The sequence below is a fragment of the Pseudorasbora parva genome, chromosome 1 (assembly GCF_024679245.1).
Source record: "Pseudorasbora parva isolate DD20220531a chromosome 1, ASM2467924v1, whole genome shotgun sequence".
Lineage (NCBI taxonomy): Eukaryota > Metazoa > Chordata > Actinopteri > Cypriniformes > Gobionidae > Pseudorasbora > Pseudorasbora parva.
This window is the reverse complement of record NC_090172.1, coordinates 56,744,511-56,815,595: the sequence shown is the minus strand read 5'-3', so window position 1 is coordinate 56,815,595 and position 71,085 is coordinate 56,744,511. Positions and strand designations below refer to the sequence as shown.

Here is a 71,085-nt window from a genome sequence, read left to right as displayed (position 1 = left end):
CTTGAGCATTCACATGGTTTAAATGGTTAACGCAACCTCTTATTTACCCACGGTTAACATTTGACCTGGATACTTGGCTGACTATTAGAATGATTGGTCAGGCGAATGCATAATTAACTTTCTGTCTGAGAAACAATTAAAATCTGAACAGGGCTACTTACTCACTTTTTTTAAACAATGATATGCACCATTTTCCCTGCCACAGAAAAAGTGGCCAATATAACGACAAAATGCTTTTTGCGACAGCATAAAATATGATTACATTGCATGAGGAACCCAAAGTATGCAAAGTGAAATAAATAATAATATTAAAACAAATAATAAAGGTAATAGTCAGCACATCTAGTGCAGGAGTGCTGCATTCTTGGAGACTACATTCATTGGTATATTTTTAGTCAAGCTGTCCTCGAATGCAGCACTCCACCTCTTTAATCTCTTTACAATACTGTTTCATAGATTCATCAATCTTCAGCCTAGACGTTTCGATCTTGACCTATCTGCAAAATGAGCAGGTCACGTTGGCCGTGTCTCTTAGCCAGCTTGTAGCAGGGTGGGTCCAGGTTGGTACGGGTCCGTCAGAACCTTGTAGCGGATCTTGGTGTTGGTGATTGCTCCATGTTTCTGTCTCAGATGGAGCCTCAGCTGGCTCTTATGACGGAAGTGCAGGTGACATTTCTCACACTGGAAGAAAACATTAGAGCCGAGATTTCAGCATACCTTAATTTAAAGTCGTAGATCATAGCATATATACATATAAATTACAGTGTGTCAATTTACACAAAGTCCAAACAGCCCACCCTGTTGGCAGAGGCCATTTACACTAACTCTGCCCACTGAGAAAGTTGAAGTAAATGTATTTTTGCCGAATTCACTGTACTCCCTTTACCCGTCACATATCAGATTGGATGGAAAGGCATTTATTTTCAGTAGAAATTAAGAAAATATACAAAAAGTGTAAATAAAGTGTCTTACGTGTGTTCAATAATAAAGTGTTTATTAGTTAGGGGTATTTTTGCTTTGACAATCATTTTGGTGAAGTCGTCTTGATTACCAGGGGCCAGTTACATAAATATAGCCATTATGTTAAGACTGTGTGTTAAAAACTAGTATGACTTGCAGTTAATTATGGGTAAACAATCATACTTTTTGATGACTTGTAAGTTCATGCAACCGGCCACAGAACTGCCACAAAGACAGGTTACAACTATCTCTTCAATTCTCAGGCAATTTTCACAAGTATGACATTACTTTATGTTTAATCCTCAATTTCAAAGTTAGAACCCTAAACTTATTTATTTTGAATGTGTTTTTCTATTCCTTTGCAGTATGCAAGTAAAAGCATTATTTTATTTTTGTTGTATAAATGCACATCATGCCATCATGGCATTAAACTCATTTAAATACTTGTATAAAAGTTACAAGCTCTTTATAAAGCTGCTGTCACTTTAAGGCTAAATGCACGGATTCAATACACTGATAAACATCTGATATTCTTCAACTGTTCACCTTCCCTTAAGACATAATTAACTTTGTTTATGTGAATACTCGCCAAAATGAACATTTTGACATCTCTTTTCTTCCATTTTGCTATAAACTGATCAGTGTTCAAAAAATGCTGGGAAATCATTGAACTTCACGCGACTCTACAAGAGTGATTCCTGAAAGGCTTTCTGCAAAAACCCAAACATCCCACAACAACAACAAAAATATCATCCACTGACTTTCAAAGCTGTTACAGAAACGACTTTCGACTTGGAGGACCTTGATGGAAATGTAGAGGAGTAAAAAGTACGATATTTGTCTTTCAAATGTAATGAAGTTAAAGTCATAAGTTTCCAGAAAAAAAAATCACTCAAGTAACGTACAGATACTCAAAAAGTGTCCTTAAGAACAGAACTCAAGTAAATGTACTTAGTTACTGTCCACCTCTGAGAAATAACTATATTTATTTTAAATAGCATTTTAATAATCATTCTTAGTTTGTGAAATAAAACTGTGTGATGGAAAGTTTTTATTGATAAGTTTGAACTCAGCATCATCAAATGAGGTAATATTAGGCCTTTTTTGCAAATGAAAGATGTAGGGCTATGTATATATATATATATATTATATATATATATATATATATATATATATATATATATATATATATATATATATATATATATATATATATATATATAGGATATAGCATATATATATATGTAGAGATATACTGACGCTGTAAGGCTTCTCCCCGGTGTGGATGCGCAGGTGGCTCTTCAGTGTCTGCAGGTGACGGAAACGAGTTCCGCAGGTGTTACATGGGTACGGCTTTTCTCCGGTGTGGATCAGAACATGAGCACGCAGGTGAGCGACCTACAACACACAACATGAATTTTACAGGAATATAATTTTAAAAGCTCGAAAATAAGAATGATACATGCAATTCTGTGCAGATGTACCTGGACAAATCTGGCTCCGCATGTGTCGCAGCGGTAGGGCTTTTCTCCAGAGTGGATGCGGGAATGAGTCTTTAAATTGGCGGGCCGGTTGAACTGCGCCCCACACACATTACAGCGGTACGGCTTGTCTCCTGGAGTCAGCGTGAGCATAAGAGAGATACAGGTCAGTAATGATAATAAACTTTATTTTATATAGCACCTTTAAAAAAAAACATAAATAAGTTTTAGGTAAGATTGACTGTGCCTCATGTATCTCAACTGAAAGTAGATTCCACAACTTAAAGGGATATTTCACTCAAAAATGAAATTTCTGTCATAATTACTCTCCCTTAAGTTGTTCCAAACCTGTATGAATTTCTTTCTTCTGCTGAACACAAAGGAAGATATTTGGAAGAATGTTTGTGTCAGATCTTGGCCCCCATTGACTACCATAGTATTTTTTCCCCTCTATGGTAGTCAATGGGGCCCGAGATCTGCTTATATACAACCATTCTTGCAAATATATTTCTTTGTGTTCAGCAGAAAAAAATGATTTTAATGGTTTGGAATAACTTGATGGAGAGTAAACGATGACAGAATTTCATTTTTGGGTGAACTATCCCTTTAAGTTTTAAGTAGGTTGCATTAGTCAACCGCCTCACCTGAGCAGGAAGGTTTAGTGTTTGTGCCTTGATGTCCAGTGTAACTGAGCTGTGCAGAGAGGTTCTCAAACTTGATTGGATGTTGGCCCAATAAATTATTCTGATTGGCTATTTGGGTGCAAACATAAGGACTGCAGAGATCTTTTAAAAAGGAAGAGGAGGATAAATGAGATAAGATTGTTGTTTTTTGTAGCCACATCTAATCACAATAAAGTTAAGAGATGCTCACTGACCTTTATCCTCACTGATCAAAAGGGTCTGGGGTTTCAAACGGCGGTCTACAACATGATGGGGAGTAAAAGATATTTTTTGCAGTGATGTGTTATATGGAAGACCCAAGGTTTTCCTAGAGGAAAGAACACAATGATTAATACGTTTTTTTAATCAGTTACATCAGAAATCAGTTAAGTCAAAAGAGACAAAACACACCTATTGTTCAGTCCAGGCTCCTCCCCTGTCCAAATGTTAGGTGCTGTTTTAGGTGAGGTTTCCATCGTATCAGTGACAAAGGGGGCGTGGCTTTGTGCTTGACGCTCTTCTTCAGGCCCCTCCTCCTTTATTGGTGTGGCACACAGAGGGTTGAGGACAATGTATTTGTACTTCTTCCAGTTACAGGCCTTTGGGTCAGGAGTAGGCTTAAATTCTGATCGCTTCTGTAAGGATGAAATATTACAATTAGGCCACGTTCACACAGCAACAGAATACGGTTGTATTTGAGTCCTTAATGCAGATAAATCATTTATAAACATGCACACCTTTAGTTGAGGAGAGAGACTGCAGCCGCTGGACTCAGCAGGTGAGTTGGGCTGTCCACTGGATTGGGAAGGACTGTCTGGAGATGGTGTGGAAGGGGTTGGAGGTGACAGTTCCTCTAATTTTAGGGTCTGAGACTTGGGGATAGCAATCAGGCCAGTCCCTGGATCCAGCGAGGCAAAGCGCTCACCTGGAATCCTGTCGATACAGTTGATGCATTTTATGCCCTTTTGATAACCATTTTTGAGATGAGAAATAGTGGCAAACGCATTATATTAGATATTCCCCCTGTGACCCTTTTACCTGGCTCGGTCTGGGATGGGATCTTCTGCCTCAGCAGCAGGCCTGGAGGGGGAGGAGAAGACGGTGGGGTGAGCAGGTGGTGACCTTCCACCGAGAGGCGCTCTGGAGGCTGGCTCCATCAAAGAGGGACTCACAGTAATCCTTTCACTGCAGAGAAAACAACAGACTTTTGGTCAGTGTTGCCACAGTAACTTTGAAAAAGTAATCTGATTACTGATTACTCCTTTAAAAAGTAACTCAGTTACTTTACAGATTACTTGATTTTAAAAGTAACTAAGTAAGATTACAAGTTACTTTAATAGTTATATTCAGCAGTTACCGACAACACCCCTGTCGGCTCATCATAGAAATGACAACCGTTTTTGCCAACATTCACTTTATTGGAAGTGCATCTTTAACAGTAACATCAACAATGTATCTCCTGATATTTTAAGTTGAAATTAAAAAATATTTCCTGAAAAAATACTCTCCCCGAGATGCAAGACGAAAGCAGATATATATTTTAAAAAAAATTACTAAGGAAAATGACTCGAATTGTAACTCACAGTGACTTGGATAAATTACTTTAATCTGATTACTGGTTTGGAAATAGTAACGTGTTAGATTACTCGTCACTGGGAAAAAGTAGTCTGATTAGAGTAACGCGTTACTAAGTACCACGTTACTGGCATCACTGATTTTGGTCTATTTATGCAAACATAAACTTCCCCCAAGAAATTTTACATTCCCTCGCCAAAACTATTGCGTTTCCCCTGAGAAACACAAAGAACACACTAGCATGTCCCTTAAAGGTCCCGTTCTTCGCGTGTTTTCGAAGCTTGGATTGTGTTTACAGTGTGCAATATAACATGAGTTCATGTTTCGCGTGTAAAAAAACACAGTATTTTTCACACAATTGACTTATCTGTACAGCGCTGTTTCCTCTGTCCTAAAAACGGCCTGATGATTTCCTTGTTCTATGAAGTCCCTCCTTCAGAAACACGTAACGAGTTCTGATTGGGCCAGCGCTTCCCGTGTTGTGATTGGACAGCAGCTTAGCGCACTTTGCCCGGAAAGGTCCCGCCTCTTACCATAACGGGGAGATGCAAGCGCTGAATGCACGTTCTTCTCCACGTGGGAGAGCACAAGACCACGCCCCCTATTTTGCGTGTTCTTGTGGGCGGAGGGTTAGTCAACAAACGGTTCTAGTTACGTCATTACAGCAGGAAGTGCAGGGGTGTAGTCCAAACCGGCCGTTCGCTGTAGGCTTTGAAAGGGAACTTCTGTTAAATAAAATATCTCGCTTGGCATTGAACTTTGAGCTTTATAATTTTACAGGTATTATTTATGCTCCAACAGCAACATTGCACACTAATTAAAGCTTGAAAGATGGGATCACGAAGAACGGGACCTTTAAGGGGCACTGTAAAAAACAAGTGGAAAATTAATAATAATAAAAAAGATTTGTATGTGATGAACATTTGATTAAATCTAAAGAAACTTTCTCCACTATAAAGAACCTTTGTGCAATGGAAAGTTTCCATTGATGTTAAATGTTCTTCATGGAACCGCAATAAATGATGTTTCTTTAAAAACTAAGTTCGGGAGGAGCACTTTCAAATGATCTACTCAATCATGATGTCATTCCAACCAGCTGCCAACAATCAGTGATCAACATGTCTACCAATCAGCTCAAGTGGAGGATCACAGAAATACCCACTCAACTCACCAATGTTCCTTGACAAAGTTTGCAGCATCCCTCCACCACCCGTTCTACCTCACAAGTACCTGGTTAACTTTCCTAACCAGAGATACGGGGGGAGAACTCTGGGTTCGTGCCAAATACCACCGAGCTCGGAGCCCTCTCCTCGGACAGCACGGCAAATACGCATACCATTCATTCTATCTGACTTATTTGTAAGTGTGAACTTGTGAAAGAACCTTTATTTTTAAAGATTGTACAGTTGTACTAGTTGTTGCATCACATTGCTGCTTATTTGCATAAAGTGAGCTCAATTTGTAGCATTATTGTCACTCATCATGTCACCAGAACTCGTTTGTGTTGTTTTTTTCACTGCACATGTCAGTGTCAGTGTTCTGCGTCCGCTACCTTCTCTGCTTCGGTCTTCAGTCTCACCTGTGCTGAATGAATGCTCGGCAGGTGTCCGCGACGTGCTCCATCTGCAGGTAGGAGGCAGCGGCGAGCACTCCAGAGACGGTCCGGGGTGTGAGAGGGAGGCAGGAGGTGTACATGAAGTCCAGCAGCAGGGACACGCTGCCTGCGTCCAGCCCCTCCGGCAGGGCGAGAGAAAAGCCCCGCTCGCCACAAGCACCGGCCGCTTGGCGAGAGAACAGAGTGTAGAAGAATCCACTGTGGAAAAACACATATGTAAGAAAGTCACAAAAATGGGATAAAAGTAAAAAACTTTACTAAAAATAAAGTTTGAAGACAGAAACCGTGGCGATCTTAAAGGAACTGTATGTAAGAAATATTTTTCAATTAATCATAAAATGCCCCTGATATGTGACTAGACTTTAAGAAATCATGTTAATTTAAAAGACTTATATCACTGACAACAGTGGTCCGGCCAGGATATTGTCATTTAAAAGTTGTTGTTGCAGCCCTCAACTGATGTTGACATGTTGTGTTTTGGCCTGACGCGCCGCCCTCCACCTATCGACCAATCACAAAGTCAGTAGTTTCTGCATCCTGGTTGCCAGATTTGCTCTAGTTAACACAGCGGCAGATCTACAAACGTTCCTGCTGATCCTGCAGCCCATCTGGCAACCTCGAGTCAGGGGGAAGGGGAGAGGGGATAGTGATTGCAGTACCAGTTTTGGCCACACTCTAACATACACTTCCTTTAATAAAAGAAGTAAAGTTTTAACTCACTGCAAACTCTGACAAACATGGCTGTTTCCAAATCATGTTTTTGCAAAATTATGACATACTTCCCTTGTTTCACAGACTATGTTTGATAATTCATGTTTGAGCAGGTTTAATTGAAAGAAACGTGCACATCTTAAAATATGTTCTAATGCATGTTTATAAGAGACACTTGAATTGAACTAAGGCCTAATCCTGGCTTAATCTAAGGCCTGTCTGTAAAACCAGGCAACTAAATCATAATTAGCCGATGACTCAAAGTCAAATACGACATTAAAATTCTAAATTGACATAAAACAAAGTCGAAAATTAAGACTTAAAAATCAATCACGACATTACAAATTCAAGATTATGACATAAAATTATCATTTTCCACTTATATTTTGTCATAATTTCATAATATGACTTTTTAAGGTCCAAATTATTAAGAATTTCAACGCATTTATGTCAGAATTTCGATTATTATTATATGTCATAAGTGACAAAACATCAAATTATTACTTAACTTTCAATCTTTTTGGCATAATTAAGAGTTACCAAAGCATATTTGTCCCCCCTTTATTGGAAGAAATGGCTTTACAAAAGTGTATCTGCTTACAATACTTGCAAACAAAAGCATTGTGCGCGGGGCTGGGTATGATGATCTCATGCAGGCGTGAGCTAACTGTCTTCAAACAAAGGCAAATCTTGGCACAAACAGGAAAAGTGTCCGAGGGAGGGCAGGAAAGAAGAAGTGAGGGAGGGTGGGAGAAAGTGGATGATGGCTGTGCATCCGGGCACTCCCTGATGACCAACCTGCATGCGATGAGCACGGCGCAGTGGGCGCGCAGCGTGCTGGTGCCCACGAGCAGCGTGGTGTCGGTAAGGATGTCCCGATGGCGCAGCTCGTTTAAGTTCAGCAGCACGTCGTTGGAGTGGCGAGTGAACTCCTTAATGTAGCCTTTCACCTCCATCACTCGTGCGGCAGCCGCGTGCTCAGTGGGCCTGCCGTGTCTTTCTTCCATCTGCGTTTACTGTGCTATTTCATAAAGAATATACACTTTTATAATAATTAAGCTCCAAAGATAATATTTAGCAATATATTCCAATTAGCAAAAACATTGAAATAATTAAAATAGGTCAAGTTTAATAGACTCTAAAAAAAATGCTGGTGTTTTTTTTTTAACACAGCATTTAGAGTATATATATATATATATATATATATATATATATATATATATATATATATATATATATATATTAAAGATATAAACCAAATAATTTGAAAAGCAACTGATTTAGGCCTAATAATATAGTCTAGTTATTTGAATTATGGTCATGTGAACCTTTATAGTTATGATAAAATGCTTAGTAAACGTAAAATGTTTACCTGGCCAAATGAGATTCAGAAGCATCTATTTGGGGAGGCCAGCTCCCTGCTCGTACCTGCCATCAAAAAAATCAATAAATCATTCTAGCCCACATACACCAAGTTTAATAACAAGTAAAAAAGTAAACATCTTTTTAAAAGCATGCCATTTTATGAACAACTTTACTGATTCACCAACTTCCAGAATCATTCTGCGAAACCATGAAATATCATGCACAACACAAATGTGATGCACTGACTACTGCATTAGCCCAGTTAGTAGTAAAATATATTAATTGGCAAATCAGTAAAAACTTCATAAAATTACTAAACTCCAGAACTGTTAGGAAAATTAAATGCATCATAATAATTCAGAGTAAAAAGTATTTGAGGACAGTGAAAAAATGGCAGCGTTTTCATTCATTTATTTGTGGGCTTCAACCCATAAAAGTGATGAAACCTCATTCATAACGCCTCATAGCTGTGTAAGGATGCATCAAGGGGATTTCCCTATATTTTGCAGATGGTTTGAGCATTAAAAACCATAAGCATAACATTTTTGAGGAACTAAATCAAAATATGATTTCAATTAACAATTTTTCTGCAAGAAACATCTACAATATGCATTGAAAAGATTGAATTGAATACTCACCCCGACCAGCAGGGACGAGAACACACACCGCCCTGTTCTTACAGCCCTCTCTTCTGATCCCAGTTTCAAACAAGCCGCACACACACACACACACGGTCACGACTCTCTCACTCAAACGTGTCTCTGAAAAACTGACCAGTCTGACCTAAGAGAGAGTATCCTTTATAACGCTGTGCAGGAAGTCTCATTCAGTCAGGGTGTTTATTTCCTGTGTTAGTTGAGCTGACTTTTCCCACTGCTCCTAGGTCAGTTTTGTGGCGTTTCTTAATGAGTGAATGTGGGATCTAGATGGTCTCTGATCAGGGGGGAAAAAAACCAACCCGAATCCACCTTTCCACCTTCCTTATTCTGCCCACGCGCTGGAAGCTCAGCGGGAAAAGGCTCCAGGCCCCCGTGTGTCAGTATTTATAGTTGTGTATTAGAGCTCTTTTGTGTTGAATGATGACAGGAAAGTGGGTGCTTTTTGATGCATGGTGCGAGTTAAATGTTTGTATGGATGTGAAGAATCCAGGGAATGTAGGTTTGTGTGTTAGAAGCGTGTCGGGTGTGTTGGCCTGCGTGGGCTTATTCGCATTGTCAACGGGTCAGAAGCCCTGTCAACACTGTCCAGGAGTTCAGCTAACCAAAGCAAACGCGCATGACCCGGTGTCTGTCCAGGACAAGGGAAATTGTCTCAGAGGAAGTTTGTGCGAATACATCAACTTCATTCTTATGGCTTGCCATTGAGTCCAGTGAAAAGGCAAACATAAGATCCGATAAGGACTGTGCAATCTCTAGCTGCAAAATGCATTTTAAAGGTGCACTATGTAGTATTTTTGCAGTAAAATATCCAAAAACCTCTAGGCCAGTGTTATATATTTTGTTCAGTTGAGTACCTACAATATCCCAAATGTTTCCAACTATTTGTAAATTGTGAGAAAATTGCTATTTTAACCAAAGACCGGGACGTGTCAGCATAGCGTTTGAGGAAGTCGCCTGTCAATCGCGTCATATCTGCGTTACCCTCGGTTTTATTGGGCAGAAGCGCTTTACTCTTAGCAGTGTGAACAAGTGAACGCACAGAGTAACGCCATAACATCATTTTCAACACACTTAAATATATCTAAAATGATAAACAGAGCTGCTTTACCTCAAAATCATAACCCGGAAGAGCAGATTAGTGCAGGCGCCTGGCGACTGTGTCCCGTCCCGTCATAATAAAAGTCCCAGTTTTCACCAAGCGGTATTTGTTTAACAATCGCTCCAGCGACCGTGCTCAATGTGCACAGTGCCGTTGTCAGGTCAGAAACAGAAACTGATGCTCTCCGTGTGTTTTTCCATCATCTCTGGTCGTATATGCAAATTATGCAATTGTATTATGTCCATTAGATCGAAAGATCTGAAAAAGGCCATACGTTTACCCGCCCATAGACCCTACTCTTGAAGAAATCAGGACAGAAGTGGCTGAAAGTGGACAGATTAAAACACCAGGTGTAAACGGGGTATGTGTCTCCCTCGTCTACTTGTGATCCGATTGACCAAAACGCATCTTAATACCAGGTGTAAACAGGGCCATAGTCTGTTACATTTTTAATAATGATTGGTCCTCTGCATGCTGCCAAACAGAGCTGACCTGCAGATGCATTGACTATACGAGACCCCTAAAGGTGTCCTGTGGTTTCTGACAACAATTATCATGTGGTTTTGGTCAAGTCCTGTGTTTGCAAGGTGGAGGGACCCAACTTGTTGGTCCAGCTCATCCCACAGATGCTCGATTGGATTGAGATCTGGGGAGTTTGGAGGCCTGAGCAACACCTTGAACTCTTCATCATATTCCTCAAACTGTTCCAGAACAATGTGTGCAGTGTGGCAGACACATTATCCTGCTAAAGGGGCCGCTTCACACTATTGTCTTGAAGGGATGTACATGGTCTGCAACAATGTTTAGGTAAGTGGCACATGTCAAAGTTGCGTCCACATGAATGGCCGAACCCAGCCTTTTCATTGCCTCAAGCATCACACTCCCTACATCAGCTTGTTGTCGTCCCACAGTGCATCCTGGTGCCATTACTTTCCCAGGTAAATGCTGCACCTTCTTCCACTGGTCCACGGTCCTGTTTCGAAGCTTGCATTGTATGTGCTTTGGACGGTGGACACCGGTCATCATAGGCACTCTGGGTCTGCGGCTGCACAGCTCCAGACGCAGCAGAGTGCGATGTACTGTGTGTTGTGACACATTCCTCCCATAACGTGCGACTTTGAATACATTTACGTCTCTTCAACACATGATTTGAGGCATCATTCATGTCCATAGCACAAGCATTGCAGGATGAGTATTTAACCAAAGTCAATCAACTAATCAAAGTAGGCCATCTCAAATGAGTCTGGAAGTTAACTTCCTATAACTAATTTTGTGTAGACTAGGTTGCGCAGTAAACATGGCCTAAACAAAGTGCACGACCTTTGTTCAGACCAAAGATAAGCAACTCAGCGAATGCAGCTAGGTCAGCAGGTACGGCCAAATTAGGCCTCACCTGCCTCTCTCAAGGGTTGCCGGAAACCTCTGTCTGGCTTCCTTTGACAGGAGAGTGAGTGAGTGAGTGAGTGTGTGTGTGTGTGTGTGTGTGTGTGTGTGTGTGTGTGTGTGTGTGTGTGTGTGTGTGTGTGTGTGTGTGTGTGTGTGTGTGTGTGTGTGTGATTCTGGAAGCTTGTTATGGGCAATGAGCGGAAGGAAATAGGAGAGTTTTAAAAAAAGTGATATGGGTGATATCCCTCTCTCACGACTGAAAAACAAGGGACACCTAGAGAAATGCAGCCCGCAGATGTGCAGGAACTATGGAACACCCCCTCCGCTCCCCCCACTTAAGGCTTCCTGTGAGACACACACACACACACACAGAGCCAGAGACGGGGATGAAACGCCTGCGCAGGACATCCGTCAATAAAGCAGGCAGGAGAATGAGACAGGGGATATGGGGGCTCATGTAGGTCTCCAATAGCTTAAAAACAAGCGGAAAGTTACCTCATCTTCTTCACTCATGGTTCATGGAGAGTTTGGAGGGAAAACTTACCAACGGCCACAAAGACACAGACAATTGAGTTGATGTGAAATTCTGCTCCTTAAGAATGGTTCGGGTTCCTTCAGTTCATTTTTATTTACTCCACCAGGCTGTGATGTGCATGGTTATCATGTTTTTGGTTTTGTTTTGTTTATTGCTGTCAGCTCATATTTAGAAATTGTGCAAACGAAGTTTTTACATTTGCTATCACTACACTCATAATTAGAAACACTAATAATTTTTCATAACACTTAAATTTTACTTTAGCATATCTTAAAACAAATATCTATTTTTATACTGTATATTATAATGTTGTGATGCACTTGTAGCATATATTAAATAATGTAATTAATATAAATAATGTACTTAAAATTAATAAATTATTTTTAAAAAATAACATTAAATACTACATGACATGTAATATCCAATATCAAAGTATATACAAACGCTGCACTCATACTATGAATGGGAGAAAATGCACTGCGCAATATGGCGGAACAAGCCCCGCCTTTCATATAAACGAGCCAATCACTGATTGGTAAAGTCCTCGAGTCTCTGTATACTGCCGTTAGAAGTGCCGGTTGCCCTTATGCGAAGTGTGCACCTTTAGAAATTCGTCTTTTAGTTTCGTTTTTGTGGTCTGTATATTTCTATGTCATCGCTTTTGAATTAAAGGATTTAGATTTAGCTTGTTGAAGAGTAACGAAAGTTATCATGAGGATTGTAATGCTTGAAGTGGATCTCATAGCAAATTGAAGATTTTAAAATGAGCAGTTTATTCATGAATTACCGTCATGCTGTGGAAATATAAATCGGAACACAACAAGTGCAGTAATGAAAAGGGGCAGGGCTACATAAGGTCTTAACATTACAACCGAACCAGCTTGAAAACAAACCTAATTTCTTATTGAAGTTCAAACGTGATGCGTAACACGAGAATGAACCTCATTGGTTCTTGATGAAGCTCAAACGTGATACGTAACACAAGAATGAACCTCATTGGCTCTTGCTGAAGCTCAAACGTGATGCGTAACACAAGTATGAACCTCATTGGTTCTTGATGAAGCTCAAATGTGATGCGTAACACAAGTATGAACCTCATTGGTTCTTGCTGAAGCTCAAATGTGATGCGAAACACAAGTATGAACCTCATTGGTTCTTGATGAAGCTCAAATGTGATGCGTAACACAAGAATGAACCTCATTGGTTCTTGCTGAAGCTCAAATGTGATGCGTAACACAAGAATGAACCTCATTGGTTCTTGCTGAAGCTCAAATGTGATGCGTAACACAAGTATGAACCTCATTGGTTCTCAAGTGAACATGCTTGAGCTTCAATTTACCACAACTGATGTGTGAGTTGATGAACGTTTATATGTGAATAAGTCTTTAATTCAGTCTGTTCACAAGTCTCTTCAGAAAATTGGGACTAAACCACTCAATTACAATCTTTTTATTAACTTTTCGTAGTGTCAAAATGTGAAATTTAGCATAATAGGTTCCTTTTGAGTGGACTTTGATCTAGACATGCAATTTAATTTAAAAAAATGACAGCCTGTTTCTCGCATTAAAGTGAAATGGATGTATAGTTCACTTTTATGTCAAGCCATGACAGCCTCGATAAAACAGCTTACAAGTGTTGAGCTTCGAGATGTCATTAAGCAATTACTGAGTTCATCCTTTGTTTGTGTTCAGAGATTGCTGTGTGTGTTAATGCGAGTCGGAAGTATCTTTTGGACGAGGGTGTTGAGTGCGTGTGTGTGTCCTTGTGCTCCTGTTTGTTTTGATGTTGACTGGATCGATTGTGTCTTTGGTGTGAGGGGGAAAAAGAGAGAGAGAGAAAACAACAGAAGAAAAAAAACAAAGAGGGAGATGTGGGTCTAGGCGACTTCCAGGCATTGTGCGAGCAACGGAAGAGAGGGGGCGGCCGAGGAAAAGTGAGACCATTACTAAACGAGCTCGGCCAATTAGCGGAAACCATACAGTCTGTCGGACCGGCAGCATTATAGAGATCAGATCCTCAGGGCTGCGTGCCTCGGCAAGTGTCTGAAAGCACGGCCCGCGAGGGCTGAACCCCTCTATTGTGATCCTAAGAGCTGATGTGAGTGACTCTGATGAGTTTATAGAGCTGCAGCCTATAGTTGAGTCACTGTTTATTCTTTCTAAAAAGCCTGAATCAAGGAATGATAAAGGTGGAATAATGTTGTTCTGACAAATTACTCCCTGCACTTTATAGGTTTCATTTGTAAACACGCTGTAAAAAAAGTAATTTTTAAGTACAATCAACTTGGATGTATAAGTCATTTCAACCTAAATTACGTCAAACTGACTTAAAAAATGGATCTTTTATAAAAGAAAAATGTAATTTTTTATAACTTTTTTGATAAGTTAAAGTAATGTACAGGCATGTTGACAGCTTTTTGATCATATATGTTTTACAGTACACTATAATGTTGTAGTTTACATCAGAGTTTATCAAAATGTTAAGAATATTTACTAAGGTCAAAAGTTGCATCTGGTAACATCTGGAAAAATATTTAAAAATTAAGTTACCTGGTTGCCTTAATTTTGAGTTCATTGAAATTAAAAATTTGAGTTAATACAATGAACATTTTTGAGAATCTTTATTCACATATTGAAAGATTTTGTAAGATTTTGCATATTGGGTAATTGTGTTTTATTTGTGATGACGCAGTGAAACATGCCAAATTGTGCTTTTTTTAACGATTTATCATAATTATGTGGTTCAGATACAATAATATTTTTTTCCCATTTCTTAAACCAATGTCCTTCATTGCATCAACTTTTTAAATTTTTTAAAGCAACCAGGTTACTTTTTTTACAGTGTAGTTTATGCACACATGAACTAAGACAAATATGTGTATAACATTAGTAACATTTATCAAATTAGACCTTATTGTAAAATTCACTGAAGATTACATGTTTTTAATGGTATAGTTTACCCCAAAATAACTTTCTTCTGTGGAACACAAAAGGAGATATTTAGAATTGTCTGCCAGTGTTTTTTTTGGACCCCATTGAGTTTTAAAACATCAAAATTCAATATAATATACATATTGAGAGCTGCAGAAACAATGACTGCACTTTTAATAAACTGCCTCTTCCTGTTGAAACTGAGAGATTTGGACATATAAGGACATGCTGTGCGCTCATCCGGCGTGGTGTGTGGATGTTTGTCCTCTTGAGGAAGGTGGAAGGAGGTGGGGAGACGGACAAAAATGGACAATGAAGAAAATTAGGATGTACTGAAAAGGGTCACAGGTTGAGTGTGAGTGTGAGCAAACTCATGCTGAATGAATGCACACTACCATTGAAAGGTTTGGGGTCAGCAAGATTGTTTTAATGTTTTTGAAAGAAGTCTCTTGTGCTCACTAAGGCTGCATTTTATTTAATCAAAATATACAGTAAAACAACTGTCTGTGAAACAACTGGTTTTGTTTTAAAATGTAATGTATTCCTGTGATCAAAGCTGAATGTTCAGCATCATTACTCCAGTAATGCTATACTTTGCTGCTCAAGAAACATCTATTATTTATCAGCATTGAAACAGTTGTGCTGTGATATTTTTTGGAAATTAAAATCTTTGATGAATATAAAGTTCAAAAGAATAGCATTTATTTTAAATAGAAGGGTACGCTTTATTTCAGTGGTCCACTTTAGACATTACTAACTAAAAGTAACTTTGCAACTACATGTCAACTCTCATTAGAGTTTTAGCAGATTGTGGTAAACTGTTAGTCGACTGTTAAGTTAAGGAAACTGTCTAGCTATGACTTCCTGTTCCACAGGAGTATAAATATGAGGAAACACAAAGGCCAAATTCCCTAAATCATTCATCATAATGAGTAAAAGCAAACAATTGTTGAGCTTCACAAAATAGTAAGTGGCTGTGAGAAGTTAAAGCATTGAAAATTCCCATTTCCACCATCAGGGCAATCATTAAGAAGCTCCAAGCAACTAAAGATGTTACGAATCTGCCAGGGAGAGGACGAGTGTCTATATCGTCCTAATGCATGGCGAGGAGGAGAGTTTGACAAAGACTCTCCAAGGATCACAGATGGAGAATCGCAGAGATCAGTTGAGTCTTGGGCTCAGAAAGCCTAGAGAAAATGATCAAACAGCCTCTACAGCACCACATGTTGTTTGGGAGGGATTCAAGAAAAATCCTCCTTGCTCATCCAGAAAAAAACTCCAATATATTCAGCTGTCAGAAACGACTGGACCTTCAAACGGGACCTGGTTCTGAGGTGAGATGAAACAAAAAAAAAAAGCTTTTTGGTAGCAAACCCACCAGATGATTTTGTTGCAGTACCCCAAAGCTTGAGTTAAATATATTGCTGGATCTTTAATATTGTGGGCCTATTTTTTTTTTATTTTATTTTTTTTGCTGGAGGTCCTAGACATCTTGTTCAGACACATGGTTACATGGATTCTAGCAAATACCAACAGATAAAAAATAAAAACCTGACGGGTTCTGCTAGAAATCTTATAATGTGGTTGGATCTCTCATCAGGACAACAATCCAAAACAAACATAAAAATCAACACAAAAATGTGTCACTGAGCACAAAATGAAGCTTCTGCCCTGGCCTTCCCAGTTACCTGACCTGAACCCTAGAAGATGAGTAGCTGAACTGAAGAGAAGCACAGGTCTGGGAATCTGGAGATATTCGGTATGAAGGAATGGTGTCTGATTTCTGGTCAGATGTTCTCCAAACTTTAGGCATTATAGAAGAAGGGAAAGGATGTTGCAAAAATTGCCAATAATTGTAACCTGAGAACTAGTGAAAAACATGAACTAGAGAAAAACATTTATTCCGTAATGAGATATATCCCCTACTTTCAAATGTTTTACTTCAATTAAAGGTTTGAATTGTTTTAATTAAAAGATGCAGATTTATTTTCACAGCCACCTTTGCTCATATTTACCAAGGGTGCCAATATTAAGGGCTCTGTAGTTATTTATAGTCAGTAGAATGTTTGTTGGGGCTTTAAAGTGGACAGACTAATACTCTATTAAGTAGTTAAGTAGTTAATGAGCAGTCAAGATCCCTCAGATCCAACCCCAGATGGACAAATAGTGAAGACAAAATGTTACCTTTTTTAAAAAAACCATGAATGAGCCAGAAATTATTAACATTCCAAACCCCAGAGAAACCCACCGAAAATAAGAGATGCTCCCTTTATAGAGAACAATGTTTCTCTCAAAATACTGTGCCAGGATCGTTAGACGTGCAGCCAAGTAATCAAGATGTTTGCTGAATTGTCTGCAGCTAAAAATGTTGAAGATATTTCAGGTCATGAGTTACTCTTTCATAACCACCACACGCTATTCATAGAACCTATTGCAACATTAACAATTATCAGCGAAAGATCTAAGAAAATTTACCACAGTCAACAATACACTATTCATATCGCTGTCAGCAAGCACATTTCCCTCATCACAAAAAAAGTATTTTGTGAAGAAAATGATGCCAAGAGCAAACGTTTGTAAAACACATATTTTACTAAATAGGAAATAATGTTACTTGTAAAGTGGTCACAACTGACCAAACTGTCAGTCCTAATGTGAGTCTCAATAATATAAACCCGTTTTCTTGTAGTCCAATGAACACTGATCATATCCTGATCTCGTTGTTTATATGACGACCATTCACTTTTTCTATAAATACTAAAGTCTCTTGATGAAGTATTCTAAGAGCAGCAATGAAAGTGAGATATAGAGAGATGGTGGGAGGAGGTGAATGTTAAGAAGGCGAAGTACCTCCAAAGGAAAATGATATTGGTTCAGGTCAACAATTTCCTCTCAAGAGCCCTTGAGCTTGGTCTGATGGTCACGTAGGGTTTCCCAGAGCCAGGTGACAGAGGCGAGAGGCCTTATCAAGACAGGATATTAAAATGGAGCACAGGCTGTAATATCATTACAAGTTAGGATAAGTGCTATTTGAGGCAATAAATCACAAAGTCTGACAGAATAATACAAAGACACAGACCTCATGGGCTGCAGATTTGAGCCAGCATGTTTTCGAAACACAAGTAGCGGTATCAAATACTGTGATGGGAGATTGTTATTCATACAGTTATGATTATTATTCAGTTGCTTTCGGATTGGCTGATTTAACCCAGTGATTAAACAATAGATCAATCAATCAAAATGCAACTGAAGACAGCTAAACATTCCTTTTCGTTTTGAGAACAAGTGATATGCCCAGGATTAAGTTGCCCCAGGCAGTAAATAAATCCCTCATCTGGCACCATATGTCACTCCAATATGGGACACACACAGCATGCATCCCAAAATATTCCCTGCAACACTGACATTTATGGCAAGCCAATTTAACATTTATTTCTTTAAAACAAACAGTATATTTTCTGTTACTAGCAGTTACCTCTACACTCTCTAAAAAATGCTGGGTTGTTTCAACCCATGTTTGGGTCAAATGTGGACAAACCCAACCGCTTTTAAATACATTTTTAAGTCCAATGGTTGGGTTCGGTTATATTTGACCCAAATATGGGTTAAAACAACCCAGTATTTTTAGAGTGTAAATTATTAGTAAGTAATCTGATAGTGACTGGTATCTTTTTCAGTTCCAGTAGATCACATGCTTAACTTTACACTCCCATCTTCCTTTTTTTGGAATTGCGCTATGTTGCCCTGTTTAGTAGATCTGTCCCCAGATGTCAACAAAAGTACAACAAAAAGTGTTTAGAGCTATATATGATACCAGGAAATGTAGAGATTTTGAGCTTGAACCTAGATTTGGTGCTCATGCAAAAGAGCTCAGCTTGTTCAGTTCATAAGTAGGAATATAAGTGCATTTGTGCATCGTGAATTATTTTTATGATCTTCACGTGCAGAATTTGCATTTGTGATCTGAGCTGATAACAGTTGCATTAGTTGATCCAGTTGCAGTTTTCAGTATATGCATGCATATACCCATTGTCATCTCTACTATATACTGTCATCTATTGTCAGAGATGCTCTTCAATGTGTTTGGTAAGGCAGTTTACCTTAATATACCTTAATAACTTCGCCTATGCTTTAACGTCATTGACTGCAAAGTGACATGGTGGCCGTGTACATTTATAGTGCTTTTAATTTCTTCAATCTGGGAATCGGCTGTAAATAGGTTACATTAAACTGGCGCTGTTGTTTTAGCAGAGGCGAGCTGATTGGTTTAATTGTAGTTGCAGGCAGGATTTTATGAGAAGTTCTGGAAGAAAAAATGTCCCGCTTGTCAAAATGCATTAGAGTTGATCAAACTGCATCTGCTCATTTCAAATGTTTTATACAATTAAGATCATCATGCAATGTAGGGTTGTAATGCAATGATGGATTTTCATTCTTCAATGCATTGAACTTGACCTCATTTTTCTAGCCCCAAGCCTTTCATCCCTACATTTCACCTCTGTAAATCTGAAGCTATGTGTCTCAGATGATGTCCCAAAGCTCTTTATTTTACCCATTTGATCAGAGTGTGTTTTTGTCTTCATGATTCCTATAATGAATAAAAAATGGCTACTCTACCTTTAAATGTTAAAGCAGCTTGCCATGTGACGTCATGCGTTTGGACCGCTGCATACAGGCCTCTGTCAGCCGCGGGCTGGATCCTCCAGGAAAAGTAGGTTACTAAAATGAAACCGACCGAGAACTAAAAAACACTTTAGTGTATTTGTTTAGGTACTAACCTAAAGTGAACGCAGCTTACTGATAGTGTTTAACGTTACTCGCATCACATGAGACTGTATTTCTCTCAGAAGCAAAAAATCTCGCGTAAATCAGTCGAGGCGACTTGCAGTATTCGCTTTATTTAATATACAGTTTAAACTGGATGCTGCTCATCGATGCTACTAAACAATTTTGAAGCCTCGTTTGTGTTTTTTAATGTTTAGGGAATATTTTTAATGTTTAACAATTATATTAATGTATTAGGTGGTACGAGCACGGTGCTGGGAATATATGAACTGAACTTTTTATTTGAAAGACACGGACGCAGCTCGCCGGTTCATTTCATGTGCTGATCTCATTTTGCAGATGAAAACCAAGCGAGACGAGGCAGATGCTCGGTAGACTGGGAGTCTGCAGCGTTTTCAAGAGGTACGGGAAATCGTTAATGTCCTATTGTTTAAATAACCCACTACACACAGGACACAAGTTACCATAGACGAGTTGTTGTTATCGCAACCATCCACGATGACGTTTATGTGCGCAGTGTCGCACTTTTATCAGTCGATGTCACTTTGCCATAAAGCATGATAGGACAGAGCGGCAGAAACATGTTATATCGTAGCTTAATGGGTTAATTTTAAATGATTCAAAATATTATTATACGGGTGATTCATCGGCCTAACAATCCCCGGCTTTGAGTACGAGCTTTCACGGATTGCGGTGCAACCAGTGTGGTCGTACTGGATATTTATCTGGTGGTTGCAAACTCAGACATTTGTTAGGATGTAGATCAGTGCAATGATTTAGAGGTCACAGTTGGAAAAAAAAACATGTTAAGGTGGTATTTGTTTTGTGTGTAATGGTCATTATCTGGTCCAAACTGGTCTGGTCGACACTCTTTGGACCAGGAACAAACAAACCAGCTGCTAGCTAGTTATATTAAGATGGTCAAACTATTTTTGGAGCCATCATGACAGAATTTCTATTTTGGGGTGAGCTATCCCTTTAAGATAGTAGTTGGTTTCTAACTGGTCAATAACCAGCTAATGGCCAGTAAGAAACCAACTACTATCTTAAAGGGATAGTTCACCTATTTACTCGCCTTTAGGTTGTTCCATGAATTTACTTCTTGCACTGAACACAAAAGAAGATATTTTGAAGACTGTCGTTAACCAAACGGTTGTGAGCCACCATTGACTTCCATCATATGGAGAGAGAAAAAAGTTCTATGGAGGTGGTTTCAAACATTCTTCAAAATATCTTCTTTTATGGTCCACATAACATAGAAATTCATAAATTTTTTGAACAAATTTAGGGTGGCTAAAATCCAATTAAAACATCCAAAAGCCACTACAACTGTGTTATATTTTGTTGACTTGTGTACTTGCATTATCCCAGATGTTTTCAAGAATGTTTAAATCCAGAGAAAAGACCCATTTTAACCATAACACTGTCCGTGCCGTGACGTCATGCCGAAACCATGGAAACACCAAAGACGCTTTTAATTATTGTACAGTAATACAGCAGTTCTCCAACGTACAATGTTTTAAAATTAATTGCATGCCATTTAGCAACACAAGCCATCCATTTATTAATATGATATCCTAATACCGATCTATCTCACTGCAGTGTGCAACAAGAGTCTCATAGCAGCCGGCAAGTGAACCACAGAGTAACGTTATGACATAATTTCTATCACTCAAATATATCTAATATTATAAAACAGCGCTGCATTACCCCGCAAACGCTTGTCCGGAAGAAGTGGAAGTGGCGACTGTGGCATAATAAAAGCTCCGCTGCTGTCATCGTCTGTCGCGCTCGTCTCTCATTAGCAATCGCTGCCACAGCACTTGGCCCTGCTCTGCTTCATACTACAGTAACGTTAATAATCTCACCCATGAACATTAGTGCTGGGAAGTTCGGATCATTTTACTGACTCGGATCTTTGGATCTCGTTCAGCAAAATGAACAAATCTTTTTTCAAGTCATTTCGTTCATTTAAGCAATCTAATTAAAATGTTACATGTTACATTTTTCAACACCTTTAGTACTTTCGGAATAAAAAAAAACTAATCTTATGCAGTCATGGCCAAACTTTGACAATTAAATGATTAATTAATTGTGCTTACCTCACTTACCGATCCAAAACGTTCTTTATTTAGTCACTTCACATTTAAACACATCTGTTCCCTAGAAAGATTAGTAACGTTACACCACTCGTGACTTCTGGGTCGAGCTGTTAGTTCTGTCATCATGTCTGATCTGGGCCATGACAGCCTCATATAATACGTGCGTCCGGAAACAGAAAATATTAGTTCTCTCTAGTCTTCTCGTTCAAGTCGTTCATTCAAGTCCCCATAGGCTGAATGCAGAAGCAGTTCGTCTCTCGAGACTTCTCGTTCAAGTCGTTCTTCGGGTCTGACTCTTGAGTCTCGTTATTTTGTCACATGACCGCGCCGGTTCGTTGTCTCACAAGTCACAACATATACAACGTTAGTCGTATTATTGACTGCATGTTGTAATATATTTATTTTTATAAAATCATCAGAAGATATGGGCAATAAACTCTTATACTTATCCATTCTGACCAATCCCAACATTCCAGGATTCATAGGACAATAAATTATTATAGGCCTACTAGCTAAAAAAACCCGAAACCCCCCCCCCCAAAAAACTATGCACTTGTTTGTGAGGAAGGTTGTGAATGAACTATTTCTGTTTCCAACATGGCTGTCACGTCACGTGACAAAAGAATGAGACGCAGACCGAAGACTCAAGAGAACGAATCATTTCTGTTTCCGGTAGCCTTGTCTATGGGGCTGGGACTTGATGAACAAATGACTCAAACCCTGACTCGAAAAATGAGCTAATCAATTCTGTTTCCTGTACAGAACATATTGGATGTTGCGCATGCGCGGTCAACACAAAATGAATGAATCGCTCACTGAGAAAACCCGTTGTTCTCGAGTCATATTAAAGATTCGTTTAAAATGAACAAATTGTTCATGAACGACACATCACTAATGAACATGAATCACATCCCGATTCTTTTCCACCGGCTGTGAGGTGAAGATGACGACTCCCATAAATCCACGCTCAATCTCGGCGTCCTCAAGCTACGCCTTTGTTTTGAATAGGCGCCCTCTAGTGTCAAAAAACTACATAGGCTGTCTTTAAGTTTCAAAGGCCCCGTTTATATTTTAATAGCTGCGATTAGACATTTTTCCTCACTGCGTATACGCTTGTTCAGATGTTAGCATCTTGTATTGTTGTGAGGTTTATTTGCCTTGTTTTCATAAGATTATCATAATAACAAACACTCCTCAGCACTCGGATACACAGGACATTGTCCAGCGGACACCAGATGGCTCAAATGAAAAGTTGATCATTACATAACATTTCCTATCTTATTTTCGTGGACGGATTCTGCATATAAAGGATTGTGGATTAAGTGTTGGGGACAATGGCTATTGTACCAATGGGAGACTTGAGAGTGGATTGAATACATTGCTAGTACTGTGCACCTGTGGGAATTTTATGTATATGTGTGTGTGAGAAAGAGAAATGCAGTTTGACTAAAGGAACCCTGGAATTCCCCTTTCGGCTGAGAACGGGTGCTTTTTCCTGCCTATTGTTATCGTGGAAACCATGCGTTGCCACTGGAAACTCGGCATAAAGCATCAACCTGTTTGTGTAGTTACAGTTATGCAGTTTTTACAAGCTTGGACAGCACTGCTATAGGCCTTAACTCTGAGGTGTGGTTTGAGGTGTGTAGCAGATATTGAGTCATATATTAATCATGACACAAATAAGACACTTAGAAACTGAGAAACGTTACACAGTGACAATTTATATTCTGTGCTGTCCATGTAGAAGCCTGGCATGTCTGGCCCCAACTGGCTGCCTCCAAGAACCCTGGGTAGTTCAGACAGAGCCACAGCACAAATGTCCCACTCTGGCCCCGCGCTCTACAGACCTCCTAAGAAAGGTCTGCCCGACCAGAGGCCCAAATACAACATGTACGAGCAGAATGGCGGAACAGGAGGAAATGGGATGCCTGTAAGATATATGGCAACTGGACCTTCAGGTAGGAACCCTCATACTTTCCAGTGCATGTTTAGACATCATGCTTCATTAGGGCTGCACAATATTGGGGGGAAAAATGGACATTTGGGATCGAATTCATCTTCTTAGAATAATTAGGGTGATTTTGTAGGAAACTGAATATTCATAGACAATTACAAGCATATATAAATGCAATAGAATAAAGATACAAATAAAACAAGCTGCTTTTTCAGGTAAGTCTAACAGTATTCAGGTACAGAAATTAAATAATAAAACGTAAACAAAACCACTGCATTTTCTTCAGTGTAAATTAAATAATAATGTTGTGTATAATAATTGTGTTTTGACTAATGACAACAGCAGGGATATTAGGCTACCGTCACTTTAAGAGCGAATGCACTGATCCAATATAATGGCACGCATCCGTTTTCTTTCTCAATTGTTTACGTTCACATAAGCCTGTTTACAAGGATGTTTGTCAAGACAAGCATTTTGACAGTAGATTCATATAGATTGATAATAATGGGTAATAGGCTTGCTGTGATAGTCTGTGTTACCGGTGTTCAGGCATAACTTGCCACACTGTCATTTTGATATAATAGTAAAAATAATTTAGTTCAGTTAGAAAACAGATAAACTACAATTAAAAGCTGAATGTGCAGCGTGAGCCGAAGACGTGGCAGCACAGACCAGCAGCAGGAGTCAGATTTCATTTATCACGAGATTGAGAAGCCGAATGACAAGAGGATCGCGGCAGATTTGGCTTCGAAGCGAAATGTAAAAGCACCTATTTAAGGGAGTTTGTCATTAAACTGTTTAGTTTTTGTGTCTTTCATTAAGAATAATCGGCTAATGAACCCACTTTTCAAACAACCCACCCCCAAATTGGCAAAAATTATAAACCGAAAGTAAAATGAGCAGGGCTGTAATGTGACGTGAGAGAAATTTTCCTAACGTCACATTACAGCGCTTGTGCACTGTGCGGCCGTGAATGAATGACAGTGAAGCCGTGCTCATTTTACTTACCCAAAATGCAAGCTCAGGCATGCGCTTCTTCCATAGGTCGTGTACTCTAGACAGAGAATACTCAGTTGCAGGAAACACTTGGGCTAAGAAGAAGCAAATATATTTATTAAGTATAATGAATTTGGGTTCCAATTCAATCTTATTAAAAACGGCTAGGCTATAAAATAATTGTAAAAAACCCAAAAAAGTATTGTTTCACTAGATTTTATAGTATAAACACACTCAAGTGCAAATGAGAACCATTTCGAGGGGGATCCCCAAATTGAAAAAATCGAATACCAGCCCACCGAACTAATATTTTAATATTCTGGTCCAGCCCTATTGCATATGCACACATCATGATATTGATACTAAAACGATATATTGTGACACACTATTATCATTGTGCATGAGAAAATGTTTATTTTTTTGGATTCACTTTAAAAGGTTAATCAAGTTAATCCAGATTGGACGGACTTCCGGTTTGAACATGTAGCGAGCAGTCGTGTGTGAAGTGGCTCCTGAATAACTTTTTATTTTCCACCTTACTTTTTCGACACAAAGTTTGGCACCCCTTGAGTTTAATGCCTCTACATTGTCTTAACTTTGCAAAACTAAATGAGACCAAAGAGACATGAACGAGGGCAAAAAACGACTGAAATGGACGAAGATAACACAAGTGAAGACAACATGGCTAGCGTTACCGTTACACAAGCTAACGTTAGCCCAAGCTCTGAGTTACCTGCTGATCTTGCTAAGTTACACACAGTGCTTCTGTCCGATCTCGCACAAGTTAATCCAGATTGTTTTAGAATTTAAATATCTTAATTTTAGTTTGATTAATATCTTATTTAGTTTAAAGGTCCTGTTCTTCGTGATCCCATCTTTCAAGCTTTAGTTAGTGTGTAATGTTGCTGTTGGAGCATAAATAATACCTGTAAAATTATAAAGCTCAAAGTTCAATGCCAAGCGAGATATTTTATTTAACAGAAGTTCCCTTTCAAAGCCTACAGCGAACGGCCGGTTTGGGCTACACCCCTGCACTTCCTTCAGGAATGACGTCACTAGAACCGTTTGTTGACGAACCCTCCGCCCACAAGAACACGCAAAATAGGGGGCGTGGTCTTGTGCTCTCCCACGTGGAGAAGAGCGCGGATTCAGCGCTTGCATCTCCCCGTTATGGTAAGAGGCGGGACCTTTCTGGGCAAAGTGCGCTAAGCTGCTGTCCAATTACAACACGGGAAGCGCTGGCCCAATCAGAACTCGTTACGTGTTTCTGAAGGAGGGACTTCATAGAACAAGGAAGTCATCAGGCCGTTTTTAGGACAGAGGAAACAGCGCTGTACAGATAAGTCAATTGTGTGAAAAATACTTTGTTTTTACACGCGAAACATGAACTCATGTTATATTGCACACTGTAAACCTAATCAAAGCTTTGAAAACACGGGAAGAACGGGACCTTTAAACTAAAAAAACTCAAAGTATAGATTTTGCCATAAAAATCTCCAAACAAGCTGACATGGTGTAAAAAAACAAAGAAACGAACATATACATCATGCTTTTGCCAAAAGGGTCCTGTGACTTGGTTGTCAACCTTACAAGCACAGTGGATATTTGATATTAAGACAACTTACTATCTGTTTTGGTGAATTTATTCTTAAAGAAATAATTGATTGAATACTATTTGACAGTTTGTTCTTCAATTTACTTCAGTTTATTTATCCCTTAGGAAATGTGGGATACACCGGTGCCACACATAAACATTAAAAAAGCTAAGAAATTGAAAGAGCATAATTAACAAATAGATATAAGAAAAAGGAGGATTTGGGTTCCAATAACTACTAATTCAGTATCAACATGAATGTGGTGATGTGCAATGTATATTATGCAAAAATTCCAATGTTTTTTTTTTGACCTTCGTAACTTGAACTGATATTTGTGTGCTGTGCTTAGGTGGGTCCATGCAACACCAGCATCAAGATGATCGCTCAGGGTCTACTGCCTATCATCCATTGCCTCCCCAAATAGGAGAGCGATACTATGCTCCAGGCCAAGGGCCCAAAGAAGAGCACCATAACTGGAGCCCGCGCGTGGCCAGCCATGAACTTCACGTCAGTGATACCCACATGGTCATTTATAATTATCATTTAGGACATGTTGTGTTCTGTTAAATTTGTTCATCATTCCTTAAATTTCCTCAGAAATACTGGTAAAATTTCCTTCTCATCAAACAGTTTTTTAAAGTGTCCCTATTATGCTATTTTAAAGGTTCCTAATTTTGTATTATAGGCCTTCTACAATGCATCCGAGGTAAATTTTCACATTATGTACATTGCACATCACCTCATTTCGTCTCTCTAAACCACTCCTTTCTGAGAGCCTACTCTGCTCTGATTAGTCAGGCAGCCCATTCTGTTGTGATTGGTCGACCGCATACATTATGTTTCAGAAACAAAACGCTCATTACCATATCTGAATTGCAGCTCCGGGGGCTTCCTTAGCACTTGATGCACAGTAAAACCTACAGTAACTATGGTAACAAGTCCTCATCCTTGGGAAGTGCACGGAAAGTGGGGATAAAAACAGCCCCTTCTCAATGTGTCGACAACACAAATCAAGTTTTTGTGTTCGACTAAGTGTTTGAGGTATTTGAGACGTTGTTTACGGGCAGCCAATGAAGAGCATAGACTGGCACTGGAATCACTGATGACTTTTTTCCACAGTTCAGAATCGAGTCTATCTTTTAGGAGACAATAACTTTATTTGTCGGCACTTTGACCTTTAAAACTGTGCAGACCTTTTATATTTACAAACAGTGATATTACACACTGAATGAAAGGTAATATTTGAAAAAGCATAATATAGGCACTTTAAAACATTCCCTCAACATTTAGGCTATATTGTGTTTTTTGAAAGTATAGTAATGTGAGTTTTGTTTGTGGTTGTTATTTGCTCAGAGTCGGGGATCAGAGAAGCACATCTCGGCTATTGACGCAGAGATCGACTCTCTTACATGCATGCTGGCTGACCTGGACAGTCACCCTCAGAGCTCAAGCACACAGGTAACACTTTAAAAGCAGTAACTGTTCAAAATAGGGGCTTTTGCACTGAGTAGTTATAGGAAATAGGCTCTCAGATGGTTCCCCTGGAGAACTAAATGTTCCCCTAGGGCCATTTTCTAGGTTGCATTCGCACCGGTGCGCCAGTAGGAACTCTGAAATGATGTAAGCTGCGCTTCTTGTTCTGATGCTTATCTTGATGGCGCTGAGAACGCCAGAGCACACCGTACTCCCTTCATTAGTTTACAATCTGTATAACAGTCCTGTCTAATATGTTATTGGGTAGAACAAGTATTAAAAAGTAGAAAAGGTATGAGCATTTGCTGTGTGGTTGATGTCCAATGTCGTTAGCTGATCTGAAATACATAATCAGGTTTCGCTTGGTCCCCTCAGAGTTGCGTTGGACTTTCTCCTTAGGGTAAAAGTTGAGAGATCCATCTATCACTGTTGTCCATTTTCTTAGAGTTAGGATGTGGAGTAAATATATAGGTTATAATCTGTGTGTGTAGACAGCTTTTTTTGTGTTGCGTGTGATCAGCCAATCAGTGTACACTTACAACCATTATTTCTAGGCACTATTTAAAGGTTTTTCTGGTGCGAAAACCCCTAATAATGCTTTAACAAATATATTAGTAAGTAATTTTAGATAAATTAGTAATTAGATAAATAAGTAAATGTTTCTTAAGGCTGAAATACACTACATCACTAGTTCTACTGGTTTGGCCATAGGACTCAAATTTGAAGGGCTTTTATTCAAGTATTTATTTCTTTAATAATGGCACTGCCTAATGGTAAATAATGACACTAAAGGATTGACACACACAAGCAGGACTGTAGCTTGGGCATGCTTGTGTAGTTTGTTACTTTTGGCCTTCCTCGGGTGAGATCGGATACCCAGGGGCCTTTCTCGCCTCTAGGACTGTCCCACTTTACTTAAAGGGTTAGTTCAACCAAAAATGAAAATTATTTCATTAATTACTCACCCTCATGTCGTTGGACACCCGTAACACCTTCGTTCATCTTTGGAACACAAATGAAAATATTTTTGTTGAAAGCTGAGAAAGGCTTCAGAAAGGCCTCCATTGGGATTCCCACTGACCCACTCACAAGACCCATAAAGGCACTAAAGACGGCGTTACAAAGTCCACCTCACTACAGTGGCTGTGCAATAATTTTACCAAGCGACGAGAATAGTTTTTGTGCGCAAAAAAAACAAAATAATGACTTTATCCGCCAAGTTATTGTCTTCCGTGTAGGTCTCTGACGTAAACTCGCGCGAAAAAATGGCAGTCCCAAACTAGGTTCATAGTGAAGTTAGTAAGTTGCAATGAGCCACAACAGTCATCAAAAATATAGAAAATAAAATGGTATTTTGGGATAAAGTTTCAAATACAAAATACTGACATGAACTGTTAATAAAACACAGATGCTGATCATGAAGAATAGAATAAACCAAATATCTGCATCAATCAATCAATCAATCAATCAACTTGATTTATATAGCGCTTTTACAAACACAATTGTGTCAAAGCAGCTTCACAGTGTCAAACAGGACAATACTGCAACAAAATTAGATTTGGCTGTACAGTCGTTCTGGAGAAAACAGGGATGTTATCAGCTTATTTTAATTTATCATATAGCGACAATGTTGGCAGATCAGTATTATAGTTTATAGAATTAATTAAAACCTAATTCATAAATTTTATTTGTATAATTCGTTGAATAACTTTGATCATAATTTTAGTGTCCCCAACTGAGCAAGCCAAGCCAAAGGCGACAGTGGCAAGGCGACGTCTCCATCAGGGCATGATGGAGAAAAATAAACCTTGGGAGAAACCAGACTCAGTCGGGGTACCAGTTCCCAGCTAATGCATAATTTATTAGTACTTCATTGGTAATTTCATGACTTACTAATTGACAACATACTCTCAATTGAAGAGTGTGCCATGAGCACTATATCTGACAGGACAGGAAAGATAATTTTTCTGAGGGGAGATACTTTTTTTATTTCATAAGAAATTACGAAAATTACGCTAGGATAATGACACAGACAAATTAGCCTAGAAATCTAGACACACCCTAGCGGCAGCAAATCTAATCTGCCTGCGAGTGTCGTCTAGCAACTCTCAATACCCTTCTGAGCTGTAATCGCCAAACTCTTGCCGGGCCAATCACATCGTGTATAGAGTCGGCGGGCGGGGCCATAATGACGACGGCCGAGTTGCGTTTGCGTGCTTCTAGTAAACACAGAAACTGGCGAAAGGCGGTCTTTCGAATCTGCTTTGACCGCAACTCTGAAAGACTTGGAGTTAAGCTTTTCTCTGAGAAAAGAACAAAGAACCGCACTGAAGTCATTCTTAAAAAGGGAAGATGTGTTCGGAGTTTTGCTGACCGGATACGGTGAATGTTTAATCAGTCAACGAGCTCTGCTTCACCTTCGTTGCTCTGGTTGGTTGTAGCGCTATCCTATCGCGTGCAGAGGGAGTTTGAAAGACAACCGTTTATCCGCCCCTCGGATTGAGCTGTCAATGGTGAGTTTCCAGACCAAACATCTTGATGTGGGTCTGGCTTGTCACTGACAAATAGTAGCCTGGCAAAATCTCATCTGACCTCAGATACTGAATCAGGACAATTTCACATGTTTTTCTCACAGGCACTCTCTACTTAAACTGTGCCTGACAGAAGAGTCCACAGCTTTCACACGTCTGTCAAACCAAAAGTCTCGCATCAGTGAAGCATTTCAAATTAGGTTTTGTTGTTGTTTCTTTGACTACACACACACAAGACGATCAAATGGTTGTGACAACCATTTGAGAAACACTGCACTACAATCTGCCCGGTTTCTCAGACAGGGCTTGTATTAAGCCAGGATTTCATGAACATTTATAAACATGCCTTAGAAAAAAATATTCTTGGTGTGCGTTTTTAGACAAAACAATGGCAGTGACTTAATTTAAGATATGTCAGTTGAAGTTTCTTTCAGTTAAAGCAGTTCTGGGACTGGCTTAAACCTTGTCTGTGAAACCGGAGGCATGCATCATAAATGTGCTGATTTTGTAAATAGTTAGAGAAAAGCTAGGCCTCATACACTGACGACTGTGGCTCACACACTACCAGACTTTCAAGTTGTTCCAAACACAACAAACTCACACAGAAACATGGTGCCTCTGCAAAAATAGTATGGTATATTCTAGCCTTTTGGTAAATGTTTGGTATTGTTGCACATCTCTCTGTAATACTTGATTCTTTTTGATCTGATTCTGTGTTTTAATCAATTTTATTGTCATTTTTCAACAGTTGTATGACAATGTGCCTTACAGCCAGCACCTCCCGATTGACCGCTATACCTCTTCCAACCAGATGGGGGCTCCACCAACAAGCAGACCCTCAATGGGCTACCCCGCTCCACTCCAAAACCAATACCACCCCGCCCCACCTTACACCTCTACACCTCAACCGGACTATATATACTCCTCAGTTCACAAACCTTACCCACAACCAGTGCCTGCCTCCTACACCACCGCCTCCACCCCAACCGGTCCACGCTTTACTGTACAGGTGAAAACGGCTCAGCCCGTCACCTATTCTCAGAGTGGACGACAGGCAGAGCAAGCTTACACCCCGCCACCGCCCCGTCAGCATGCCTCTCGCCCCCCTCAGCAAGATCGGCCACATTATGAGGGTCAGGGACAGGGCTGGTACCCAGCTCCACCTCCTCCGGCCCAAGAACCTCATGGAGATCCAGCTGCCTATAAGGGAGGAGCCGGAAATATGCCGGGAGGAAGAGGCGGCCAGGGAGTGCCAGTCAAGATGAGTCAAGACCAAGTGTCAGCATATCAGTCTAACAAGGTAAGACCGGTTTGTGGGAGAGGTCGATGTTAGTTTGTCATGTTGTAGCACAGATGGAAACTGTCATGAAGCCTAAGGCCCCGATCACACAGAGCGCGTTTTTCAGGTACGAAAACGCAAGGCGCATTGCACTGCCTTTTTTTGTTGACGATTTTTAATTTGGAAAATAGCCGTGCGTCTGTCAAATCAAGGTAACGGTCAACACACCGGAAGGCTCAGAGCGCTCCTTCAAAAACGCTCAGGCATAATGCTCTGCCAACCGATATCAATTCAATAAAGGTGCCTCTCACTGCAAAAACGTGTTCTGTGAGATCTGTGGCCCTAAGGCTGACTTCCTGTTGAGTGGCTTTTACAAAAAAGAAAAAGAAAAAAAAACCTTGCTTTAAAGAAATTCTTATTTTTATCAATATTTATATGTTTTATTAATGTTAATAGTCTTAATAACGAGTAAATTATTCAATTTAAAAAAGACATTGAAGATCAAATTGTTTTGAGTCGGGGAAATGTTTTATATACATTTATAGCCAAGTACATCTTTTATTTCTAATTCTATTATTTAATAAGGGGGCGTGTCAACTCATGATGGGGAAGGAGAGCGAGCGAGCCAATCAGCAGTGTGTGTTTAAAGGTGCAGTGTGTAGTATTTATGAGGATCTATTTACAGAAATGCAATATAATATTCATAACTATGTTTTCAGTGATGTATTAAGACATAATGAGCCGTTATGTTTTTATTACCTTAGATTGAGCCATTTCTGTCTCCATACACCGTGGGCCCCCTGACAGGGAAGTGGCCATTTTGCGCCGCCATGTTTCTACAGTAGCCCTAAACGGACAAACTTCTCTACAGAGCGCTAGAGAAATATATGCACTAAAATTTATACACTGCTCATTTAAAGGGATAGTTCACCCAAAAATGAAACTGACTCCCCTTCAAGTCATATTTAGGTGTATATTACATTCTTCTTTCAGACGAATACAATCAGTTATATTAGAAATGTATTTCTAATGGCAACAGTGTTTCTCATAAATCTCTTACTGCACCTTTTAATTGTTAAAGGGGGGGTGAAACACTCAGTTTCAGTCAATCTCATGTCAATCTTGAGTACCTATAGAGTAGTATTGCATCCTTCATATCTCCGAAAAGTCTTTAGTTTTATTATATTTATAAAATAAATATGGGCTGTACCGAGTCTTTCCGGAAAAAAACGAGCGCCTGGAGGCGTATCGTTTGGGCGGAGCTAAAGAATGACGAATGCGCAAAGCGGTGACGTCCTCAAGCGTGGAGAAACTCATGGCTATCGATCTCAGCTAATAGATATGATCCAGAATCATTCGGAGGCTGAAATAAATTGAACAGGAGAAACAGCAACAGCAGGACGTCCGTTTCTGTGGTATGTACTGTATTTAGTGGCCTGTCAACATTTGTGTGTGTTTACTGTTTATGAGGACATGATTCGGTTTATGGACTATTGTATGCGACTAAACCTTAGCAGTAGCAAGCAAAACGGTTTTGCACGTCAGACTAGTGTAACGTTATACATAGAACAACAATAGACTAACCGTTAGCGCATTTGATTGACGAAGCACGCGATCGTGTCGTTTACTAATGTTTACTCACGCGACGGTAGCCAACAGCAGAGACATTTGAAGCAGTTTTACTCGCCGGCTGCTTCCAAAGCAGGACCGAACCTTTATCGCTGGGACCGCTCCGTCAAAAACACACTTCTTGGAGTGTGGAGATCCACTTTGCGACGCGACTGAAGCGATGTTGTGACGCTTCCCGTCATTTCTGCGTTCAAATCGGTTCAAATGCAGCGCTGCCTTCCCGGAATGCTGTGCTGAAGCGTTTAAGTCGCTCGATGTCACCCATAGGAATAAAGTGGAGCGCGGCGCCTGGATCGACTGGATCTGCAGCTGAGAGTGTTTTTGGCCGTGCATTTCCTCTCTCGCTCTGGTCACGCGCGCGCGTACCCTACCGGTAGAAGAGCCCGTACGGCCCATACAAGGACCTTCCTCTCTATTAACGTCAAGCCGAGCCATACTCGAAAAAAACTCGCCGAAACTTGTGAGAAACCGGAAGGAGTATTTTTGACACAGAAATACTCCATCAAACGTCCAACATTAGTTTTTGAAACTCTGTCTATGTTTAGGATGGGAATCCAAGTCTTTAACAGTGTAAAAAGCTCAGTATGCATGAAACAGCATTTCACCCCCCCTTTAAAAAAAAAATCATTAAAAGTTAAAAGTATACTTAAGTGGCCTTTTATTACATTAATATTGATTATCCGCAAGTACAGTTTTAAATATATTTATTATTTGCAGTACAGTAGAAGTTCACCAGCAATACAATGAAGTACACTACTTTTTCAAAGAGGTTGTCAACATGATTTGTGCGTTTTAACTCTACAGAAAGTCTGAGAATGTATAACCTTTTTTTTTTCTGTGAGTGAGAGAATGTTTTATATTTGTATGTGTATGTTTTAGTATGTATTTAGAAAAGCCCAACCAGGCACAGGAGTTGAGAATTAGCACTAGTTATAAACTCTATATGCTGCGCATCAGTTGCAGTACTTGTATTGTAACTATGTTGGACTGCATTGTCCTTGGTAAATAAATAAATAAATGTTCACATTTATACAAGAATGATCAAATATGTACAAGTGAACATGGTTTTATATGTGCAGTTTACCAATGTTCTTCCAGCAGGGGTCAGCACCACATCCAGAGGAAGAGCTGGATCGACTCACCAAGAAGTTGGTGTATGACATGAACCACCCCCCAACTGAGGAATATTTTGGTATACTCCAATATTTAATGCATTGTTGCTTATTTGATGTGCACAGTGAGGGTCATGGATCTCTCTCCATCTTTCTCTGTCAGGTCGATGTGCTCGCTGTGGAGATAATGTTCTGGGAGATGGCAGTGGCTGTATTGCCATGGAGCAGGTGTTTCACGTGGAGTGTTTCACCTGCATCACCTGTCATGCCAGACTGAGAGGTCAGCCCTTCTATGCATTAGACAGGAAGAGCTACTGCGAGAACTGCTACATAGTGAGTTCTCTTTTTCTGTCGTCTTCTCTTGGTTTCTTCCATTTATTGTATGTTTTCCTTTCTGTAGCACATTTTACATCAAAACCTTAACCTCTTAAACTCCAGGACCATTTTGTGGGATTTCCGCCTGGATTTGGCCTACCCAAATTGAAAAGCCTCTCATACACACATACAGTGGTCTAGGTTCAAAATGTTGGTGTCATTTTACAGGAAACCCTTTGAAGTTAACATAAAACACTGCTAAAAGTGATAAACATGTAAGTATATGTTGTCTAAAGCACTATTCGCATGGGATTAGTATTATCTTGGGACCTCTGTGATTTAGAAATTACTCCCCCACATCTGAGTTTTGCGTGGCGCATTCGCACGGGATAAGCAAGTCTGTGATTTTACTCGAATTTACTGACTTCTCCCGGATATGATGTCAAGACTTATATAGCTGTATGAAATTATAAATAGGCATCGATATCGTTTTGATTATTTTACAGTAGCCTAATAAATAAACATAATTTCGTTCGGTTAGCGAACAGACGACATGAACTGAGCTCAGACCAGCGGTAGGAGTCAGATTAATTTATCACGAGTGAGAAGTTGACAATATACGGCGGATGATTCAGTTTCAGTGCTAAATGTAAAAGCGCCTATTTAAACAAGCTTGTCATTGTACTGTTCTGTTCTGTTCTGTTTTTCATTAAGAACAGTATTGATGTTAATATTAAACACACCATTCAATCAGATTAATCCCAAATTGATACTCATTCTAAAGTGAAAGTATAATCCTTGCGGGCGCGGCTGCACGGGAATTCATAACGATGCGCATTATAAATGCAGACTTTATTCTTCCTTAAAGATAAAGATAGAAATGCTCACAGGAAGAAAAAAAGCTTGCAAAAATTATATACGATCCGCCAAATCCTGGCCAAATCACAGAGATGTCGATTCGCACGGGACTACTATCATCACAGGACCTCGGTGTTCGGCCAAATATGGTAGGTAATTTGCGGGGGAATTTTTACTTTACAAATGACAGACATGGCCGATTCGCACGGGATTAAGATAACAGACATTCTCTGCAATTATTACAAATCACCAGAGGTCCCCAGATAATATTAGTCCTGTGCGAATGGGGCTTAAGCTGTAATTTTTTTTTTTGAAAGTGTGTAACTCAGGCCCTGTGTGCTCTAGGACCCTGCAGACAGTTTGGGCTGTTTCAACTAAATTACAGAAAATAGTGGAAAAAAAGAAGTTTGTCTGTCATGTTGTGTGCAAGATTTGCTTAAATGGGTCTGACCCACCCCCCTCCACCACCTAGAGCAACCGAGAGCACACAGGGTTACACACTTTCAAAAATGAATTTATAGATTTTTTTTTTTTTTTTTAACGCCCACATTTTTGGGGGGGTTATAACAGCTTAGACAACATATACTTACATGTTTATCACTTTTAGCAGTGTTTTATGTAACTTCAAAGGGTTTCCTGTAAAATGACACCAACATTTTGAACTTAGACCACTGTATGTGTGTATGGGAAGCTTTTTAATTTGGGAAGGCCAAATCCAGGCGGAAATGGTAAAGTAGAGACTCTAAAGCCCCGTTTCCACCGCAGGAACTGCGGCTGACAGAAGAATTATTTTTTTTCTGAGATGATTCTTACACTTTACAACAAATAAAGTTACAGGAAGTTCCTGTAAAAAAGTTCCTGGTACAAATTGTTCCTGGTAATTTTGGTGGAAACGGGGCTTAAGCTTTCAAATGGTACCACATATAAGGTCATAGCTCCTCCAGACATTTAAAATTTAAAGTATATACATGATGTTACTCTGGAGTTTAAGATGTTTTTTTTCTTCCTCTCTGCTCACAGAGCACACTTGAGCGCTGTTCAAAATGCTCTGAGCCCATCCTAGACAGGATCCTGAGGGCGATGGGAAAGGCTTACCATCCTCGCTGTTTCACTTGTGTGGTTTGCGGCTGTTGTCTGGATGGAGTGCCGTTTACTGTGGATGCCACATCTCAGATCCACTGTATTGATGACTTCCACAGGTACTTATGCACTTCACTCCTTTTGTTTTCCCTCTGTGGTGTAAAGTAGAGGTCTTCACGGGTCCAAAAATTCGCACCCGAACCCGAAGAGACCCGCAATGTTCAACACAGACCCGACCCGGACCCGTCCATTATTTCAAAACTGGACCCGGACCCGTGCAGATCCGAAAAATGCCAAAAATATATTACCCGGAACCGACATGGACCCGTCTATTATTTGATAGCTGGAACCGAACCCGCCGGGAAGACACAGACGCGACTGGACCCGATTGTCTCATATTACACAATATAACGTTACTGCTGTTAACAAGTTAATGAACAAGCTGCGAAAAATAACTTTGTCTCAGTCAGCCTACCTAACGATATAGCCGTTGTCTCCCTTGTACCTTGATTGTGATGTATTACAATATTCCTCATTAATTGTTCCAACTCCAAGCATGCTTAATTCACTCATTTCAGCTGTAAAAGTCAATTTTATTTCACAGTGACGGATTTATGAGTTAATTCGCATAATAACTTTGACTGTTTGCCCTTTTGAACTAATAACTATTGCTCGTTTAGTGCCATGGCAGCTTGCGTTACCATTATTTATTTGCCATAATCTCTCTGAGTGTGACTAGCAGAACTTTAAGATTAAACAAGACGGTTCATTCATATTATTTTTAAAGTCATTACAGTCACTGCGGTCTGCGGAAGCTCGGGTTGCCATAGAAACATGACACGCGCTTGAGACTGCACTCGCGCGTCAGCTGGAGCAACCTGAAATATGAGCCTTTTTTTACGCAATTTGAGCATCACAGAAAACATTTATGTGACAGTTCACCTGAGGTCTTGTTGCTGATTTGAAATATATTCTTGAGTACATTATTACCGCGCGCATGCATTAAATCTGCCCGCTTTCTAAAAGGCTGAGAGAGAGAGCGCGCGCGCGCGCGCGAGAGAGAGAGAGAGAGAGAGAGAGAGAGAGAGAGAGAGAGAGAGAGAGAGAGAGAGAGAGAGAGAGAGAGAGAGAGAGAGAGAGAGAGCGCGAGAGAGAGAGAGAGAGAGAGAGAGAGAGAGAGAGCTTGTGTTTTTGTTGTTGTTGTGTATTTCTAAACCTCATTTCCCGGCTCACACTTTTCTTATCCTAATTTAGCAATTTGTAAGTTACACAAAACACACAAGCCGCGCTGACTCTCACGGCCAGGTGTTCTCCGAGTCCGATTGACGTATTGCATAGGCTACAACATTAACAGACCCGGGAACCGAAGTAATAGATTAGGACCCGACCTGGACCCGGCTGACCATTTAAAAAATAGACCCGAACCCGTACGGGTCCCGGGTCGGATCCCGGGTCCACGGGTCTCGGGTGCCCCGTGAAGACCTCTAGTGTAAAGCCTCTGTTTCTATTGATAAACAATCAAATGCAGATGTTGATTTCCTTATTATTATTATTATTATTATTAATACCAAGCTCTTCCAAATGTCCTACCAGTTACTACATGGATTTTATCACTGAAACTTAGTTTGCTTCCTGTTTGAACAGGAAGTTTGCCCCCCGCTGCTCAGTGTGTGCTCAGCCCATAATGCCAGAGCCGGGGCAGGAGGAGACTGTGAGGATCGTTGCACTTGATCGTAGTTTTCATGTTAACTGCTACGTATGTGAGGTAAGAACCATCATTTTGTGTGCTTACTGTTGAATTATTAATTTAATGCATCCATTCAAAGATAAGGGGTTGCATTTAGTGATGTATGATATTGACAAGACATCTAAATATTTAGGGGGATTTTGTTAATGATGACAATCACACTTAATTATTGTTTTGTTATTATGTAATTAAATATGCACTAATTAAATACATTAACAGAGTAGATACCTGAACCATAGATAAAGCCAGGTTCAGAATTATTGTTTTATTTTGATAACATATTAGAGTTAGAGAGGTTTTGGATATCTCTTTTATCAATCCATAAATCAGGATCATGGTCATCAGCCAGAAAAAAAAATCACCATGTTTTTTGCCATAAAATGTTAAATATATCTGGTGAATAAAGTAGCAAACAACTAACTTTTACTTGAGTACATTTTAAATCATTATTTTCATAAACTTTTGTGGTTGTTGTAAATTTTGATGTGTTGACTGACATACTAAAGCACATGTAAAGTACTTGATTGTGCTTCATTGCTGCTTATTATTCTGTAGAGGCGCAGGCGGTGTTTCGCCACTAGATGACATGGATGCCAACATGATCGTTTTCTGGGCCTGGTGTCTATAAAAGCTTTTCTTTGAATAACAACGAAATTTTCAGCTATGAAACTTACAAGATTATCTTGTATTACAATGACCTTTTATGTATCAAAATCTCAAGGAAAAGTTGATTTCTCAATTCATCACCTGTTTAATGTTCATAGCTGGTTGGCTTGGATCATGACTTATAATGCTTTAGTGAAGACTTTTTTTAAATCCCCAATTACCAATGGAAGAAAAATATTTCTGGACCCAACGTTGCTGAAAAAGTGGGCGGGCACTGTTGCACTCGATAGGGCTAAAGGGTTGCCAATCAAATGAAATCAGCATCCACAAAAGCCATCTTTACACTGCAGCGGTGGCACAGAAGCTGCATCTGATATGTACACCGTTAAATACGCTGGCATGAATGCATTTACACTGCAGATACAAAGGCATAAGACTTTGATATATTAAAAATAACATTTTGAATATCGAAATATATGAATGAATATTAAGAAGTGAAATGTTTGAAAGAAGTGTTTGTGTTGTAGGAGTGTGGTCTTCTCCTCTCTTCAGAGGGTGAGGGAAGAGGCTGCTATCCCCTGGACGGACACATTCTGTGCAAGAGCTGCAGCGCCCGTCGCATCCAAGATCTTTCTGCCAAAATCTCCACAGACTGCTAACACCTCCGTCCTGTCTCGCTGTGCCCTTTCTCTGCTTCATGGTTATTCTTCACAATGTGCAACTATCTAAACATCCACCACCTGGTATTTCTTCTATCCGCGACCTCACACTAAATATCCACATGTAGATCGCACAAATAATATGAAGACGTCCCTCTCACAGCAGCGTAGAGCTGTTGACAACAACAAAAAAACTACTTTTGTGCTCGGAGTAGTTTCACTGGAAAGCTGTTTCTTTAATAAAACAGAAAAACAGGTGGTGAATGAAATGTGTGAAATCTGTGTGTGTATGTTTATACAAAATGTGAACAGGGTCCATTCCTAACTTTGGAGAAGCAGTCACTACTCTGAGAGACACTAGACTTCTCTTGAGAGTGTTACAACAACCTTTCATGGAAAATATAGAAACAAGCCACAGTTTCCTCAAATAACGGCCCAATTCTGCTGGCAGTCGGGGTCACTTCATGTTGTCCCCATTCAGATGCTTTCTGTTCTCTTATCCTCTCAAAAACAAATACATGATGTTTTCTCCCGCTGCACTCTGTGGAGATCGAGCACTCGTTATTGTAATACTTGAAATCATGATTGTTGAAGGATATTATTACTGTATTTTGTTTATGGACTTGATATTGATTTATTATTGTTAGATTCATGGTGATGTTATTGATAATTCTGGTAAAAAGGTGGAAAAGTTTAACAAGGGCAGCTTTTTTGTTCTTTTTTCCCCCTGCTCTTGTCACTCCAAACAGCCTTTAGGTTAAAACAATAGGTTTACACTGACTTCTTAAAGGGATAGTTTAATTCTCTCATTTACTCACCCTCATGTCTTTCCAAACCCGTAGGATTTTTGTTCATCTTTAGAACACAAATGAAGATTTTTTTGATGAAATCTGAGCGAGTTCTGTCCCTCCATTGACAGATACACAACTACCACTCTGACACTTCATAAAGTTCACAAAGAGATCTTAAAACGAATCCATATGAATTGAGTGGTTTAGTCAAAAATTTCTGAAGAGACTCGATCGCTTTATATGATGAACAGATTGAATTTAGGCTTTTATTCACATTTAAACATTGATCAGCGAACATAAACAGAAGCTCAAACGTAACACGAGAATGAACCTCATTGGTTCTCGCACATCAAGCGAACATGCTTGAGCTTCTGTTTACCACGACTGATGTGTGAGTTGATGAATGTTTAAATGTGAATAAAAGCCTGAATTAAATTTGCTCAACATATAAAGCGATCAAGTCTCTTCATAAAATTTGGGCTAAACTGCTCAATTCATATGGATTAGTTTTAGGATCTCTTTGTGAACTTTTTGAAGCGTCAGTGGTAGTTGTGTAGCTGTCATCATTGGAGGGACAGAAGTCTCTCAGATTTCATTAAAAAGATCTTCATTTGTGTTTTGAAGATGAACGAAAGTCTTGCGCGTTTTGAACGACATGAGGGTGAGTAAATGAGCGAATTTCCATTTTTGGGTGAACTATCCCTTTAAAGTTGTTAACAGTGTGTTGTCCAATAGGAATAAAGGGTCGGTGTATACCACAAACATTTCCATGAAGGAAATCTCTGGACAGGTGTGTGTTGAGCTGCAGTCATGTAGTTGAGTTTTCTGGTCAGTGGTTTGGTTTTGGCAGAGAGTTTGAATAGTGAGAGAAACAGTGAGCGATTAGGGAAGGAATCTACTAGGTTAGAAGAGTGACAAATGTGAACTATTAGAATTAGTCGCAATTTTGTTACTAAATATACACAGATTATTGACTAACAGAAGATAAGTGGAATGAAGGTTACTAGAAGGTTAAAACTTTCACTTCAGATTGTTGACTTTTGTGCACACAGATTGTTACTGATTGGCTTTATTTTTTTACATCTCTTTTTTTCCTGTATTGGCTTTATTTTGTGTCAAAATGCATTTTAATGATCTGTTATTTGAATAATGTTCAACACCAAGCATCCATTACTTAATGCCATTATACAAAAAGGTGTTGATTGTCCGAAGCAAAATTATTAAGTATTAGTGTTTGCTCCGACATACGTTACAATAAGCATATAGTGGGTCAGATGGTTGCATGCTTTATTTATTGATTTGTCTGGAATATTTTGTAAGATGGTTCAAATGTAGTCCATCTGATCAATTTGCTGCCAGAAAACTGTCATCATTGTCATTGATCACTAATTGATAAAGTGCCCCTGATACTGCACGGTTTGTTTTAATGGCTTATATACTTTGTAAGCTGTCAGTTTATTTCAGGGCTTGTTTGGATGACTTTGCATTGTTCCCCCATGTTGATTATAGGGAGACAAAAAGATCTGCTTTATAAATCCAATGTTTTTACAGCATATGTCTATTGATTTCTAGTTTTTGTACCGACTGTTGTTTCCGATTTATGATTTGATGAACTGTGAAAGAAAGAAAAATATACCAAAAAATGTGTTTGCTTTTTGTATTACATTCTATAGAGCCAATCCCACCTGACCGTTTCCCTGATCACACTTTATTACAGAGCGCTTGCAATCCAACGACACTGTTGTAAGGTCAACATAACCTATCGAGCAAGATTTTTTTTTTCCAGTTTAAAATCACATCACTAACTACCAATCCCAATAACACCACATGACACAAATTTTATACCATAGGCCACATACAGTGCATAAAATCAATACTAGACAAAAGGAGTTAGACTCTTTTTTTTGTACTGTAGTAGGCTAGTATTACTGTCTGTATGTGTGCTGGTGATTTGTAAGAACATTGTTATAGTATTATAAAGAGAAGGGGAAACTGAAGATAATATAGATTGGTTATTACAATCCATAATTTACAGGCATAAGGTAAAAATGCACAGGACCAGAAATCCTCTAAAACATCAACTAATATTGATGCCTACACCATTATGACAATGTTGAAAGGGTTTCAGGTGAGATTTTTTTTATATATATCAAGCAAGTTGACTACTAACAGGACGTGAAGGTCTTCCAGTAAAAATTCCGACAGCCTGTTTTCCGTTCTCGGTGGGTGAGCGGAATCTGCCGAACCACTTCATTGTGAACGTCAAGATCGTCGACGCTTTCAAGAGCATCTTTCTCCTCAGGTGCCACCGACTCAGAAAGTTGCTTCAGAAGGAGCCAACGGAAGAGATCCTGAAGCTGAAGAGAGAAAAGAATGAAGATTCAAAAGCTTTTCAAGAAAAAATTGATTGTAATTTGAAGTTTACAATAGGGTTCCATTTCGTCGCTGTCGGGCGGGAAACCGGATATCTCCAAAATAAGCATGCTTTTCAGGAAATAGGAAAACTATCTTCTAAGTAAGATAAGCACTGCGTTATCAAAGTTGCATGTCATCATAATATTAACATTTGACCATAATCACGCTCAAATTGACTTTTTTGACCAGCGAATTTCCGATTATGGTGCTCTGTTTTTTCTGTAATTTGGCCAAAATCTCATTAAAGTCGAAGTCAATTTAAGAGAGTGTTATAACCATGACAAAAGCAAGCACGTCTAATTATGACAAATGCTAGACTATCTGCTCCTCTCATAAAACCAGCCTGGTGCCGGGTGAAAACTTTTTGAATTTGAAAATCAGGGTAATTTCATCTGGGAAACGTAAGTATCTTCTGTAGCTTTTGAATTAAAAAAAAAAAAAAGAAGGGATATTTATTCCAATCAATTGTTGAATTCCTGTTTAAAAGTTTTAAACCTCTTAATTTATTCCTTCTGGAGCATCAGTGAATGTTTGAATATTTTTAATAGTTGTGTTTGAGTCCCTCAATCGTACCCAGTGTGAAAAGATGGATTTCAAAATCATAGATGGAGGGTCCAAATATGCAAAAGATGCTAGAAAACGGAAGAATGTAGACCTGAAGGATTTTTCTGAAGAACATTGGTCAGTTTAACTGCTCAGGACAAACAAGAGACTCGTGAGCAACCATTACAACACAAAACAGCCGTGGATCATCCAGGGAACCACTTGAACAAATCAAGGGGATGCAAACTTTTGTACGGGGTAATTTTTATAATTTCAGCTGTTTTTCTTTCTTGTGGACTATATGTAACCATATTTTATGTAAAAATATCTTATTCAGGACAGTGCTAAATAAAAAAACATGCATTTTGTATGATCCCTCTTATTTTGTTAAAATTATTCACATATTCTGCAAGCATTTCACATATTTTCAAGCAGCACAGCATATTATATATTAATAAACACAGTAACAAATGATCATTGTAAACACAGTATTGATCATTGTTATTTTTTGTTAATGCATTAACTCATTTTTAACAATTGGGATCTTATTGTAAAGTTTTACCATTATTTTCTCCATTTCCACACAGACATAACAATCAAAACAAACTGCATAAACTTGAGTTCTACCTCGTTCTCCTTGGGTTCCACTTCAGATCGTAACATCTGGAGCAGCATGTCTCCTCTGGGTGCTGGACTGACGCTGTGCAGCAGCAAAGAGACCGATAGAGTCACCACGACCACCTGTAACTGGGAAAACATCTTACAGCACTGTAAAAACACTGCCTTTAGAGCACTTTAAGGGTGACAAGCTTATATAGGCACCAAAGGTGGGATCCTGGGCTCCATTACAGAGAAGTTATTGGTCGAAACATAACCATGAAGGATGATGAAGGTGGTCGTGTAGGTGTACAGGAGCAGGGGTAAAGGGTGAGGAGACATTTGTGCAAGGGAAGGGACTCTCAGACTCAGTAGGAAAGATGTTTGATAAGGTCACACCAAGGTGTTACTTTTGCACCAGAAGCCATGTAAATGTTATGTTATTTGCAATAATATGTCATTTAGAAATCGACCATCTAGAACATAAATATCCTCATGTCTGACAGGCGAAAGTGTTATTAACTTCAGTGGCGAGGCACTAATGAACTAGTTATAGCAGGGTGATAATACGATCGTGCTCCTGTAAGGCGTGTGGTGTCACTTGAGATTTGGAGAGCCGTGCATTTCTGTGTCTTGTTCTCACTATGAGGTCCTCATTAGACAGAGGAATTAATGATGCGAAGTGACTCAAATGTTAATTGGTCTGCTTAGTCATTACTTCACACCATCCTCCATCTCTGGTGATATAGATGACTGCATTACAATACACACACACACACACATACATATATATATATATATATATAAAATCTGATACTCATGGTGTGGCTGATATTAGAAAATATGCACCTCTAAATCTCACCCATTTCTTAACCCACATGAACCAGGACTTTGAGGTATCAGAGGGCAACTACTCAGACTTGGCCGTCTCAATGGGTGGCCATTAACATTTACAAGAGAGAGGTCAGCATGTCAGAGCTATGGGCAACACGCTGGGCACCTAAATGACGCCCAGCTCATCCTTGGTTTAATATGCATGAAATAATTATCTTTAGAGTTTGATAGTATTGTTTGCTTTTTTGTGACAGATGACTAATGTCTCGCAGTTACGTGTCCCATCTAATGTAGTTTAGATGAGTGGAAATGAGTTTTCAATTGGACCTTATAAAATGATCAAGGACATTTTTCCCAGAGTCTTCTTGAAAACACATTCAATTTTAATAATTCACTGCTTGCCAAATACAAGTTACTTCCTTTTTTTTTTTTTTTTACTTTCAACAAAAAACAGATGTCTTTATAAAGTAGTGTTACTGTTAATTATGTACTGTCCACATTGTTTGACGGTAACAGAATTAAAATAATTTTAAATGACAAAATCAGTGATGAGTTCTGTTTTATTTTTGATATTGCAGTAAAAAATGGGTGGATGGATGGATTTCTTATTTTTCCCCTTTTATTTAAAAAAATATATTATTTAATACGTTTGTAAAGTTATCACATCTGTTTTGGTGTGAGAAAAAAATAATAATTAAAAGCATTTTAGCTTAAGGCTGCAACATAAACACTTTCTGATTCCACTAAAATTATTATTTTTGATAATCAGATCTGTCAGTAATTTTACTAAATGACAAGTTCACAATAGTTTGATACAATTTAAAAAGGCTATAAATACATTCCCCTTTCATAGACACAGAATTAGGTTATTCTTTCCAAAAGCAAAAAGGTTTTGAAAAGAGGGCAGATTTGTCTTCAGTGACTGTAGACTTTACACTCATACAAATATCCATTGATGTCTCAGCCAACATGCTGTTGATCCACAACTGGGTCAGAGTCATTCATCATCATCAGCACATTGGTTGTAAACACCACACAAAAATCTTCACCTGCAAACATGACTTGCAAACATGACAAAAATGACATGACTTTTATTTTGAAGGGATGTAAAAGCAGCGACGTTATCAGTTTGCGCATGCGCCTGTCACAAAGCAGGAAGTAACTTCAAATCTGTCAACAGTCCAACGCAGTACCAGTCACGACCGCTTGATTCTGCCCTCACATTTATGTTATTACAAATTTAAACATATTTTTCTGACAGTGATGTCTCGAAAGTCTAAAACAGAAGAATATTACCGCTTCTTTACTGTGACAGATCCACGCACACACGAGAAAGGACACACGGAATATAAAGTGACCGCAAGGGTGAGTAACGTTAGCACTGTAATATAACTTACTAAGTTACATGTTCATATTTACATCTCAGTATCACAGAGAGAAATAATGGATATGACATAGTTTTGACCTCAGATATCTGAGTTTTTATGTTTGGAACGGACTAATATTTATGATATACTATTAAACATAAAAACAAAAGACACACTAAGCCTCACATGGAGGGTTAATAACTATTACCCTCGGTCTATTTATCTGGTTTTCTGTGAAACTCGTGATTTAAAGAAGCTGGAGAAAGATCACGTGACTCCAGTGCCTCATGCACAAATCTCATAACCTTCCTTATTCATGCTTCAAATAATCAGCCCTTTCAAATCCTCTTCCTTTGGTGTCATGTGGGTTAATTTGTCTGTCTCTTTTTCCACAGTTTGTATCAAAGACACAGCCGGAGAATGTTAAAGAGGTATGGTCACCATCCCTTGCCCTGTATGTTTGCATACATTCATGTCTGGAGCTGTGCTGGACTCATTGTTGGTTTGACTGGCAGGTTGTGGTGTGGAAGAGGTACTCTGAGCTGAAGAAATTACACGGAGAACTGGCGTACACTCATAGGAACCTGTTCAGACGGCTAGAAGAGTTTCCCCCTTTTCCACGAGCGCAGGTTTTTGGTAAGGTCATGATGCAAACATTTGTGGGAATTTTGTCACTTTATTTCCCACCACCTGGGTTTAAGAATTACATGTCTATGACTTGATGCTATAAGTCAGCTTATTTGTACTTCTCTAACTTCTCCCACCGCTCTCTCTGTATTTCTCGCTCTCACAGGGCGCTTTGATGATGCTGTGATTGAAGAGAGGAGGAAAGCAGCCGAGTCCATGCTGCTCTTCACTACAAACATTCCTGCTCTGTACAACAGCCCTCAACTCAAAGATTTCTTCAGGGTAAGACATATACACCTATCAGATGTAACAATAATATTGTGTTGGTCTCCCTTCTGCTGCCAAAACAGCCCTGACCCATCGAGTCATGGACTCCACTAGACCCCTGAAGGTGTGCTGTGGTATCTGGCACCAAGATGTCAGCAGCAGATCCTTTAAGTTCTGAGGTGGGGCCTCCATGGATCAGACTTGTTTGTCCAACTCATCCCACAGATGCTCTATTGAATTGAGATCTGGGGAATTCGGAGGGCAAGTCAACAACTCAAACTCATTGTTGTGCTCCTCAAACCGTTCATGAACCATTTTTGCTTTGTGTCAGGGCACATTATCCTGCCGAAAGAGGCCACAGCCACCAGAGAATACCGTTTCCATGAAAGGTGTACATGGTCTGCAACAATGCTTAGATAGGTGGTACATGTCAAAATAACATCCACATGGATGGCAGGACCCAAGGTGTCCCAGCAAAACATAGGCCAAAGCATCACACTGCCTCCGCCGGCATGTCTTCTTCCCATAGTGCACCCTGGTGCCATGTGTTCCCCAGGTAAGCGACACACACGTGGCATCCTGACTGGTCTATGGCTATGCAGCCCCATACGCAACCAACTGTGATGTACTGTGTATTCTTGACACCTTTCTATCAGAACCAGCATTAACTTCTTGAGCAATCTGAGCTATAGTAGCTCGTCTGTTTGATCGAACTACATGGGCCAGCCTTCGCTCTCCACGTGCATCAATGAGCCTTGGCCGCCCATGACCCTGTCATCAGTTCACCACTGTTTCATCCTTGGAGCACTTTTGATAGATACTGACCACTGCAGACCTGGAACATCCCACAAGAGCTGCAGTTTTGGAGATGCTCTGACCTAGCCATCACAATTTGGCTCTTGTCAAAATTGCTTAAATCCTTATTTTCCAGCTTCTAACACATTAACTTTGAGGACAAAATGTTCACTTGCTGCCTAATATATCCGACCCACTAACAATGCCGTGATTAAGAGATAATCAGTGTGTTATTTTCTTCACCAGTCATAATGTTATGCCTGATCTGTGAATATTAAACTATATATATATATATATATATATATTGCCGTATGCCTACAGACAACACAATATTGGACTATAATTTGGACTGACAATGTTTTTTAATGTTAATGTTACTCATCCTCAGGTGTTGTTTAGGTGGAACATAAAATAAATATTGCTCTTATCAAAGTTCATAATGGGCACTAACCACTGATCTTTATGAATGACTGGATTGAAGCCACCGTGCCGTCACATTAGTATTCCCTCACATTCTATTGAATGAATAGGAAATCATCTGAAAACATTACCTAACGAGTCATTTTTATATCTGAAGTCTCCCTGTACATTCTTACAACGCAAAATGTCTTAAACATTTAATTTGTTATTGGTTTAAAGTCAGGAATTTCCCCTGCTTAATCATCTTTATTACATTAGCAAATATCAGATCAGCTGACAGACAGGACACCTCAACATTTTTATCACAAATGATATAATAAATTATGAATACAAATGTATACTTTGTAAGGCATTTGAGCTGACTTGTGGTTTCCAACAGTCTGAAGTGGATGTTGGTCAACAAAAAGATGTCAGGAAATATAGACAAAATGCACTGACTGCATATGGATTTCTTATTTTCTAGCATTTATCGTTGTTACGAGCAAAATTATGGTAAATGTTTTTAATATTTAGTGCAAGTCAGGGCTTGACATTAACGCTTGTCCGGGACCAGTGAATTTTTTCGAAGGGGTAAGTCAAAGAGAATTTTATTCGCACGACCGGACAAGTAAAAGTTAAAATATCACAAATATGCAGACTTAAGCTGACTGAACACTGGTGAGAATATTGCTTCAGAATAAATTTTATTTACACTAAATTATATTTGACACTTTTTTTTTTCTTTTTTTTTTTTTGGACAAGTGAATGACCGATTTACTTGTCTGACAAGCACGTGAACAGGCTTAATGACCACCTAATCCGAGACCAAGACCAATGTGTGTTGAGACCAAAGCAGGACGAGACCGAGTCAAGACCTAGACCAGACCAGCACTCCTTAAATTCATAAAAGATCCACATTACCGCCTGAGAAACTTACTTTTAATCAATAAATATTAGAATAAGACACTATATAGAGCTGCTACCAGTCAAATGAAATCATTAACAACAACAATAATCATTGCACTGCAGAGGTGGTAAAGAAGATGCATCTGAGTTAGTAAATTACAAATGCATAAATAATGTTTTTAAACAAGACCTTCAAAAAAAAAGTACTACAACACTACAATTTAGTATGTATTGTAATATTTAATGTGTATTCGAATTACTTTCTGCTAATAATCCTAGATATATGTTCATGCTTAAAATTTCCTGCATAATTGCGTACATAATTAAATCTGTATTGTGTCAGTTACCTGTGTTGGCAGCGACCAATCATGGCGATTTCTAAAAACAATTCTAAACATTACAGATAGCATTTGAAGTATCAATTAATGTACACACGTAATTAAAAAAAACTATTCATGTGCGACTGATATGCTGCAGATTGGGTGATTTTAGGTCAATGTTTTGGCTGTAAGTCAGCAATAACCTCTGTTGGTAGGCCATCGTGAGATAAAATCACTCTAAAATTATACTTAGTAACTAGTAACATGTTACTCTAATCGGACTACTTTTTTCCAGTAACGAGTAATCTAACGCGTTACTATTTCCAAACCAGTAATCAGATTAAAGTAACTTCTCCAAATCACTGTGAGTTACTATTTTAGTCATTTTTCTTAGTAAAACATTTTTTAAAATATTTTTGCTTTCTTCTTGCATCTCGGCGAGAGTATTTTTTCAGGAAATGTTTTTTAATTTCAACCTAAAATTTCAGGAGATATATTGGTGACGTTACTGTTAAAGATGCACGTCCAATAAAAAGTGTTGGCAAAAACGGTTGTCATTTCTATGTTGAGGCGGCAGGGGTGTTGTCGGGAACTGCTGAATGTAACTAATAAAGTAACTTGTAATCTTACTTAGTTACTTTTAAAATCAAGTAATCTGTAAAGTAACTAGATTAGATTAGATCTTTATTGTCATAGTAAATGTTTAAACAATGAAATCATGTTGGAACAATCTAATTTGCAGCATAAAAACAATTAATACAAAAATATACATTAAGTCCATAATATAATAAATACACTAAAAACACAACTTAGTGCACAAAGATCATGTGTCCCCCGGGCCAATTAGCCAAATTTTAAGACACATTTTTACCCATGTGGATCATTCATTACTGCACATGGTCCAATAATGTCCAATATAGTCCGCTATTGCACATATGTAGCTAAGTAAGTTACTTTTTAAAGGAGTAATCAGTAATCAGATTACTTTTCCAAAGTAACTGTGGTAACACTGTCCATATGTGACTTGTGTGCTGTATTTTTGTGAATGTTTATTTATGGGTTTGTTCATTTTTTCCTCTGTCAGGGAGGAGAAGTGAGAAGACCACTGGAGACAGCTGCTATTTCCACGTCTCTTCCGCCTCCTCTTATTCCCCTACCTGAGAGGAACGCTGAGCTGCTGGCTGAAGAGGAGACGGGGAGGGATGCTCCTATCCCAGCCCAGGAGCTGGAGTCCAACCAAAGACTGACAGATCTAGCCCAGCCAGAGATAGCAGTCGAGGCCTTTTCTGTCGACACGGAAAGCAGCTTTACACAACAAACACAACCAGAAACAGAAATACAGGGAGTGACAGAAAAAGCGAGCGACACTGACATAGCAACGCATCAAAATAACGGCACAGACCGATGTGCCGCTGCTACAGATGCTACAACACGTTAGTTTATCCTCATATTTTATCCTGTTTCTGTTCTATTTCTATTCAATGGCCAATTTCTCCATTCCTGCTCTTCATCTTCCAGATGCCTCGCTTGAAATTCCAGATTCTCCACTCGACCACTTAGAGGAGTTTGATTCGCTGTTTGATTCTGGATTGGAGGAACATTCAGACAAGGCTCCGCCTCCGCTTTCAGATACAGACCTCGCTATATTTGACCCATGTGCCAAAGAAGGTAGGGAAGTCTGCAGAGTTTTTTTTTTTTTTTTTTAATTATGCAAACCTCACTCTCATCACTTCATTCAATGCCTCAGATCATCCATACGGATCACCCAGCCACACTCAACTCCTGTCTGTCCCTCTAACTGGTCCAAATGGGACTGAGTCTGGTGAAGATGTGAGCTATGTGTACCAGGCCAACGAAGAGCTGACTGCCGCCCAGGAACGAGAGAGAGAGGGGGATTACAGCGCAGCAGTGCAACGATACAGGATGGCTGTCGATATATTTATGAAAGGCGTGCAAGGTAAGGCAAGGCAAGGAGGCTGTTTGTGATAGTAACATACTAACAAACTGCTGCTTTCTGCAGTGTATATACAGTATATATATATGTATACTGTGCAAATGTGTTAATATGTGCAGTATTCAACAAAGCACACTGTTGGGAATATAATATCTCACAATGCATTTTCTTGACTTGATTTTCAAGATCAATTTGCTTGAAGTTAAAACAAGTGTGCAAAAAATGTAGTTTACAATGCGAAATAGATGCACTACTTTCATTGTGTTTTTGAAAGTCTCTGTAATATTGTGGTTTTACGATGGACGGCATTTATTTGAAATATAAATATTTTTTAGCCAGTGTTACGAAATACTATAGTTACTATTAAAAGTAATGCAATACAAAATTGCATCACTCTCTAAAAAGTAACTAATTTAGTTACTTTTTATGAAAAGTAATGCATTGCATTACATTTTGTTTTACTTTTTCTCCTCTGAGCTGGGCTTGCTTGTTTGTCATTTTGAAAATACAAATTTTTGTGGAAATGAGATGAATGCAATGCAAGTAAATGAATGCTCATATTTAGTCTAGAACGACAATAACCATCATGTTTACATAACGCCTCTGCACTTACTCATGATTACTCTCAACATGTGGACAGGAGAGATGTCAGTCCATAAATAGGAAAATAAAGTAACTTGCATTACTTGTTTGAAAAATTACATTACATTTTTGTTGCTCGTTTTTGAAAAAAAGTCATCTGATTACATAATTTGCGTTACTTTAATGCAACACCCCAACACTGTTTGTAACATTTTAGGGTGTGTTCACGGTTGGCATGTTTGATTCGATTAAAACAAACTCTGGTGCGATTGCTCTGTTAGTGCGGTTCATTTGAATACGTGTGAACGCTGCCATCCGAACCCAGGTGTGACCAAACAAACTGGTGCGGTTCGAATGAAATATGAACGCAGCATTGACCAAAGAAATGTAAACAAAACAAAAATAAGACGTGATGTCACAAGATGTGACCCTAAAAAGGACAATGCTCTCTCATACCTGTTTTTTATCGTCTTAGTAGCGATATTGTCCACCACAGTTCGGTACAGGCGTGAGGCGTCAGAACCACATCTCCTCGCAGCAGATCTTCATTAGTGTGTGTGACGGAGGGATCCCTGCTGCTTTTTTGTATAATTAAAATGTATAATAATATCTTCACGAGTTCTCAACTGGTCAAAATACCATCATATGTAGCTACGCACACACAACAGATACATTTATCCCAGCACACACCATTGATTTGGATGTTCAGTAATGTCTGTCATGAAATGTACGTAATAAAAGCCAACCAATCAGGTTGTGAACATATCCCTATGCTTTAGGGTCTGTGTTAAAATGACAATTTAAACGCTGAGCGGACCAGTACTAAATATTTAGGGGGTTTTTTTGGGCTGGACGAATTAAGCGAACTGATCAGTAAGTGTGAACACACCCTTAAAGCTCTTTACTGTCACTTTGATCAATTTAATATATCCTTGCTAAATAAAAGCCTTAATTTCTTTGAAAAAAAAAAAAAAAACAGGAATATTTTTCAATAAATTGCATGACCAAATCACTGCTGTTTTAGTAAACATTGTAGGATTTTATTCTTGTTTTCTATCTAAGTAAAAACAAAATTGAAAAACTGGCCCCTTATGCAGATTACAGACCCTAAATCATACAAATGTCAATTAACTGTGGTCAGAATGACCCTGACGTGATTCAATTATTCGAGAGGAAAGAGCAGAGTAGCTCTCAACACAAGGACATTACATGCAATGATTTTTTTCCTCGAAGCAGAAAATGAGCTCTTTTTGGATGCAATGCAAATTAATTAAATGGTAGGTTGAAACTAAACCTCACAGCATCCCTTTGTTCTACCCTTTTTCTCTTCTCTCTCTATTACTCATTCTCTCCCGCTAGGAGATGTAGATTTGAAGAGGAGAGAAGCAGTGAAGAGGAAGATTGCTGAAGTCCTAGAGCTTGCGGAGAGACTTCTATCTATACAGACTCCCACTCACGACCACAATACATAGAGAAACGATTTAAACACACACATACACACTAACTCAAGCTTCATCAAACCTGGGATACCCAAGCACACTCCCACATATCCGCCCTCATGAACTGAGTTTTGACTAACACATACACACATCGAAACAATTCCACCACGGTTTCACTTAAGTGCAACTCGCCGACCACCCACACGGTCAACACACACACACACTTGACTCCCACACTTACCTTCCCGCTCACTCAAATAGGTACACTTGTAGTAGTACCATCCAAATGGATGTGTCCAACAGCACTACACTCCCTGCACTGTAAGACCAAGTGATTTTTACTTGATTTTACACTATTTTACCGTGATCATCTAATACTGTCTGATCCTAAGGAACTGGAAATGTCTTTAAGGCTATTCAATTTTCTTTAATCCAGATTTTGTCTAAATGAAGTCGTTGTGTAAATGACTGTTGTCTCAATGAAGACATTGCCTTTTCAATGGAATCTGCCTGTTTTGTAAAGTAATATAAATATAAAATGGCATTCTCAACCCATTTTACATTTGTAAAATTATATTTTCAGGGGGGAACAGGATATTCAATGTGTTCAAAAGTCTTTGTTAAATCATTATAAGCCATAAACCAAGCCAATCAGCTACGAGGTGCATTACAACACTACAAACTTGGATTTGAAGCTAAAATTATTCGTTGGCCAAACATAAAAAGTTACAAGACTGTACTTAATAGTTTTAGTGATGGAAAGAACTACAATCCCTTGAAGCATTGTGAACCGCATAATCAAATTAAAACCAGAGTGTAAAACTACTCATTTAAAAGTATACATTTTATATATGTATAAAACGTAATTTGCTCCATAGGAGTGTGTGTCGCTAAAGATATCTTTTGGCATGTTTTGACTCTGATTGGTGTCATTTTCTGGACAGAATCTTTGGTAATGTAGTTTTTCATCACCAAGTCTGCTGTTACAATTATATTAAAACTAAACTAACCGACTGTTTCATAAGAAGCAAATACTTTATATTAACAACCTTATAGCTCACAGTAGGTCTATCTTTAAAGGGTAAGTTGCAGAGAATGGAGAAATTTTACTTCCGGAACCAGACTGTAGCTACAGTGCCTTGTGAAAGTATTCGGCCCCCTTGAACTTTGCGACCTTTTGCCACATTTCAGGCTTCGAACATTATGATATGAAACTGTAATTTTTTGTTAAGTATCAACAACAAGTGGGACACGATCATGAAGTGGAATGAAATTTATTGGATATTTCAAACTTTTTTAACAAATCAAAAAACTGAAAAATTGGGCGAAAAACTGAAACTGAAAAAGATTTTCAAGAAAAGCTGCATTTCATACAAGTTTAAAGAAATGTTCTGGGTTTAATTTCCACAAAAATTAATTCTTGACTTGTTCTTCTTCCTCCCCAACAATAAAAACTTATGTTTGAATAGTAAAGCCAAAGACTTTAGCATTGACATGATTTTAATGTGGAAAAAACAATTTATTTCACAATTTTACAACTTCAGGTTCAGGTTTATTTATTTTATACCGTAAGTAAAAAGTAAATTAGGTTTCAGTGAAAAAGTTCATATATATCATATAAAATACAATAGACAACACTACGCACCAAGACATTATAATAAACCCATTACTTAATCGTATTACTGTTTATATGATTAATCGCTCTTATGCCGGTTTTTTTGTACTTCGTCTAAACCGTTGATTAGAGTAACTTTATTGCTATGACAGCATAAACAGCTCCACAGCTCAAATAATATGTTTCAGTATAATAATTAATGTAAGTGCTTTTATAATTATATACTTCACATGTCTGCTACTAAAATATGCCTCATTTACTCAGATTTTAAGTGTCTTTAAACCCTCAGTTTTTCGAATATTCCATAAAAATTAAGAATCATCCTTCTGATTTATTTGAGACTTTAACTGCTCAAATAATACACCTTTTATCATAACAATTCATGTAAGTGCTTTACAAAATTGAATGCTTCATTTCTTTTTCTAAATCCTAGCCCCATTTACTTGTTTTAAGTGTCTCACCATAATCAACACTACCACCAATGCTGTCGATTGTATTAACCCTATAGAATACTCAATTTAAATAATGTCTAAATGGCTATTTGACTGTGCACTATAACTTTTAAGGCCCTAGTGGTTAAAAACATAACTGCATGCATTTTGCAGAAGAACATTGTTTTGGTTGCGCTTCGGCTCCTCGTGACTGTGCGATTGAATATGGTTTGTGGCACCTGTGTGAACACATGGAAATCCAAAAGTAATGACGTCTTATCAAGTTAGTGCAATATTTTATGTTGTTGTTTTGATTAATTGCAAATAATTATATTTTTAAATGAATGACGTTACAAAATAACTCCTACATGGCAATTTATGTGCTTAATAAAATACCTTACTCACCTGTTGAGTAATAAAAAAAGTGCAATCACCTCACTTTTACACCATTTCAAATCCCTTGGTTCTCAGCATCTCCAAAACGCCAAGCCAATGTTGATTCTTGTTTTATTACGAGCTCTGTCTCATGCTCTTTTTGCCAGCAGACTCTCCTCTGTTTGCCGTTTGTTTAAAACGGGGGATTCCCCGAAGGTTTGAAATTTAGCTGCTCCATCTTAACATTTTTCACTCGTTGTGACAACTAACCTCTGCCACTCCCACACCAAAAAAGTAGTTGGGGCAACTTGAGCGACTAATGTATGCAATTTCCCACAAAAAAACATCTAAAATGTAAACACTTATAACTAATCAGGATAAGACAAGATGTGTTTTGGAAGAAGGATTGATGTATTGTGTGGAATGATATTCCAGACAGTATTGAAAAGGAATTGCAAATTGTATTTGAAATTGCATTTTTTAATTTGTGCATGCATACGTTGTGATGTAATGGAAACATAAATGCGTGATTTGCATTTGCGTTTGATATAGTTGGAAAGTGAAAGTATACCACTTTCTCAAGTGGTGGAAAACGGGAAATGTGGCTGTTTTTGCAATAAAAAATGGCAATTAAAAAAAAACCTATTTAAATGGCTACGATTTAAACTATTTAAATTCAAACAAAGTGGAAAATCCAGAATTGTTATATGTTCACCTGGCAACCAGAAAAAAAAAAGAAATCATACAATTATTATCATCATCGTTACAGAGAATCTGTAGAATCATGACATGCTGTGAGTGGTGTGTGTATGACTGCACTCATGATCCAAGTAATCAAAAAATAAAATTTCATTATTTAGTAGTGACTTTCAATCGCAGGCCATGTTCGTTTCGAAGGAAGATGATCTGAATTCTGCTTCATTTCAGCTAACAACATTTAATGCATTTAAAACATTTTATTTAATAAAAAAAAAACTGCATTCATATTCGTTCAGCTATAGTTGTTTTTTTCATTTTTACATTTATTGGATATTTCTCCCCGTTTTCCTTGTAGAAATGAATAAAGTTGAAAACGGTGCTTTGTTTTCCACCACTTGTGGGCGTGGCCTGCTTTCCCATTATATTAATAAACCCCGCCCTCAGGACTGATTGACAGTTGACTGTGTTAGGCATTGGAAATGCAAGTGCAAAGCGGATTGCGCTTCCATTTGACGTTTGTGAGGGTTGTGCATGTGCGTAGATTACGGAGGGGGATGTGTCCCCCGCACTTAGTAAAATGTATTTTCGTCCCCCACACTTTAACTGGGTCTCACCGATCCTAGTTGACCCGCTCTGAGCGGAATTCGAACCGGCGTTACCTGCGCGGCGGCGGGAAAGACAGCTTTCTCTATACTCGGTTGATAGCGCGCCTCTTAAAGTCACGGGCAACTCTATTTACATGGAAACTGAAAGCTGAATTTACCATCATTACTCCAGACTTCAATGTCACATGATCCTTCACTAATCATTCTTATATGAGATTTTATAACCAAGAAACATTTATAATTATTATTTTAAAAATGTTGAAGACAGTAGTGCTGCTTAAAAATGTTGCGGAAAGCATGATAGGCCTACATTTTATTTTTCTGGATTCTTTGATGAATAGAAAGTTCAATGGACAGCAATTATTTGCATTTATTAAATAAATTATTATCTTTTATAATATTAAAAATATCACTTGTGATCAATTTAATGTATGTCTGATAAATAAAAGTAGTTTCTCTCTTTTTTAATTTTACCACAAATGTTAGAATGGTATGGTTGTTTCCACAAAAATGAAGCAGCACCATGAGCAGCAAAACTTGTAAACACTGATAATAATCATAAATGTTTGCTGAGCATCAAATCCTCATGAGAAGGATTAGTGACACTGAAGGCTGGAGTAATGATAATAAATTCAGCTTTGATCACATAAATAAATAGCATTTTATTTTATATTAAAGAGAACAGCTGATTTACATTAGAATAATATTTCAGTGTATTAAGTTTTTTACTGCATTTTTATTAAATAAATGCAGCCTATATATATAATTTAATGGGTTTGAGCGCAGTTGTTTGAATAGACCACCAGATGTTGCTGTTGTTTCCTATAAACTAGATCAAGACATCAGCACAGATAAATCCACATCTCTTGGGGCCATAGGGCTGTCGTACGCACTTTGGCTCTGTTTCTGGAGTGGGGATAAGGGAAGGAACGAATATAAAGGACAAAAAGGATTACATAGCTGAAAGAACTGAGGGATGAGCATGGATCATCTCTATTGTCAGTGGATGGAAAATATCCCTCTATTTCCCCTCCTACTGTTGTTTTCTCGCTCTCCCGTCGGGCTTGTGTATTTGCTGTTTTGGCTTCCTGGAGAGAATGTGGAATGGAGAGAGGTTACCGCACCTGTGTGTGTGTTAGCGATGAAGAGAGTCACAAAAAGGAAAACGGGGGGAGATGGAGTGTGTTTGGGCATTAGCATGCTGAGAGTGTCAGCTCTCGATGTCCCTCTCTCCCCCTCTCCATCCCTCATTCTATCTCTCACTCACCAATCCCTCTCTCCTCAGTGTCCATGGCAATTATACCATCAAAACACTCCAGCCAAAGAGGATAATTGCAACCTGAGTACTGCGGAGAGACTGAGAGGGAGAGTGAGTGAAATTGTGTGTGTGTGTGTGTGTGTGTGCACGCGCGCGCGCGGGTTTTCTCACGTCTGTGGCATCTGTGTGTGGCTGAGAGCGCGAGGCGGTGCATTATACTGTATTCCTGAGGTTCTCCACCGCATTGTGAGAGTCATTTCGGTCAGAGATCAAAGAATATGTTTGCGGTGCTGAGAGGACAAGGACAATCCATTGAAGACACATGCACACACTCGCAGTTTTAATCATGTGCATTACCGCAGTCAGTTTCCTGAAACTCAAGGTCAGAGGCGGAAACTCGAAACAGAGCTTCAGTAAAGAGGGGTTTTATCCGAAAGCGGGTGAAACAGTGGCCTTGGCTCAGCTGGATACAGAATCCAGTGTTGTGGTGGTTAAATTTAGTGCTTAAATGATATCTGTAGTGGCTGATATAAAGCAGATATTCCCACAGGACTGTCCATAAAATTCACAGGCCCAAAACAAAACTTTTATGCACACATGGGGCCTGACAACGTGTCCTTGAGATATATTATACACACTATAGTCTACCTTTCAAAAATTCGTTCTAAGTATTAAAAAAAAAAAAACTTTTATACAGCAAAGATGCATTCATTATAAATATGTTGTATCAATAAAGTCCTATCTATTTCATATAAATGCTGTTGTTTTTAACTTGATTCATTATAGAATCCTTACAAAAATGGTTCATGTTTGCCACAAAAATATTAACATATCTGCTTTCAACAATGATAATACTCAATGATAATACAATGATAATGATAACATGATAATAATGTTTCTTGAGCTGCAAATCATCATAACAGAATTATTTCTGAAGGATCATGTAGCCTAACACTGAAGACTGGAGTAATGATGCTGAAAATTCAGCTTTGGAGTGGAATAGACACACACACACACACACACACACACACACACACACACACACACACACACACACACACACACACACACACACACACACACACACACACACACACACACTTAATTATCTTCTAACATTTACAATAAAGTTGCGACCAGAGTGGCTAGCAATAGCAGTCCTCCCTCCCATCGCCACGCCTCCTCCAAAACACAGGAGCAAACAAACGCATCCCGAGAGATGACTTTAAACTACTCTCGAAGCACATGCGTCGACATTACAATAATAATGAACAAACAACTTAAAGAGCACCGACCTGTACCACCTGATGGATGCAGATTCATTTCGGCATTGATAGTGTTGCCATGGAAACGCATAAATTCAAGTCACAAACCACTCTGAGTATAATTTGAAAGGTTTTGAATTACATCTCTTCCAAATGACAGTAGTTCTGGTGTGAACCATTTACTGTAAAAAAAAAAAAAAATGGACGTAGTGTTCGAGATGTCACCCGTTAAAGCCAAAAGTCGGCCATTGCGATCTTGGTTGCTAAAACCACGCCCGCCTAGCTTGACCATAGTGGCAATTCACCTGTTCCTCAAATAGCCACACCATTAATTATGCACTTTAAGAACTTAAAAAATTCACCCCACTCAAAAGACCAAAACCACTTTTTGTACCATTATTATTTTTGCTATAAAGTTGGGCATTTTAACATAGGGGAGATACAGATTGGACTGCTTTTTGGATCCTTTCTCTCACGGCCAGTCGGTGAAATGCAGTTTACCGTAAGTCACTTCCATGTTGATTTCAAGAGAAACCGTCGGAGATTGCCACTTGGCGTCGTGAGCGCAGCATAAACTCGTTGTTTTGGTTCAGGAGGAACTGTAAAAGGAGGCTGCTGTTTGGGATACTGTGCTCAGTGACTGACTAAAGGCCCATTCACACCATGAACGATAACTATAAAGAAAATTAAAATATTCTGTTTATTTATCCTTTGATTGAACAGGCCTTAAAGGTGCTGAATGTAAGTTTTTGACTGTTGACTGCATAAAAATGTTTCCTCATACGTTTGCAGATATTTAGGAAACATGTTATGATTCTCTGAAAAGCAATGCTACAGCCATGCTATTCAGCCAGAATGTCTGTTTTTGTTTTGGTCTGTGCGATTTTGCACGTTGCCAATTTACCCAATAGTGTTTCGCCACCACAGGTTGCCATTTTCCGGAAAACACAGCGTATTGCTGTCATGAAAGCCGGCAAACGAACTGGGATCGCAGATTCTATCCGGCTCTAAAAATGTTATATCTCTGAACGGAAGCACATTAAAATGCGGATAAATCAACTCATCATCTTGCAGTGTGTGAGTCTCCTCGCCCTCCATTGTCAGTTGTGCTCGCTCCTGTTGCGTGTCTTTAAACTGGAAACCCGCTGAGCATTGAGTCTGAGGAGGAGGAGGGGGCAGGGCAAACTATTTTTTTGAATTTGGACTGCAGTACCAATTTCAACCACTAGCTGTTATCCCACATACAGCACCTTTAACTTTGCATGAAATACTGATGACGTGTGATTTCTGCGTGAGCAGGTGTGTGGAGCTATGGAAATGCATATGGTGACAGGCAGAAAGGACATCGCATTAATGTTTTTGGACCGAATTCAATTTGATAAAGATCTATAGTGATATGACGCAGATATTACTACAGGATTGTCCTGCAAAATTCACAGGCCCAAAATAGTATTTTTTATGAGTGGGACTGGACAAAGTTCCTTCACTTAAAACATGATTTGTTCTTTTCATGATTTGTTATCGCAGCTTTTTTTTCTTTTGTCAAATCAACTTAGATAATTGTGATGTGGTTCAGATAACATTCATATTTTGAGTTTCTGTTGATTAAACCAATCTACATTGTATTTACTAAGAACATTTAAGGAAACCATGTAACTTACCTAAATTTAAAATTATATATATAATTATACACTGTCATTTTTAATTCACATTTTGAACTTTTGCAGTACAATCGACTTGGATGTTTAAGTTATTTCAACTTAAATTATGTTAAACTGACTTTAAAAAATGAGTTACATCTTGTATAACTAATAAAAACAATTTCAACATTTCTTAACTTATTTTGATGAGTTAAAACAATGTAAAAACATATGTTGTCATAACTTATTGAACATATAATTTTTACAGTATATATACAATTTTTAATTTAGGTAAGTTTTATGGTTTCTTTAAATGTTTTCAGTTATATCATGCGGCACAACTGTTTTCAATATTGATAATAATAATAAATGTTCATTGAGCAGTAAATCACCACACACACACACACACACACACACATACATACATTTAAATAGATCTTCTGACCTTTACAATAAGGTTCAGTTTGTTGTTGTCGTGTGTTGACAAACCAAACCTTATTTTAAAGGTCACTCCAGATCTATTTAAGAACAGATAATTTGCATAAAGCTGTTGGTCAGTGTTTACATACTGGCTCTGGAATGACCATTTCATTGCTTATCATTGATTTTTCATCCAATAATCTCCGAATATCTTCCCTGTAATCGACCTGCCTGATGCATCGCTTGTTAAAATCCTCTCTCTTTACGTATTATGAACACTCTTACGTCCTGGTTGTGTGTATTTGTCTTCCCTGGGGATTTTACGTCTTTGTGGTACTAATTCCTGAGGACGCGATTCATTATTCTTTCTGTCCCTCAGATTGAATATCCTCTAGTTCAACTGCAGCTGTCACTCACTGTCTCTCCTCAGTCACCTTGCCCAAGGCTGAATGTGTGAGTGCTCTCTTCTCTCATACACACTTTCCCTCAGAGGCAGCCAATGGGCAAACACTTTGCCTGTCCATCGACCCCCTCAAACGTCTATCTGCACTCCTGCTTTCCCTCTCTCTCTCCCCGCTGGATACCACATTTTCATTCCACGCATATTACGGGCTCATAATGCAATATGTTTGATCGTGACTCATTCAAATGAGACATTTTGATATGTCTCCCACCATTTGAAAGGATCGACATTCGTGTGGCATTTTTAAAACACTGCTTGCAAATGGCTGCGTCCCTTTGGTGTATTTCATAGCTCTTTGTTAGAATTGCTCATGCATTTTAATATTGTTTGCTGTCAGTCATTTGGCTTCAGTTCAAAGGATTCGGTGTGAGTTGCTAATGTAGTTCAAAAGGCTTTCAGCCTGACCTTACAAAAGGTGTGTGTGTGTGTGTGTGTGTGTGTGTGTGTGTGTGTGTGTGTGTGTGTGTGTGTTTACAGTGCAAATGGACTGTAAGAAATTGTACCTTTTTAAGGAATTGTCTAGGAATGTAACACCTCCATTGCACACTTACTGTCATAGAAAAAAATGAATTTAGAAATGAAACCGAGAGGAAACCATTAGCATCAACGCCACTTCTCAAAGTATGCGAGCTGTGTTAATGCCCGTCTATCTATCCAGTATTTATTCATTTTTAAAACTACATTTCAATTACATTTGTTTACTTAGATCGCAAGCACCTTTTATTAATAAGGCTTTGTGTCACATTTCTTGTTTCCATAACAACAGTAGCCACTGGTTATTGTGAACAGTTCGGTTGGTTGTGGAGTATTTCAGTGAAGTGGGGGAGAGAGGGAGTGATGGAAACAATGAAAGAGAGAGAAGGGGTGCTATGAAGAGGAGTGGAGGGACCGATAATCAGCTTTCACACGTTGAGGGGTGGAGGAGTCTCTGATTATCAAGAGCACTACTGCTGCTTTTTCATACCGGCCTTGGCATATATAGTCTCATATGTTTGGGGAAATATGTAATCAAAAATTGCTCTAGAAAAAAAGTCATAGGTTATTCAGCACAGTTACTGCATATATATAGCTGGTATGCGGCATTAGTCAAAAGAGCGAATATTAGACTTTTCAAAAAGTGTAAACAGAATTCTGTCATCATTTAGAACTTCTACTAACACGTTCCATTGGAAGCGGGAGGAAAAAAGAATCCTCCAGGAACCAAATATATTCCAACCAAAAACACATTCTTACGGCATTTTTTAATTTTCTTTTTAAAAGCCCTAAGGAATGTCGCATAATCGTTATCAGACACTTACTTGTTTTTGTTTTATCAGAATAATTTTCAACATTTAAAGGAGCTTTAAGTGGTTTAAAATCCTGAAAGATTTTCTTTAATTCATATTTTATAATTATATAATTATTATTATTCATTATTCATGTTTTTGAAAAATGTCACCAAGGTGACTTTTAGAAAAACAGTAAAACATTTTGAAATATTCTTACCATTTAAAGTGTTTATTGATTTTTTTTAAATGGAATTTATTCCTGTGATCTGAATTTTCAGCATCATTACTCCAGTCTTCAGTGTCACATGATCCTTCAGAAATCATTCAGATATGATGATCTGATACTCAAAAAACTATGAATATACTATGACTATGATATTTATTATGATATATGAAATTCTATTCGTACATATTTATTTTAATCATAGTTTCTTAATTTGTACACTATTGCCAAGAGTTTTAGGACTCCTGTCTCAACATGCACACATGAACTTCAATGACATCTTATTCTTAATCTGTAGGGTTTAATATGGAGTCGCCCCACCCTCTGCAGCTATAACAGCTTCAACTCTTCTGGGAAGGCTTTCCACAAGGTTTAGGAGTGTGTTCATGGGAATTTTTGACCATCTTCTAGAAGTGCATTTGTGAGGTAAGGCACTGATGTTAGACGAGAAGGCCTGACTCTCAGTCTCCGCTCTAATTCATCCCAAAGCTGTTCTGTCAGGTTGAGGTCAGGACTTTGCAGTCCAGTCAAGTTCCTCCACACCAAACTCGCTCATCCATGTCTTTATGGACTGACGCTTTGTGCACTGGTGTGCAGACATGTTCCCCAAACTGTTCCCACAAAGTTGGGAGCATGAAATTGTCCACAATTTCTTGGTATGCTAAAGCATTAAGAGTTCCTTTCAATGGAGCTAACCCCAACCCCTGAAAAGCAACCACATACCATAATCCCCCCTCCACCAAACTTTACATTCGGCACAATGCAGTCATGCAAGAACCGTTCTCCTGGCCACCGCCAAACCCAGACTCGTCCATATGATTGCTAGATAGAGAAGCGTGATTGGTCACTCCAGAGAACACCTCTCCACTGCTCTAGAGTCCAGTGGCGGCTGCTTTTCAACCACTGCACCCGACGCTTTGCATTGCACTTGGTGATGTAAGGCTTGGATGAGCTGCTCGGCCATGGAAACCCATTCCATGAAGCTCTCTACACACTGTTCTTGAGCTAATCTGCACCACACAAAGTCTGGAGGCCTACAGCTATTGACTCTGCACCCTGTGTACCTCAGCATATACTGACCCTGCTCTGTGATTTTGAGTTGCGGTTCTTCCCAATTGCTTCCACTTTGTTATAATACCACTAACAGTTGACCATGGAATATTTAGTAGTGAGGAAATTTCACAAATGGACTTATTGCACAGGTGGCAACCTATCACGGTACCACGCTTGAGTTCACTGAGCTCCTGAGAGCGACCCATTCCTTCACAAATGTTTCCAGAAGCGTCTGCATGCCTAGTGCTTGATTTATACACCTGTGCATGGAAGTGATTGAACACCTGAATTCAGGGATTTGGAGGAGTGTCCCAATACTTTTGGCTATATAATATATCTATATATAGTATCAATGTAAAAACCTTTACTGTCCTTGTGTCCATCCTTGCGGAACAAAAATAATTTTTTTATTTTATTTTTTTTAAAATACTGACCCCATTTGATCAATAGTAATAATAATAAATGATAGATTTTATTTATAACGCACTTTTCATTGCGAAGAATCTCAAAGTGCAACAATGGAAAAGGGGAAAAATAACAAAAAATGAATTGTTTAAAGCAAATTGTATTTGGGGCTTTTTAGAATCACTTCCAGTCGGATTTTAAATAGCTGGAATGAGATCACATCAATTATTTTATTTTATTTCAAATGTATTTAGTTTTTAACTCTCTTAACAAAACCTGTGAAAAATGCTATGTTGGAGGGGGAAAAAAGGTCACAATGATAATTTTACCATATATGTACATCAGATTATTTTAGTAAATTTGGTCGTTTCTGATTGGTGGCGGTTAACCAAGTAGTTGCCCCACGTGGAGAGAGAGAGAGAGAGAGAGAGAGAGAGAGAGAGAGAGAGAGAGAGAGAGAGAGGTGCGCGCGCGCGCGCGCGTGCACGGGGGACAGCGGACATCCCTCCCTCACGCCTCGACGCCCACTGGCTGATCACCACGCGATAGAGTGCGCGAGGAGGATGAGAGATGGACAGCGCGAGACAGGAGCGACAGCAATAACAGGAAACTCGGTGGCGCTTTTGACGCTGATGCTCCCGGTGACCGACGGACACCTCGACGAGACCCAAATATAACACGACGGGAAAGTGACCGAGCGGGGGATGCTTTGTAACTGACTGTTTTGTAAGTTTTTGAATATTTTATATATATTATTTTAAGCTTAGGGACATCTGCGCATTTGTTTGTCCTTGTCAAATGCGCATCATTTATTTATTTGTTAATGAATCTGCGACACGCGCGCGCGGAGTTTACAAATGTCTGCTCGTGCGCTCGGCGCCGGTATTCGAGCAGGAGCGAAATTGGTCTCCAATAACACAGCAAACTTTGACGGGAACTCTGCGATATTATTCACGGCGAGTTGGTTAGTGTGTCAGTAATTAAGGCAAATCAATTTCTATAATTTATCCGTGAGGGTGTCGTCCTTCCATCTGGTACATTTTTTTTTCATGGCAGTTAAACGGCTTTATATTTAGCAGTAATCTGATGACATCTGTGGCATTTGTGCCAATGAGGAAAAGGCGAAAACATTAATTTCCATTAATCGGATTTTAGGATAAATAAGTATCTATCTATCTATCTATCTATCTATCTATCTATCTATCTATCTATCTATCTATCTATCTAAAAACTCTATTTAGTAGTACTAAAAGGTCTGACTTGAGTAAAAATGCAGATTCAGAGCTTTGGGACTATAGTAATCTCATTAAAATATTTACTGTCTCCCCATCCATTTATTTGTGTTAGGCTGTGTGTGTGTGTGTGTGTGTGTGTGTGTGTGTGTGTGTGTGTGTGTGTGAGTTAGTGTAAGAGAGAGAGAGAAAGAAGGATGAGAGCAATAGAGTCAACAGTCTGAACAAACACAGGGTACAGCTGTCAGCGGATAGATAACGCACACATGCAGAGAGGAAAAAAAGAGACAATGATGATGCCGATAACAATGAGAGGATTATGAACAATTTTTAAAACCGATCCAAATAGCTGCATTTTTTTTTTTGTGTCTGCGATTATGCATTTATTTACAGCAAACTGTGCTCTCTTTAAAGATCCTGAAACCAGATCAGAACGGAAAAGGGGGCTATGGATTCCCCTTCGGATCGATTTCATCAGCAGCCTTCCCAGATGTGTCCCTTCGAACTGTATCACAGCCTGCCAGATTCAAACCCCTCAAGCCACCGATTTTCCCCCGGCAGCCTGTCTTCCCACCCGCTCTTCTCCCCTCTCATGCACACCAACAGTGCGTCCCAAAGGTGGGGTAGTTTTCGGCAGCGTCAGGGCTTGTTCCCTGGGCTTCTGGTAGATGATGATATAAGTGAGGAGGATGTGTTTGGGAAGAGGGAGTTTGCAGTCGGGGCTATCCCATCATTGCAGCGCTGTCATGGAGAACGGGGACAAAGCTCGGCTCCTGAGCCCGGCAACTGGGGGCAGGATTTCGGGAGAGTCAAGAGACCCAGGATGGACTCGGCAACTAGAAATGAAGAAGAAGCGGGGAGAGAGGGCAAGAGAGGGAGGAAGAGTAGAGCTTCGGTTAGAATGGGCGAGAGGAAGGGAGCGGAACAAGGGAACAGAAGGGAAAGCAGGGAGGGCAGGAAGCGGCAGCGACAAGAACTGAAGCTTCAGCTGGAGGAAACCAGAGGGAAACTTCTTGAACTCCAGCGCAAGGTGTGGAGAGTTTACGGAGGACATGCGGATGACGAGAAAGGAGGCCAGGAGGAACAAGAGAACGGGGCGATCAATCTCGACGAGGTCGCTGAGATGTTTTCCGACAGCGACGATCCACTCATCAGCAGCGGATTTTCTCCTCCGCGCTGTTCGTCCAAGAAAAACGATGAAACCAGTGGGAATGGCTTATTTCCGGAGACCTCCGTGGACCTGGACTTGGAGTTAAATGGCGATCAGGTGTGGCTGGGCTGCAGTTTGGTCAGGGGTGAGTGGGAGAGCGCAGAAGGAGGGCAGAAGTTTGCTCAAGCTCTAAAGCAGGAGCTTGCAAATGTTGTGGCTCAAGTTATCGACAGAGTTGTCCGTCTCTATGCTGAAACCGACCCCGCGACACTCGCATCCGCACCCCAAGAAACCAGCATGGCGTTGGATCTAAACTCAGACAGAAGGCCGAGACCTCACGCGGTAGAGCAGGTGGAAGCTTTGCCACTTGTCACAAAGAGTCCTCAAGACAAGAGGGCCCCTATCGTTCAAAGTGTACACAAGGACCTCCTCCTCCCTCCAGCCAATCCCAGCCTCCCTCCGCTACCCCAGCCCCCTCTCCCGGCACTTTTACCCCCCAGGAGCAAAGACCACCACTTCCTGCCCTCCTATCCCCCAGACAACCCCGTCCCCTTGCCCCTTCTTCACTACACCATGCAGAATCTCTTTGCCCGCTCCCTCTCCGGTTTGCCTCTTCATAAGGACTGCCTGTCTGAATCTTTTATGGACTTCCGTTCACACAACGCTGCGTTCCCACCCCTCCCATTGTTGGGGCAGCTCGACCCCTCTCCGTCAGATAGAGCGAGAGAAGGAGGGATGAGGGGAGGCGGAGCAGGAATGGTGGATGGAGGAGATGCAGCACTCTATCTTGCCGCTGGATCAATATCCTTTTATAAATAAATGTGAAAAAATATATATTTATACTACCTTTCTTAAGTTTGGGGTCCGTTTTAAAAATAACTAGCTTTATTAACATTAAATTGCTCAGACGTAAATAATGTCACTCAGTAGATAGATAGATAGATAGATAGATAGATAGATAGATAGATAGATAGATAGATAGATAGATAGATAGATAGATAGATAGATAGATAGATAGATAGATAGATAGATAGATAGATAGATAGATAGATCCTGTTTTGTTTTCGTCATTGATAATAATAATGTATCTAGAGCAGCAGACGTATATCAATGATTTCTGAGTAATGATGCTGAAAATTAAGCTTTGGCATCACAGGAATAAATTACATTTTAAAACATTTTCAAATAGAAAACAGTTATGCTAAATTGTAGCAATTGTTCCAAAATATTACTGTTTTTACATTTACATTTATGCATTTAGCAGACGCTTTTATCCAAAGCGACTTACAACCGAGGAGTAGAGGAAGCGATCCGTCATGAAGAGGCGGAGAAACACAAAAAGTGCCATAAATATAAAGTTTTGGACATTACTCAGAGTAGATAAGCTAGAATAGGAAGGGAATAGAGAAAAATAGAGGAACAAGAATTTTAATTTATGATAAGATTAAGTTCTCACGAAAGAGATACGTTTTTTTAATTGTCTTTTTACTGTACTTCTGATCAAATAGCTTTGGTGTGCTTAAGAGTCGTCTTTCAAAAACACAAACAAATCTTACAGGCCTATAATGATTGCATGGTAGTGGATATTAAATATACATATATATTTGTGCTATCAAAAATTCCTTAACCATCTACACTCTCAGGAAGGTCTCTCTCCGTGCCACCTGAAGAAAGCCAAACTCATGTTCTTCTACACACGCTACCCCAGCTCCAGCACACTGAAGACATATTTCCCTGATGTCAAAGTGAGAACCATTCATACATTCACAAAATAGTATAGCTTTGTGTGCATATCTTGCACAAATGATATGGGCTAATGACTTATTGAATAAAGTTACACTGACCTATATGCAGCAGTCCGGCATGGTTTCCCTTTGAAACGGTTTGAATCAATTAGAGCAGTCAGAAAATCTTCCTACATGAGTGAATGTAAATGTATCATAATAAAGCTTTGTCCGTATCTCCTACATTAAACATCACAGAATGTCTCCCAAACATTATACTAAAATGTTTAATGCTGACCTACATGCATTATTCATTACTTTTTGAAAAGCTGCTTGAATTAACTTGGCTTCTCTCTCTTTTTATCCCCCCCTCCTCGCACAGTTCAATCGTTGTGTCACTTCCCAGCTGATTAAGTGGTTCAGTAACTTCCGGGAGTTCTTCTATATCCAGATGGAGCGCTTTGCCCGCCAGGCAGCCAGAGAGGGGCTTACATCTGCCAGGGAAAGATCACTCCGCCTGGGCAGAGACACTGAGCTTTACCGCATTCTCAACATGCACTACAATAAGAGCAATGATTACCAGGTCAGTGTGTGCATGTGCACATTGTGTAAAGGCGTGGGTGCTGCGTTTAACCGTCCGATTGCGTGTTTAAGAGCTATGTCTGTTTTCTAGGTTCCAGAGAGGTTTGTGGAGATATCCGAGTTAGCCCTGAGGGAGTTTTTCACTGCCATACAGAGTGGTCGGGATGCTGATCCGTGCTGGAAGAAGGCCATCTACAAGATCATCTGTAAATTAGACAGCCCAGTGCCTGACAGTTTCCGGCTGCCCGGCTGCCCAACGGACAACTACCGGATGGGTTAAATAGAGTTTATCACACATGCACAGCCTCATAAAAACATCACTTGTGCACAGATTGATATCATAAGTGTGCAAGAATGTTAACTATTTAAATTAGTGGCTAAGAACCGAGAAGAAAATGTACAGAATTGTGCTGTAAAAATCAATTATCATCATCGTCATGATGCTCAAAAGTATTATTTGTTTAAACATTATCTGAATAACACTTCTACTTTAGTCAAGCATTATTACAGTTAGCACTGAAAAACGTTCCGATTATATGGAAGAAAAAAAAAGTTCTCATTTTATTCGCTGTTACATTAATGCTTATTAATTTATCTGAAAATGCAGGCCTGGTTGGCTTTTGACCTTTTTATATTACTTGTTATTATATAATGTTGCTGAGTTTCTGTGAATTCGTGGTGTCGTGTAATAAAATAAGTTTAAAAAAAAAAACGTTGCTGTCAGTTAACGCTATAAATTATAGGCACAGTATTATAACACTCATTTTCAAATGCATATGCGGGCTTACGTGACATATTATTGGCTGAGCACACTAAATAACATGAATGTTTCATCTGGTCTACAGTGTGAGGGTAAGGAGACCCTGGCTCTCAAACTAAGAAGTCGTGACAGTTACCCTGAAACTAAGCTCAAACACCTGACAGCCAGCACAAGTTTAGTTTAGTTAGTTTAGTTTATTCGGTCATTCATCCAAAGAGGAAAAAAAACAACATAGTAAACAACATAGTAACTAGTAAAGCATAACTTTTAAATATACAGAGTTACTTTTTCCCATTTATTGACTAGCACCTCTTCTGTCCACATGTTGAGAGTAATCGTGTGTAAGTGCAGAGGTGTGTGCGCTGTGTGAACATGATCGTTA

General features: G+C 39.1%; 5 protein-coding genes across 7 annotated transcripts in view; 3 read left to right on the top strand and 2 right to left on the bottom strand.

Moving 5' to 3' along the window:
• Positions 1–9,340, bottom strand: part of bcl6b (BCL6B transcription repressor) — a 10,479-nt gene extending 1,139 nt beyond the window's left edge. The window contains exons 1-12 of the mRNA XM_067452004.1: positions 9,008–9,340; positions 8,377–8,432; positions 7,803–8,025; positions 6,258–6,491; positions 4,142–4,288; positions 3,841–4,036; positions 3,515–3,738; positions 3,319–3,431; positions 3,086–3,226; positions 2,445–2,575; positions 2,221–2,358; positions 1–681 (exon numbers count right to left, since the gene is read on the bottom strand). The exon at positions 1–681 is cut by the window's left edge and continues 1,139 nt beyond it. Of these exons, the coding sequence (XP_067308105.1) occupies positions 532–681; positions 2,221–2,358; positions 2,445–2,575; positions 3,086–3,226; positions 3,319–3,431; positions 3,515–3,738; positions 3,841–4,036; positions 4,142–4,288; positions 6,258–6,491; positions 7,803–8,011 (1,683 nt within the window). The 5' untranslated portion in view covers positions 8,012–8,025; positions 8,377–8,432; positions 9,008–9,340 and the 3' untranslated portion in view covers positions 1–531. The remainder of the gene's footprint in view (positions 682–2,220; positions 2,359–2,444; positions 2,576–3,085; positions 3,227–3,318; positions 3,432–3,514; positions 3,739–3,840; positions 4,037–4,141; positions 4,289–6,257; positions 6,492–7,802; positions 8,026–8,376; positions 8,433–9,007) is intronic.
• A 10,290-nt stretch (positions 9,341–19,630) lies between these two features.
• On the top strand, positions 19,631–40,256 carry trip6 (thyroid hormone receptor interactor 6). 2 transcript variants are annotated; one of them, XM_067445978.1, is made up of 11 exons: positions 19,631–19,689; positions 20,103–20,165; positions 23,610–23,823; positions 26,760–26,917; positions 27,764–27,868; positions 31,163–31,714; positions 34,424–34,514; positions 34,598–34,767; positions 36,628–36,806; positions 38,332–38,452; positions 39,568–40,256. In XM_067445978.1, exons 3-11 carry the CDS (start codon positions 23,619–23,621, stop codon positions 39,697–39,699), a joined length of 1,713 nt encoding a protein of 570 aa, XP_067302079.1. In that variant the 5' UTR covers positions 19,631–19,689; positions 20,103–20,165; positions 23,610–23,618; the 3' UTR covers positions 39,700–40,256. The 2 variants fall into 2 exon arrangements, with proteins under 2 accessions (XP_067302079.1, XP_067302071.1); XM_067445970.1 differs by having other exon boundaries at positions 34,421–34,514.
• Positions 40,257–41,014: 758 nt separating this feature from the next.
• Positions 41,015–44,808, bottom strand: sst5 (somatostatin 5). The gene is made up of 2 exons (XM_067452003.1): positions 44,076–44,808; positions 41,015–42,847 (listed from the first exon to the last, which is right to left on the bottom strand). Exons 1-2 carry the CDS (start codon positions 44,205–44,207, stop codon positions 42,656–42,658), a joined length of 324 nt encoding a protein of 107 aa, XP_067308104.1. The 5' UTR covers positions 44,208–44,808; the 3' UTR covers positions 41,015–42,655.
• Positions 44,809–46,009: 1,201 nt separating this feature from the next.
• On the top strand, positions 46,010–56,019 carry snx15 (sorting nexin 15). The gene is made up of 8 exons (XM_067445957.1): positions 46,010–46,244; positions 46,642–46,677; positions 46,762–46,882; positions 47,040–47,155; positions 50,645–50,993; positions 51,079–51,228; positions 51,308–51,517; positions 53,456–56,019. The coding sequence occupies exons 1-8, from the start codon at positions 46,143–46,145 to the stop codon at positions 53,566–53,568; spliced, it is 1,197 nt and encodes a 398-aa protein (XP_067302058.1). The 5' UTR covers positions 46,010–46,142; the 3' UTR covers positions 53,569–56,019.
• Positions 56,020–63,945: 7,926 nt separating this feature from the next.
• On the top strand, positions 63,946–70,655 carry prox3 (prospero homeobox 3). 2 transcript variants are annotated; one of them, XM_067445943.1, is made up of 5 exons: positions 63,946–64,223; positions 66,902–68,438; positions 69,275–69,382; positions 69,744–69,944; positions 70,035–70,655. In XM_067445943.1, the coding sequence occupies exons 2-5, from the start codon at positions 66,936–66,938 to the stop codon at positions 70,221–70,223; spliced, it is 2,001 nt and encodes a 666-aa protein (XP_067302044.1). In that variant the 5' UTR covers positions 63,946–64,223; positions 66,902–66,935; the 3' UTR covers positions 70,224–70,655. The 2 variants fall into 2 exon arrangements, with proteins under 2 accessions (XP_067302044.1, XP_067302035.1); XM_067445934.1 differs by lacking the exon at positions 63,946–64,223 and adding an exon at positions 65,694–65,981.
• The last annotated feature ends 430 nt before the right edge of the window (positions 70,656–71,085 follow it).

What these genes read in the sequence shown, in the direction of transcription:
- trip6 (XM_067445970.1), top strand. Translation starts at nt 23,619, where the DNA reads ATGTCTGGCCCCAACTGGCTGCCTCCAAGAACCCTGGGTAGTTCAGAC. An exon ending in TATGGCAACTGGACCTTCAG is followed by an intron (nt 23,824 to 26,759) that starts GTAGGAACCCTC and finishes TGCTGTGCTTAG; the next exon opens with GTGGGTCCATGCAACACCAG. An exon ending in TGTATTGATGACTTCCACAG is followed by an intron (nt 36,807 to 38,331) that starts GTACTTATGCAC and finishes CTGTTTGAACAG; the next exon opens with GAAGTTTGCCCCCCGCTGCT.
- sst5 (XM_067452003.1), bottom strand. Translation starts at nt 44,207, where the DNA reads ATGTTTTCCCAGTTACAGGTGGTCGTGGTGACTCTATCGGTCTCTTTG. An exon ending in TGGAACCCAAGGAGAACGAG is followed by an intron (nt 42,848 to 44,075) that starts GTAGAACTCAAG and finishes TTCTCTCTTCAG; the next exon opens with CTTCAGGATCTCTTCCGTTG.
- snx15 (XM_067445957.1), top strand. Translation starts at nt 46,143, where the DNA reads ATGTCTCGAAAGTCTAAAACAGAAGAATATTACCGCTTCTTTACTGTG. An exon ending in TCCACGAGCGCAGGTTTTTG is followed by an intron (nt 46,883 to 47,039) that starts GTAAGGTCATGA and finishes TCGCTCTCACAG; the next exon opens with GGCGCTTTGATGATGCTGTG. An exon ending in TGCTACAGATGCTACAACAC is followed by an intron (nt 50,994 to 51,078) that starts GTTAGTTTATCC and finishes TTCATCTTCCAG; the next exon opens with ATGCCTCGCTTGAAATTCCA.
- prox3 (XM_067445943.1), top strand. Translation starts at nt 66,936, where the DNA reads ATGGATTCCCCTTCGGATCGATTTCATCAGCAGCCTTCCCAGATGTGT. An exon ending in TCTATCTTGCCGCTGGATCA is followed by an intron (nt 68,439 to 69,274) that starts ATATCCTTTTAT and finishes AACCATCTACAC; the next exon opens with TCTCAGGAAGGTCTCTCTCC. An exon ending in CATATTTCCCTGATGTCAAA is followed by an intron (nt 69,383 to 69,743) that starts GTGAGAACCATT and finishes CTCCTCGCACAG; the next exon opens with TTCAATCGTTGTGTCACTTC.